The following is a 72,089-nucleotide window of genomic DNA, read 5'->3' on the forward strand; positions in this document are numbered from 1 at the left end:
AGTATACGATGAGGCTCTTAGTTTGACCCGAGCCTTAGTATTAATAGTAGTCGTAGTAGTTTTGACCGGAGTTTTCGCTTTCGTTAGCGTTATTTTTAAGCTTAAAAGCAACTCTATATTACCACAACCCACCTATAGGGGCACCTCTTAATCTGTGGGGTCGGATACTTTTGAATTTTTATCTGTGGGGTCGGATACTTCTGAATTTGTATGTTTGGGGTTTTTAGCCACATCGTATCTTTGGGGTCGTATACTTCACCAGACTTCATTAATTAAATTGAAAGTGGCGAATTTAATTCTTAAAATAACCATTAATAATCTCTAATTTTTTCCTTCGATTCACCGGAATATTACAATTACAGCATAAGTAAATTTATACGCTTATAATCTTATCGAGGGGCTATTCATTCTTATTTTATGCACGTAAATCATTTCAGCATTGTACTCATTAGGGTAAGGTATAGAGGGATTATCCATTCATTTGGGTACGGTATAGAGGGGCTATTCACTCGTACGATGTGGCTACTATTACGAGCCCTTGGGTCGTCTTGTTATAATCTGTTCTATGATATGTGATAATACAACGTAAGTCCAAGAGTGGCTTTAAGCATGACTTAACCCATGACAAAACATCGTAAGTTCAACAGCATTTCATTTAGGGTAAAACAACGCAAGTCCGAGTATGTAATTAAAACTGTTAAAAACAATACTTAAACTTAATTGTTCTTAATGAAAACAAAATATTTGCCAACTCTAAAAATGAGGCTTTCATTCAAGGCTATTTTCAAATCTAAGAAACGTATTGTTAATTCTGTAGGGGTAGTTACAAAATGGGTAAGTTTGGAAAATTTCCCATGTTATTTCTATGGTGATTTTCCAGTTTTTCGTCAAAAACTGTGATTAATTTTATGCAAATGAAAACCACCCTTAGCAATTTTATGGTTTATAAAATAAACTATTGGAAGGATCTCCTTGCAATTTTAGCCACATATTAGACGCCTGGATTTTAGTTCAATGAGAAAATTTCAAAACACTAAACATAATACGAAAAAGTTACATCCAATCAGAAAACCTTCCTTATTAGAGATGGCCCAAACCAGGCTTAACCCGATACCGATCGATACCGGTACAAACATGAACCGATACCGATCGATACCGATATTTACTCACTATGATCCAAAACCCGATACTTCAACCGATACCGATATCATAAATGTTAAACTATGGTATCGGTTCATCCCTAGAGTAGTAGGCGCGTTCTAAGAAAGATTTTCGCTTATTAGTTGTTAGATAAACTGAATTCAGGTACTTTTTATATGAGAACTCGTCACGATGGAAATTCATAGAAATGAGAAATTATCACCATAATTACGTTAATAAAAGACCTAAAAATGTCATGTAGCGCCATATAACGCATTTTAAACGAGTATCGGTTTACTATCGGTATCGAACAAACCGATCCGATACTATCGGGAAACCCCGAGTATCGGTGCCGATACCGATATGGTATCGGTACCGGTTCATCCCTATTCCTTATACATTAAAGCCGTCATCAGGCCTTGTCTAAGGGAGCTACTGCTCCCTAAGAATATTAAGAATTAAAATCAAGTGGTTTTTATAGACGGAGATAATTGGGTTCATTCTCAAGTTGGCGCATACTATCTAGATACGGCGCAATGTTCAATTGACACCAAGAGTTGAATTTCGTTTAAATGGATCGATCCCCGTATACACAGAAAAAACGATGTTTACATTCTAAACGTTTTCCTAAACGAGAAAATGCAACGCCTTTTTAAACACGAGCCCAGCCTATACGCGTTTAGTTCTGAAGTTTTTATTTTTCAAACGCGTATAGTTTGAAAAGGTTTACGTTTTAAACGCGCATAGATTGAAAAAGTATCTGTTTCAAACGCGTTTATATTGAAAACGTTAATGTTTGAAACGCGTTTAGATTGAAAACGATTATGTTTCTAACGCGTTTAGATTGAAAACGTTTATGTTTCAAACGCGTTTGTTTTGAAAACGTTTAAGTTTCAAACGCGTTTAGATTGAAAACGATTATGTTTCAAACGCGTTTAGATTGAAAACGATTATGTTTCAAACGCGTTTAGATCGAAAACGTTTATGTTTCGAACGCGTTCAGATTGAAAACGTTTATGTTTGAAACGCGTTTAGATTGAAAACGTTTAGGTTTCAAATGCGTTTAGATTGAACACGTTTATGTTTCAAACGCGTTTAGATTGATAACGTTTATGTTTGAACCGCGTTTAGATTGAAAACGGTTATGTTTCAAACGCATTCAGATTGAAAACGTTTATGTCTTACCCGCATGTAGTTTTCCAACGTTAATATACAAATGTTGTATAGCTTAAGTAATATATAAACAACTATTTCAAATAATAATATACAAAACATTCTTGGAATATCAAAATAAAACGGATCTTTATAGCTACAAAACTACTAAAGGCATCGAAATTACGAAAAATATATCTATATATTACTTTTAAATTATGAAAAAAGAAAATATTAAGGTTTTGTAGGATTTCTTTACACGAGGCGAACTGCTAACGCGTTGCACTAGTGTAACAAGTTGGAAAAACCAAAATATTACCTCTTCGAGTCAAGAGGAGGACTACTACTACAAACATATTAACCTAGATATAGAATTATTTCTCTTTTTTGAAGTAAAAATTTACGAACTATTAAAGCAGTATTCCAAGCATAGCAAATATACAGTAAAGCAGACGACATTTACATCCAATAAAGATATGTCTTGGACACATTTCAATCAGTAAATGGGAAAAAACAGGAAATGAAGTGTATAGATTTTGGAGAGATATAACCTTTGTGTTTGAAAAGGCCCAATTGTCTACGCCTCAACTGTTAACCCTATATTCTTATAGCTACATTCACAAATGGTTAGCAGTATAAACACTACTGTCTCGTTTGACCTCAACGATTTTCTTAGTTTGCCAACATGAGTGTTAACGTTAAATATCAATAAAGCTGACTTGTGGTTAGACGCACTGAAAGTCAATACGCACCATAATAAGAACGAAAACTTCTAAGCTATAACCCGGTAACGATTAGCCCTTTCACTGATCTAATTGCCAACGTGATGCATTCTTCTATTATTAAATCTAAACCTGATTATTTAAACGTGTAATTAACTTTCGGCTCACTCTGAGCCGTTAATGTCCCTTCATTACAGACACGAAAATACAAACCCACAGTTTAGTTCCCCTCAGGTCTCAATTATTTACTCTTTGGTTCCCTAAGCCTATTGCGGATAATACATGATTTACCCGATTGAGTCCAGGCCTAAGCTTCCTTCTTGAAATCTTTATAACAAGAATTATTCTATATACAGATGTAGTATAGCTTAAGTAATATATAAACAGCAATTTCAAATAATAATATTAAAAAATATCCTTGGAATATCAAAATGAAACAGAGCTTTAAAGCTACAAAAGTACTAAATGCATCGTAGTTACGAAAAATATTTCCACTTATTCACTTTATATTATGGAAAAAGTGAATATTAAGGTTCTGTAGGATTTCTTTACACATCAAAGCAAAGCGAACTGCTAACGTAGCGCGCTAGCGTAACAACGGACGGACACACACAGACAAAAACATAGACTGATTTTTAACTCTTTCCGTTTTAATTTTGAATTGAGAAACAAGATTATCTTAAATATAAAATAAATATAATTAATATTTAATATTTTCTTCGTTAGTTGTTCGCCTTATTGAGCGTTACATCGTTTTAAAAAAGAACAATTAAACATTCTTGAAAGACTTGACTAATATTGACGTTTGAAATGAAGCATACGCCTGTTGCTTCGCCTTACTCAAATAGGTAGTATATAAAGAACATCGCAATTGCGTGAACCTTTGGAGGAAGACCCCGTCATTGGAAGGCTAGACGTTTCTCGTAACCCTAGCCGATCGCCGCGTACAAATCGGTTATATATACTAAACCTCTGATCTTAACTTACATTTCACAACAAAAATGTCACTGAAACATTTTTGAAGGCAATTTTAGCGTGAGTCAAACCGTTTAATGATCAACACTTCTCTAAAATTAGAATTCATAACTCAAATTTAAACTTCGTTATATTATAAACCTAACTAATATAAAAATAAAATTTTATTTACTTACTAAATATGGGCGAAGTTCTAATGTGGCTTTTTTGTGAGTAAATTCTGACTTTTGGCGTGTCTAACACTAGCGAATGAATGTACCCCATTCCCAAATTTCTGAACCTTGGCCTCTCGGCATGAGAAGGGGTAAAAACCGATTCACCAAATAAAATATTAATTATTCTTCCTCAGACGCTCGAGTTAACTACATGACGTCAATATGTTTATATCCTATACACCTAGAGTAGGTTTTGAACACGTTTAAATCCTGGCGTTTCGGTTTATGCCCACTTTACGATAAGTTTAGATTTTAAACGTGTTTTAAAAGACTTTCAATGCGCTGTTGTGTTTAGTTTTTATATGTTTAGCTATTACACCCATTGGTACTAGTTAGTGTTTAGTTTTCGCACGTCAAATCTAGGGGTTTAGATTTTCAACATGTTTAAATAAAATGGATGTGCTCAAAACCTATACGTTGTTTTTTCTGTGTACGAACGTAAACAAATCTATTATGAGGAAAATTATACGTGTCCTTTTCCTACTTAATTGACTAGCTTTCGCATTAGACCGTTACTTTTCATCATTTGTGGCAGAAATGAGTATTATTGTAGCGTCGCACAAGCTGTTTTTCGAAGTTCTGAATAATTTATATAGATTTCTCTCTGTCTTAATTTTATTAATTTTTTTTCTTTGCGGACAATTTATACGTTCACTGTGAGTCCATTCAAGAGTTTGTTATGTCAAATTTTAGTTATGATTTGAAATGACAAATGTTGAAATCTCTTCCTGGAGTATTTCTAAGGTAAATGTGTCTTTTAAAATTAATTTTCTTTGTATTTGTATTTCAATTTATGGTGCTGTTTCTTCAAAAATTCCTACCCTGTAATTTGATTTCGATATTTGTGTGTTATTTGTTACAAAATGTTATTTTATATTTGTTTTGGCTATTAATTTACAATCAATACTTCTTCAATTGAACATTCTCGTATATCTTATATATTTGTAAATCAATAATCATTCAAGGCTATAGCCTTACACTTGTTTAAAAATAAGTTTATTAACACTATTTAATAACAATTTTAACATTACGCACACTAATTAGTTCAAACTTTCACTATTATGTGACGGTCAACATGGAACAGCGAAAAGTGGTTTCTATTTTGGTTTATAATAACAATTTGTAAAGCTACTGACCGTATTCTATATTGTACTTTTGTTTAAGGTGAGCCCGGCATATTTATTCTTCTACGGGGTGAAATTAGTATTACTAAAATAGTATCAAGTACTTTCCTAGAGAATTTTGCAATAAACTAATGTATTACGGATATCGTTAGGTTTTCCTTCAAAGGCGCAGTAAATGTTTTAAGATGTACACATGTGAACTTTCAATGTGTTCAGGTAAATTTCGAAAAATAGAGCGATAAAGGAGGCGGAGAACCCCAGGATACAGACGCGAAAAATTGCCTTAAAAGCTTTCAAGTTGATAACGACGAAAGCATCAGGTGATTCGACTATCTGACAAGGATGCGATTCCACTTTGTGAGAACGACAACTATCTACATTAATAAAAGATCAAGTATGACTTTCGATGCTTTTTAGTATTGTCAAAAATTTCAAGGCAAAAAATAAACTGTCTAATCAGTTCGTGCCATTATCAGCTTTTAAAACTTCGTTTACGATTTTATTTAGAAATTAATAAAGTTATTTAGTAAGTTGAATGGCTTATGCCGGTACTTGCGTATAATAATATTAAACTTAAAATCAAAACTACTTTCATTACGTAATAAATATTTTCAAAACGTTTTAATTAAAACGGAGACGACTAGTTCGCTCTTTGTTACAAAGGCATCTTCAGGTCTGATTTGTCACTCGCTAAAATGCGCTGTAGGAAACCGCGTCATTCGGGTCACGTGTCATCCGTTGCGGGAACTTTGTATTCACCCCTATGCCGAAATTCATCTAAAAAACTGGTGGGTTCGTTATCTCGATTCAGACATTTCTTAGGTTTTCTTTTTTTAAGGATATTCATAGATTGGTTAAGTTTAAAATAATGGTCTAACATTATTAGGTTTTTTGCATTATTAAACAGTATAGAGTGGCTAGTAGTACAGGGAAATTAGCCGAAAATACGACCAAACCTAGAACAAATTAGTAACAAGCTAATTCCAACGGTATTTGGAAGTAATAGTGGTGCTTATTAAAGGATATGAGAAGCTTCGTTTGAAAAACCTCTGATTTATATAGCAAAAGATAGAATTAATTTCTGTGAATTCAGAAATATCAAGCTTTTAATTCTCCGATTTCTAGTTATTTGGCAATATGCATTTGAAAATGCTTCATATGAAATTATTTAAAATCCACTTATTAAAAGTTTTTAAGAAAGGCTACAACGTTTTCTTGTTTTTGACGTCACGCACGCGAGATGGTGCCACTCTCTCTCCGCTATCAAAGCATAGACAGAGCACGAGACGGGTATAGCTCGCGCTCGCGCTCGCTTGTATAGGTTTGCCCATGTGATGTCATAAACCAACCGAACAAGCTGACAAGACAAAATAATTTATATAACGAAGCTGAGTTTTCGTGATTTTCCAATGGATTTTAAAAATAGAAACTTTGGTTCAATTATATTAAAAACTTTATATTTTGAAAGTAGAGACTTAAAAGTGTAATATAATACCACTTTCGTGCTAAAATATGATATGAAATTGTAAATTCCCATACCCTTTAAGGGAAAAAAATTCCCAGGATTTCCGGTTGGTGGAAGACCACCAAAAATGGCCGCCATCTTGCAAAATTTGGTTTTTTGTGATTTACGGCCGAACGGTAGGTCCAACATAACAACGTTCAATTTATGAAAGAAAGTTCTTCCAATTATCTATCTATTGGTTTTTAAATCAACTCTTTGCGACTTACCGTTCAAAAATTACGATTATTTTCTTGAGATACAAATTCGATTTTAATCACTTTGTATATAAAATCTACCATATATTTATGTGACAGAAGCCATTTTCCTAATAACAGTTAGGCCTAAGTAAATTTGAAGGTTTATAATCTTTGTGCACGAGCATATATACAAATGTTTTGCATGGTGTAGGGGGCACGAAATTGCTTTATAGCCATGTTCACACTTGCACAGGGTAAACCGGTTTGAAGTGATTCAAACCGCTTTCAAATCGTATAGTGCCGTTCACATGTCACTTTGAAAGCGTTTTGAAGTGCTTCGAATCGGTTTCTGGTGCAGGTGTGAACATGGCTTTAGAAGAGTAGCTAGCTTTTACGACCTGCGAAATCAGAGTCAGCCGTGGCCCGCGTGGGTTTTAGATGCCTTTAGGCTATATTTACAAGAGTTTTGAAAATGGAACCAAACCCAAAACAAACTTTAACTGGTTCGACACCCATTCACTCTTCAGTCCTGATCTAGGGGCGAATCTAGTTTCTCTTTCAAGCGGCAGAGTAGCTGAAGCGCTGCGATAAAGTGTTACAAAGCGAAAGAAGTGGGTGACGTTCTGATGGAAAATTGTAAGTGGAAGTCGGCCTTTAAGGTTTTCTTTTTGCGTTTCAGGTTTGACCATCGATTTGGGCTTTTAATTCCGAAACTTTTACGGAAATCTTTGAAAACAACGCCGCGAAATACGCAATTCACAACAATTTACATATTCCAGATATCGTCGATGACTATGTGGAAATCTTTCCAGACGAAGCTCATCTCGTTCGTTTACAAAAAGTTCGTTGCTTCGATTATTTTATGGTTGAAATTTATGCCAATTAACTTGTACCTATAGTTTACAACGATTTCTTTGCCTTATCCTTTTCGCACCAAATGTCTTGGAATGGAAAAAGAACAATTCACAACCAGTTACCCGAGACGTAAGACAACAGTTAGGAAGTTTATCTAAGTCCTAAAGTTATATAAACTTATATTTTTTTCTTTTCAGAATTGCGTTCAGAAATGTATTCACGACAACGCTTTCCAACGTTACAATAAATGTTTGCATTACATGCTTGTAATTCCCGAATGGAAATTCGATCAGAAATGTACAAATCCAAAAGGACGGTAAGTTTGAAAAGAAAAATCAAAGATAGATTTAATTTTAGAAGTAGGAATGGAGAACGGTTAGTATTTACTTCAGTCCGACTCATAGTCCAGTATAGAGCCCCTACCTTCAACACGTAACGAAAAGTTTAAATTATCTTATTGGCTCACTTTAACTACGATTTGATGACGTTGCTGACGGGGACGGTGTAAAATACGCAATTCCTTTTTACCTCTGTCGCTATGATCCACCTCTCCTTTCAAGGGACTTTGATGCGCGCCCAGATTACTCTGTCCTCCATTCCTACTTCAAAATTAAATTTATCCCTGGTAAAATTTAGGCTGTGCTTTTTTTTACTTTTGCACATTTAACGGTTGAAAAAGTATCGCGTCGATTATTTTACTACTGGCTGGTTTAAAAATGTGGCACCTTTTAGTTTTCATTTCAACTATCATATGATCAATTAAGAATAAGAAACGCAATTTTTGATAAAAATAATGTTTCGAAATTGAACGTATAATAAGTGATTTGAATACCGACAACATTTATAGTTTCTGCAAACGAGTTACATCGATGGAAGCTCTCTGTGATGAAGTATAAGTGTGTCAGGATTCGTGTCCCAGGGAGTGCAAGTAAGATTAAAATGAGAACTGGTTTTGATACGCATGGTTAGGGCATAGTGGTACGTAAATTTAAAGAAAGTGGTTTTCAAGAATTTCGCTTGCTTTCACAAATGTTTAAGATAAATTATATAAAATAATTTGATAAATATTTAAGAGAGGATACATACACAACAAGAATTTCTACAAGACGAATGTGGAGTCAAGATTACGTGACTTCGTAAGTATTTTTATACAGTGTAGCTTACCGATTTGAAGCCAATAGAAACTGTCCTGAAATATAAGGGTGCTACGGAAATGGGAAGTGCCTCACTTATTTTTACTATGTTCTTTACGATATATCTAAAACTCAACTGTCACAGATCGAATACGACCGAAAAAGAAAGCAAAATAATTCTGTCCTACACGCAGAACGAACACACCATCTGCGAATACAATTCCAAAATTGAAGTCAGTTTTTCGTTTTTCGATTTTACGAGAATTCAAAGTGAAATGCCGATATTTTACTAGGATATAGAGTTGTTCAGTTACGTCGGTGGATTCACGGGAGTTCGGCTTGGAGCCTCGTTATTTTCAAGTTTGATTTGGTTCAAAAAAATCGTTCTTTTGGCTTACGATCGGTACGGAAAACCGAAAAGAACAAGATATGCCCCAAGGCATATTAACGCTGTTTGCAGTGTGATATTGTCTTTAACAAAACCCCAAATTAGGGATACCAATAAGCAAGGCGTGGAAAACTATAGGAAAATTATCGATAGCTTAACATCAATCGTAGTGGCTCAGACGTTGAGTCTCCGCATCCCACACCGTAGACCTCAGTTCGAAACCCGATACCTCCGAGAGACCGCATTTTCTCGTCGAAAATATGATCGAATTTAGTCTAGATGTCGCTAGTGCGGTGGATAATGAAATTCCGGCAAGATCTGCCGCGTAATTTAAATTTACGAAAATGAACGCGAACGCGAAACAGCCAGCCTGCCTGCCTGCCTGCCTGCCTGCCAGCAAGCCAGCCTGCTTCCAGGGGTCGCCGTATAAAGCTGTTGCTATGGGCAAACAGCTTAAAAATTAACAAATTGCTCCTTTCTACTGGCGATGGAAAGGATTTCGTAGATATTTGACAAGTTAAAAGTTTAAAGTGTTTGTCCTGCTTTAACACCTTAAATAACAAATTATCCTTTGATTTAAACAATGTTTTCACTAATAACGGATTTTGATGTTTTCTGGAGTGTGTCTTAATGTGATGAAAGTTGCAACTAATCACAGTTAGCTTTGACAACCCATTTTCTCGAATAAAGAAATTTGATTTTAATCTATATGAATATAGTTCTCATGATAAATTTATGTTCATGCGCACTTTACACAACAGCTAAAACTCTCAGCAAAAAATATTTAATTTTAGAAGTAGGATTGGAGAACAGAGTAATGTGGGCGCGTCAAAGTCCCGGACCCCCTTCCACGGGACGGAGGGGTATGAAAGAAGAAGCAGGTCATAGCGATAGAGGTAAAAATGAATTACGTATTTTTCGCCGTCCCCGTCAGCAACGTCAGCAAAACGTAGTTTAAGTGAGCCAATAAGATAATTTAAACTTTTCGTTACGTGTTGGAGGGAGGGGCTCTATACTGGGCTATGAGTCGGACTGAAGTAAATACTAACCGTTCTCCATTCCTACTTCTAAAATTAAATTTATCTCTGCTATTGTTCTACTATTGATTGTCATTTACCCTGGCCAAAGATACTCAAATTTTATTAGTGTCATAATATGGACTCTATAAATTTATCTACCACAGATGGTTATAAAGAAATAATATCTCAGAGCTATATATATTTCAAGTCAAATATTTCCATTAATAACGTCATCGCGCAAACATACTTAAATATTTATTTTAAAGAACGCGACGTATACTTTTAATCCATTGATTTTCTGCCTAACGAGTGTTTTAACAAATGTCGCAATTCCCAGGTAAGTAAGTTGTCATCATCGTTAAGTACTTTACGATCTCTATCGCAACCATCTCAGAAAAATTAGGATATTGACGTTCGTAATGCGTCAGTTTTAAATATGAACTTGGTCGCCAAAATCCTTTTGGCGTTTCCATGCCTTTTCGGATGTCTTTACCAACTGCGACAGTTTTTTATCCTGTACAATAAGTTCGAAACTAACGTTCAATTATCGACTGAATATCCCGTGAATATCAGCTTTCCCGCTATTACAATCTGCGCTAATAATTGGTAACTAACTTAGGTTAGAATATCTGTCATTTGTGTGAAAATTACCTACAGTTAACTTTACTTTGAAGGGTAATCAAGGATGTCTTTTGTCGTAAACCCGACAACGAATACTATTGTTCACCGAGTGGCAAAGGGTGTTTGGTAATTCATGTTTATAGGATGGGCCTTTCCAAAAAAAAAGGGAAGGAATTCTGGGAAAATGGTCCGATGGCTATTTTGTGTGACTCATTCAATTCTTCCGCCAGCTCTAGACAGTTACCCCAATTTAATGGCCGTTTTAATTTTCAAAATAAGATCTAACCATGAATTTATTATGTTAATGAATAAATTCATGACCTAACCTGATGAAGAAAATGAGCTTTTATTCCTCTAAAATTACGGAAGGGTGTCATAAGACCTAACCATGAATTTATTACGTTAATGAATAAATTCATGACCTAGCCTGATGAACAAAATTAGCTTTTATTCCTTTAACATTACGGAATGAACCCCAATTAAAAACTTCACGCGCTCCCGTTTTAAGATTTGTCCACATTGAACTCGCGTTCGCATGTTCGCGCCTTCGTCTATTCGCATCTTCGCAACAGATCACGAAAAACATTTGCACTACTGTTCTGATACACGCAAAAAATTTGCTTTTCCCATTCTGAGAGCCAATAAAGTTTGAGCAATCATCGCGCCATCTGCCCTTCTCCATCGACGTTGTTCAAAGAGAAAAACGAAACTAATCGCCCCTGCCTTTCTCTCGTCTGTGATTGGTGCTTTTCTTGCGAAGGCGCGAAATTCTTGGCCTTGTCAGTAGAAATTTGTATCTTCGCGAGGTGAGGACGCACAGTAGCGAAAACCCAATGTGAACAGTAGCGCGATCTTGCAAACAAGCAAAGCGAAGATGCGAACTCGCAAAATTTGTCAGTCTGTTTGTGGAAAGGTCATGAATGTTAAAAGAACAGTAAGTTTACACGTTCTTTTGAAAATTAAAATATGGTTAACACCTACGTAAGTACGTAGAAGTAGGGCGCTTTGTGTTGCGTACATTTTTTGCAAGACAATATCTTAACCCCTCTATTATCCGCTTTTATTTATGGTTTTTCAATGGGACTTCAATCTCAGGATAGGCAAATCCTTTGGTACCTAGAAATATCCACTTATCAGACGATTGAAAAATCTTCACACAGCTCGCATCCTTACAGTTTCCATAACCTTTGTACAGAAAGACCTTGGAGGGCTGGAGACGTTATGTGCAAGTGAGTATTTTGAAAAATTAAATAAATTTTAACTTAAGTTCATTTTCATTTACAGATATGAGAGCTCTTTCAATGGACCATACACTGCTTGCAAAACCTACAATTACAGAAATAACCCTCTCGAAGACCGTGTTCACAAAAGCAGATGTTAGTTATTTTAAAAATTGGGGACGCACCCATGGTGTGTTGGATAAGGTTTGGTTTGGGTTAGGTTTGAATTAGTTCAGGGTGGGGGGGTCAGGTTTCCGTCTTTTATATAATGTTTCAATTAGTGATGGCCGATATCGTATATCAACCGATGTCGATATCGGTGCCGATATCGAAGTTTAACTCTTACCAATATTAACTCATTATTTAAACACAACAAGATAACCGATTATTAATTTGAGTTCGAAGCGAAAATATTGTTAAATTAAGCTTTTTCATATCATATTTGGAACAGTGTTGCAAGTAGCTGTGCGTTTCTTTAACGAAACTTTCCTGGAACCTAACGAAAACAACGCCCTTAAATATAGGGTTCACAGTATTTTACAAATACCATTTGTAAGTGAGGATTTTGAAGAATTATTTACAGAAACAACTCACGATGTTCATCTTACAAAGGTACTTAACGATAAAATCCACGAGCGTGAATTGTTAGATAACAACAAGAAGTGATGTCTAGTTAATTAGGGAGAAGGTATAAATGCGCCACATTTCCATCTTTATCTCCAGTCCAAACGTAGGTCCAGAGTTAATCCCCGCCTCTAATTTACAACGCGAATGACGAAAATTACATATTTTCCGACTGAGGAGAGGCGAAATAGTTCGGCCTCCTTTTACGTCCCCCCTTTTATTTTGAAAGAGGGACTGGCACTATGGTGCACGAATACTTAGGAATCTTATACCTTCTCCCTAATAAACTAGATATAACTTCTTGACAACAACTCAGCCTCCTTAGTCTCCACACTTTCTCGTTAACAATCTGGTAACGAGCCTTTAAAAACAATTTTCTTAGGTGACCACGATTCTTTTACCAAAACCTTATCACACAAATTGTACCGACTACTCGATAATGTGGAAAAATAACAAATCTTTACCAACTTGCAGAAAAGCGAGTTATTATTTGAAAAAGAAAAAAAAATGTTGGGAAGTTACTTTTATATCTAGTTTTTTTTTCTTCTAGAATTGCGTACAACAATGTCGTCATGATTATTACATGGAAAAATTTGGTTGCCTGATTTACATGTTGGTTATTCCTAAAACAACAAGTTGGGAAAACCAAAATATTACCTCTCCGAGTCAAGACGACTACTTACAAACTTATTTACCCAGATATGGAAATGTTTCTTAAGTTAAAATATATGAAATATTAAAGCAGTATACAAATCATAGCAAATATACTGTAAATCAGACGACATTTTACATCCAATAATGATATACTTGTACACATTAAAATCATCCGATGGGGGAGAAACGGGAAATGAAGAGATAAAACTTTGGAGGGATACTACCTTTACGTGTTTGTAAAGGCCCAATTTTCTACTCCTCAACTGTATGCCCTCTATGTTCAAAGCCATATTCACAACAGGGTTGCCATATAAACACTATCCTCTCGTTTCACCTCAACGATTTTCTTAGTTTGTCAACATGACTGTTAACGTTACATAACACCAAAGCTTATTTGTGGCTACACACACTGAAAGTAAATGCGTACCATAATAAGCTTGATAACACGAAGCCATTATCCGACTACGATCAGACCTTTCACTGGTCTGGGCTGCGTTCAGCAGAGCTCACCAAAAAAGACAGCGGATTTTGGAAATGTTTACCGGTGAGCTCTGTCGTCATAGCTTTTCTCCGGTCATCGGCGTTTTATAAGTGACGCTAGCGCAATAAAGCGTGCAAGGTACCAAGGCTTAACAAAAATTGTATGATAACATATTTATAGAGATAGATAACAACTTTTATAATTAAAATTAGAAACTAACATATCTCTTAAAATTCTCGCGTGATCAACTGCTTTCACGCCAATTAAATAGCTATAGTCCCATAGAGCTATTTGTATTGATTCATCCATGGTTTTTTCGCCAAGCTGAGAACTACACGTTTTACGTCACGTTATCCAAAAAGCCGACTATTTTCTTTGAAGACCGCGCTAGCTCAGCGCTAAACACCGTGACGTCAAAATTCAAAAACAAAATCCCGTTATGTAGGACACTGCTAACAGCGCTGGGCTCTGCTGAACGCGGCCCAGATTTCCACCATGATTATATAATCTAAGCCTAATTATTTAATAGTGTATTTAACTTTCGGCTCACTCTGAACCGTTAATGTCTCTGCATTACAGAAACGAAAACCAAACCCAAGCGTTTACTTTTTGGTTCACTAGGCCTATTAACAAATACCAGTTCATTTGACCAACATTGTAGCGTTGCGCTTGTATTCACTTTAGGAAGGGTTATGCTATAAACAGATGTAGTATAGCTTAAGTAATATATAAACATCCATTTTAAATAATAATATTAAAAAAAATCTTTGGAATATCAAAATGAAATAGAGCTTTAAAGCTACAAAAGTACTAAATGCATCATAATTACGAAAAATATTTCCACATATTCATTTTATATTATGGAAAACGGGAATATTAAGGTTCTGAAGGATTTCTTTACACATCAAAACAAAAACGAACTTCTAACGCAGCGCACTAGTGTAACAACGGACGGACACATATAGACAAACACATAGACTACTGTTTAACCCTTTCCGTATTAATTTTGAGTTTAGAGACATGATTATCTTAAATATTAAAATAAATATAATTAATATTAAATATTTTCTTCGATAGTTGTTCGCCTTATTGAGCGTTACATCGTTTTGAAAAAGAATAATTAAACATTCTTGAGAGACTTGACTAATATTGGCGTTTGAAATGAAGCATACGCCGGTTGCGTCGCCTTACTCAAATAGGTAGTATATAAGGGTGTCGAATCGCAGCTATGGATAAGAACAGCGCAATTGCGTGAACCTTTGGTGGAAGCCCCACCTTAGGGAGGCCGGACGTTTCTCGTAACCCTGGCCGATCGCCGCGTATGTCTTAACCTTAACGATGATGATGGAGTAGAAGCCAGGTGTACAGACTGGTGTCCATGTGGGATGGACAAAAACAAAGACCAGAAGATGGTGGTGTTAGAAGCCAGGTGTACAGACTGGTGTCCATGTGGGATGGACAAAAACAAAGACCAGAAGATGGTGGTGTTAGAAGCCAGGTGTACAGACTGGTGTCCATGTGGGATGGACAAAGAGCAGATGACGGTGGTGATTAGAAGCCAGTGTGTACAGACTGCTGTCCATGTGGGATGGACAAAGACCACAAGAGGGTGGGGATTAGAAGCCAGTGTGTACAGACTGGTGTCCATGTGGGATGGACAAAGAGGAGCAGACGATTGTGATTAGAAGCCAGTGTGTACAGACTGGTGTCCATGTGGGATGGACAAAGACCAGAGGCTGGTGATGTTAGACAGGCAATGGAGTAATATCCTGTAAGTGTAATACAATTTTCGAAATTTCCGGAAATTGAGAACACGTTTGCTCCGATTTGCAAACTGCGAACGCGGTCACGTGGGTATAACAACAGACAGACACACACACACACACACCCACACACACACACACACAGACACGTCGAAATTAGAACCTCTCCGTGACATACGTCACTCGGAGAGGTAAAAAGTCATCTGAAGTGTTCTTCAAACATGGGCGTAGGAGGTAAGAAACTTATCATGGAATTTAGCTAAATCAGGGATAGATATAATTTTGGAAGTAGGAATGGAGAACGATTAGTATTTACTTCACTCCGACTCATAGCCCGCCCAGTATAGAGCCCCTCCCTCCAACACGTAATGAAAAGTTTAAATTATCTTATTGGCTCACTTAAACTACGTTGTGATGACGTTGCTGACGGGGACGGCGAAAAGTACGTAAAGCATTCCTTTTTACCTCTGTCGCTATGACCCGCCTCTTCTTTCATACCCCTCTGTCCCGTGGAAGGGGGTCAAGGGACTTTGTCGTGGGACCCACATTACTCTGTTCTCCATTCCTACGTCTAAAATTATATCTATCCCTGGCTAAATACAGTGATTAAGTTTATTTTCACATATTTGAAAATAATTAGGCTGGTATATAAGAATATTACTTAAACTAGTCCTTGGGATTAGTGACCCCTAGTGGCCAAAATAATAAACTGGTCCTTAGAACTAGTCCCTCCTCAGTTTTCCCCATAGATTTGCAATTCGAGACCAGTAATCCCCACTTCTTAAATTAAAAACTGGTCCAAACAGTTAATAATCTGGGTTTGGACCAAAGGAAGTATCATATTTCCCAGGCTCACTACTACTTGCTTCTAGAATGTTCGGCAGAAAAACCAGTTCCGTCTAGAAACATTTACGCTCAATGTCAAGCCATCTGCCCACGTGACTGCAAGTAAAGTATCTCAGTTATTTTTACTAGTAATTTAATATCTCAACAGATAGTAAACTGATCAAGTTTAAAGGTTAAATTTCCCCCTGATCTACTTATTAATTTACTTATACATGCCTTACTTAATTAGGGAAGAAACTTTTACCAAACATATTTTGAAAAAGAGATTTTGGAGAAATAAACATCGCCAAACGTAAGCATCGCGAAGGTTATTAAAGGAGAAGTGTATCAAAATAACATCATACCTTAAAAGACAAGCTTTTTTCTAAGTAAATAAGGAAAAATATTAAAAAATAGATGTCTTATTACAAAATAATTAGCATTTAATTAGTCTTAAAAACGAGGACTACTGCTCCGTCATTGGTTTAGTGGGGGTTGCTAAATCCCTACGCGATTGGTTGAATTCTCACATGCCGAGAGAGGTAAGGGTGAGGTAGGTGTCTGGCTAGCAGACGTCACTAAACTAATGGTGGATGGCGCAGTAGTCCTCGTTTTTAAGACTAATTAAATGCTAACTATTTTGTAACAAGAGATCATTTTTTTTTAATTTTCCTTTCGTATTTAGAAAAATTCCGTTCTTTTAAGGTATAATGTTATGTTAGCTATCCTTTTCGTTTAAATACTACAAATATATCAGTCGTGATTAAACAATATCCCAAGAATAACCAATGTTCGTTGCTTTCTCTTAGATATTATATTACAACATCTGACGTAATATTTTGATTTATATAGAGGCTTCTATGACGACATGGTCGCTAGAAGTTTGGTTGTTTTGAAATATCCTAGGAACATACATACCATTTACGAATATATACCTAAAATTGACGTGAGTTCAAATTGGAATTTCCTCGCGTATAGAAGGAGATTCGGAGAGACCAAATTCTCCGTCAGCACTCCCCCTCCCTTTTTTTTCAAAACCGGCACAGATCAGTGGCTCGGTATCAGCACATGCGCAATTGGCGTAACAGAGAGGGAAAAAATCAGAGAGATTTGTTTACGGCCAGTGCGGATCACGTGACGTCTGGCTCTCGGTGCGTGAGAGATACCCCCCTTCCCTCTTCGATCTCCTTCTTATGCGCGCTCACTGCGTATTCTTACCACATTGTCGTTATCAAATATGCTAGATCGTACTAGTGAAAACGTGACTTTACCTAAAACGAAGTCAATAAACGGGGGTAAAATAGAGTTTGTTGTTTGACCTATTTCTTTTCTTAAGACGGAACATTAATGGCGATGTGGACAAAAAAAGACTTAAATTAAGATAACTCACTTTTGGAAAAGGATTTATATATCAATCATTGCATTTTTAGCCACATCGTAGTATACGATGAGGCTCTTAGTTTGATCTGCCCTGTTGTCGTTCTCGTAGTAGTAGTAGTAGTAGTGCCACAGTCCTGCCTTTGGCAGTATCGTTCGTCATTTTTGAACGTCGAGAGAAAATATTTTTCTTTTTAGTTACGGTACAGTTCACAGGTGGAGTTTTAAACTTGATACAGGGAAGAGATTATATTTTTTAAATTTTCTTCCTCCACGGAGAATCGAACCGCGGACCTATCGCTCGCCAGTCCAGTACTAAGCAGCCTCGCCTAAAACCGCTTGCTAAGAAATGCTCGCGAATAGAGGACTAGTGTCGGAGAGTTTGTCAGAGACAGGGTCCCCTTCCTCTCTCTCTCTCTATCTCTTCAACTAGGAGTCATGATCTTATTTGAGGCCAGGAGATATAACGTCGCGGTAGGAGAGGCAAAAAGTATATTATATAAATTTTAACCGACCGGTAAGAAGTTTTTCCAATTGATCTCGTTGTTCTAATTTACGTACTTTACGATCATACGATGTGGCTAATATTTTTGTCTTGACAAACTTGTTTTTTTTTAGAGCATTCAATTGCTTTCCTGCATTGGTGGTTACGTGGGCGCATGGTTGGGAGTTTCGTTTTTGTCAGTTTACGAATTTTTAAAGACTGTCCTGCATTTTTACTATCACCGTTATAAGAGACTTAAATCAAAACCTAAGGGAAGCCCGTTGTTTGTGTTACGAATACAGAAACAAGACTATTAAAAGCAATCAATTGGAATATATACAGCTAAAAGGAATAATTGTGAAACCACCATTTTCTCAACTTATCTATATAGGCAGATTAGCTGCTACCCGCGGCGTCGCTCGCGTGTAATAAGAACTTCCATCAAAATGATAGAAAGAATGGGTAGATTTTACTGGGACTAATATTTTTGTAGCACCCTAGGAGCGAAGGCACTCGGCATTTTCCCGTCAGCCCTTCGGGACATTTTTTATTACTTTTCACGCGGACATTATTCCATAAAGAAGGGTTTTTAAGTTTTTGGCCGCCATTTAAAAAGATGGCAACAAATCGAACCCGAAAGACCATTCAACCCGTCTATAGGTTAAAGGAAACCAGTGTACTAAATTTGCGAAATCGGTTGAAACGCGCGGGCTTTGTTGCATAGAGAAGATTTTTTACATTTCTGGGCGCCATTTTTTAAGATGGCGGCGGATTGGAAAAATCTTTCTTAGTACGCGCCTACTACTTATGAGTAACGTTCCTGCAAATTTTCAGCGTTCTAGGGCAAGCGGTTTGGGCTGGGCGTTGATTATCAGTCAGTCAGTCAGTCAGTCAGGACTTTGATTTATATAGATATAGATAGACTAATCGAGATGCATTGTGAATTCTATTTTTGCCAATAATCTCTCGCACTGCTGGACGTTGAACCTTTTGCGCAGTGCGCACGCATCTAGGATCTCGCATTAACTAACAACCAATGAAACCACAGTTATAGGGGAGCCATGTTTTCGTGACACTCCTGTGACGTGAATTTTTAAACCAGTAGCAAACCTTGTTATCTGTGTAACGCAAGTTGTTCGTGCTATATTTAGGCCGAAGCAGCTTACGTCCGCGAGCGCAGCAATCGAGTTGGCTATGCTACCACTAAATAGGCTCCGAGTAAGTGGCGACCTAGGGTAAGCCTGTTAGTTATTCATGTTAGTGAATAAATTTACGATACAACGCGTATAAACTTTTGAAACTCCACGCGCTTGAACAAAAAAAAACTTTGTGTTTAATGTCACGAGTTTTGTGAATATACCTATTAAATTATTAACTGTTTTACTTTAGACTTTTTGTAAACTTTTACACTTTTTTGTGAACTTTAGCAATTATGATGTCACGTGAAATGTGAACGCGTTAACGGGTTGATTGTGTGGGGGAAAAAGCACGGTTTTCTGAAATCAATATAATTGTTGTTGCGTGCGTACTCGCAAAGGGCGTGTAGTTCTTGATCATTATTGAACAATGCAAATAGTTTTAAGAAAGCTTACTTTAATACTCTCGAAATGTTGTTGTGTGTCAACACCATACGAACCGAATGCGTTAAAAGGTAAGTGTTAAAGAAAACTATTAAAAGGAAAATCAAATCCTATGAAAAACATTAACATGTACAAAAATGGGCCAAGCCTCGCTTCGTGCCCTCTCCGCCGTAAAACGTTCTGAGATCCCATGTAGAGCCAAGTCTGCCTTTTGTTCTCATTCAATCGCCAATTGAACAATTATGTTATAAATTAAGTCATTTTCCTAATTAATAACCAATATTATTTGACTCTATCATTATTATACATCTTTGTTCGTATCAAAAATATCGTGACTTGGCAATCGCAAATAAGTAATATTAAAAGGAAGTCGAGGGGATATTCACTAAATCGTTGCCGATTTTAAAATAATCGAAGGGATATTCACTAAATCGTTTATGGTCGAGGGGATATGTACAAGTTTATAAGATGAGTCATGCACAACCCTATGTACAAATTATATGGTGAGTTATGCATAACCCTATTTACAAGTTTATAAGGCGAGTTATGCATAACCTTATGTACACCTGCGCTTGCCAAGTCACGATATTTTTGATACGAACAAAGATGTATAATAATGATAGAGTCAAAGGATATTGGTTATTAATTAGGAAAAGGACTTAATTTATAACATAATTGTTCAATTGGCGATTGAATGAGAACAAAAGGCAGACTTGGCTCTACATGGGATCTCAGAACGTTTTACGGCGGAGAGGGCACGAAGCGAGGCTTGGCCCATTTTTGTACATGTTAATGTTTTTCATAGGATCTCACTTCTTTTTGTAGACCCTCTCGTTATACTTCGGTAGTTATATTAAAACAAGACCCTCTCGTGGTACTTCGTTTGCCAATATAATCGCTAACGTTTGTCCATATTTACGTTGAATTACCCCTTCGACCCGCAGAGAATATGCAATAAAGATTGTAAGCGATATCCCAATAAAAGAATGTAGCATCAGTTACGACACATTTCTTTTAAACTACTACTCCTAGTAGCTTTAATATATATTCAACTTTCGGTTAACTTTGCACCATTACGTCCTTTCATCAAGAACACACACTATTTCTGTTGAAAAGACGGCAGCGCCATCTAGTTTTAAAATAAAGAACTAAAGAACAATTTTATAAAAATTTAGGGATGTTTTAATTTTTCTGTGCTTTATAAAATAAATGAAAACTAAATCCTGAATTTTAAGTTTCTATCTCTTCTAGAAGTACCTTAGAATTTTGATGATCGGTGAGTGAGTGAGTGAGTGACAAAATAAGGTATATTTCACCTGCAATATTTCGAAAAGTATATAGTGTAGGAACTTGAAATTTGGAAACTATAGCTACGATTGACAGTCCTCGCGGCAAGCAAAATTTCAGGCTTTTACCTGTACCCATCACGAAGTTACAGTGGGCTTAAAAGTGCCACGAGTTGCTTCGAGAAAAGGATGTCAGTGCTCGACTTGGCTGGGAGCACTGCCGTGCTCCCAGATTTTTTCTTTCGCAATGACTTTATTCAGTATAGTTTGAAGTAAATTTCCTTCTCGAAACTTTGGTTATCTTTAGCTGGACTCAGTGTTATGGATAAGCCAATAATAATTAACAATTTCCAATTGAAGCAGTAAGTGTATCTGGCGTATAAATTTAAAATCAGTCGATTTTTTAGATCAAGTTTAAAATACTAGAATGTTCATTTAATGTAACAGAAACTTAAACCAGGATAGAGTATTACATTCGAAGACTCATTCAGACGTACCTTACACGAATAATTTTTAATCAGAACATTTCTGTTTCATTTCAGAACTGAAAGTCTAAATAAAACTGAAGTCCTATTATTGTTGAATACCGTAAGTCAGGGGGTGGCCAACATTTTTGGCTAAAGGGTCAAATTCGAAAATTCAAACTATGACGCCGGCTGCGAGTTTCAAATTTAAAATCAATAGCACAGAAATAAGGAACAAAACCACTCTTAAATATATATAGCTGATTACACAAAGCTCGGGAAATTAGCTTCTCAAGTTATTGAGACCAGCGATAGATTTAATTTTAGAAGTAGGAATGGAGAACAGTATTTACTTCAGTCCCACTCATAGCCCAGTATAGAGTCCCTCCCTTCAAAACGTAAAGAAAATTTAAAATTATCTTATTGGCTCACTTGAACTACGTTTTGATGACGTTGCTGACGGGAACGGCGAAAAATACGTAATTCCTTTTTACCTCTGTCACTATGACCGACCTCTTCTTTTATTCCCCTCAGTCCCGTGGGAGGGGGTTCGGGACTTTGACACGCGCCCACATAACTCTGTTCTCCATTCCTACTTCTAAAATTAAATTTATCCATAGAATATATACTACTTACTAGCGGTTACCCGCGGCGTCGCTCGCGTGTAATAAGAACTTCCATCAAAATGTTATAAAGAAAGGGTAGATTTTACTGATGACTAATATTTTTGTAGCACCCTATGGGAGCGAAGGCACTCGGCGTTGCCCGTCGGGACATTTTTTATTATTACTTTTCACGCGAACATTATTCCATAGAGAAGGGTTTTTAAGTTTTTGACCGTCATTTAAAAGATGACAACAAATTGAACCCGAAAGACCATTCAGCCCGTGTATAGGTTAAAGGAAACCATTAAACTAAATATTTGCGAAATCGGTTGAAACGCGCGGACTTTGTTGCATAGAGAAGATTTTTTTAAATTTCTGGGCGCCATTTTTTAAGATGGCGGCGGATTGGAAAAATCTTTCTTAGTACGCGCCTACTACGTATGAGTAACGATCCTGCAAATTTTCAGCCTTCTAGGGCAAGCGGTTTGGACTGGGCGTTGATTATCAGTCAGTCTGTCAGTCAGTCAGTCAGGACTTTAATTTATATATATATTAGGGATGAACCGGTACCGATACCATATCGGTATCGGCACCGATACTCAGGGTTTCCCGATAGTATCGGATCGGTTGGTTCGATACCGATACTAAACCGATACTCGTTTAAAATGCGTTATGTGACGCTACATGACATTTTTAGGTCTTTTCGTAACGTAATGATGGTGATTATATCTCATTTCTATGAATTACAATCGTGACGAGTTCTCATTTATATAAAAAGTACCTGAATTCAGTTTATCTAACAAGTAATAAGCGAAAATCTTTCTTAGTACGCGCCTGTAGGGATGAACCGATACCATATCGGTATCGATCGGCATCGGTTCATGTTTGTACCGGTATCGATCGGTATCGGGTTAAGCCTGGTATCGGCCATCTCTAATATATATAGATAGAAGATAGATAGATAGCAGTTGGAGCACGTTCACGAAAGGAGAAGGAACAGGTTTTTTATGGAAACAGCTTTAGCAATTTCTGAAACTTAAGCGCGGACCGCAAAACATCGCGGGCTGCAATTTAAAACTCGGCGGGCCATAGGCGGCCCGAGGGTCGCGTGTTGGCGATCCCTGCTATGAGTTCACGAAAATTTTGTATAATTAGCCACATCGTATGATGAACATCTACGATGTGGGTCTTAGTTTGACCTGGCCTGTTGGTGGTGGTGGTGGCGGCGTCGCGAAAGAGAAATGCCTTAGACAGTATAAAATTTTTGGATCGTAATTGAAGGGAGAGTGAATGGGAGAGAATTGTGGTGAGGTGATATTTTTGTTCGTCTACTTAAAAGGAAGGAAATTATGATAGTTAGGTTAAGCCATAAACCCTCCCTTAAAAATTCCTCTTACCCGTCGGCAATAAGAGTTTCACGCTCCCCTATTTTAACATTCAAAGAAATCGAGGGAAATTTTGAAAGCAAAAGCAAGTATTTACTGACGTTCTTTTTAGAATGGTCTTAAGGCACCGGGATATTACAATTATTGGGTGTTTTACCGAATTCTTTCTCTTTCAAACTCTTCTGACCATAAGTTCATGTTAGAAATTTATAAGAAGTGATAAGTGTGCATCGGCATAAGTATATGTTGTAAACTCATCGAGGGTATAATCACTAAAACTATCTGTTCTTCGATTCGCCGGAATATTACAATTACGGCATAAGTAAATTTATACGGGTAATAATTCTATCACCGTTTAGGGTAGGGCATCGAGGGGCTCTTCACTCTGATTTTATGCACGGTAATTATTTAAGCATTGTAAAAGATAGCGCTATTCACTCATTAGGGTAAGGTATAGAGGGGTTATCCACTCATTAGTGTAGGGTATAGAGGGGCTATTCACTCGTACGATGTGGCTACTATTACGAGCCCTTGGGTCGCCTTGTTTTATTTGATATGTAACTTCATATTAAATATCGTTGTCGCAGTGTTAATTATCATACATCGTAAATTAATTTAATACTAATAAAATAAAACCTAAACCTTGTCGAATTATGGTTTATAATTTAAAGCTGTCTGTTGTGTAGCTAGTGTTATTCACTGCTTTTTCGGGAAATAAATAAATTATATTATTACCATAAGTTTATCATGCCTCTAAGTACGTAAACATGGGTTACGGCTGGGCATCTTCCGCAGGCTACTGTGACGTCAGAACTCGTCTCCGAAGAGAGAAAGATTTGAAATTCCTTTCACGGTGATGCCACCAAACGGTCAAGACGATTACTAAATGGGTCACATGAAAAAAATCATCCAATGGAATAAAGGAGATTTTTACATTTCGTATAGGCAGGGGGGGGGTGAAATAATTTTTCTCAAGCAAACCCAAAATCCCTCTCTCTCTCTCGTAAGATAGAGGCGGTTTCAGTCCTGAAACATTCTAAAAGGGATAAAAGAAAGGCTACCCTGGGCAGTACAATTTTGTGTTGAGGTTGAGGTGGTAAATGATAGGAGAGGGTATAGGGTTTAAAAATGGGAGCAAGACAAACACTTTTGCCATAGAATTAGCAGCCATATCTTTACTTAGAGGCATGATAAACTTATGTTATTACTGTTATGTATTATATTCTCATTATATATATGTATACTTGCACAACCTACAGGTGGCGCCTAAGTCACATAAATAAAGTATGTTTTTTGTCTAGAACTTCAGTAGTCATGACGTGTAGAATTCTAGTCTCGGTATTCTAATTAACTTCCACTTAAATTACTCAAGTCTAATATACAACATGGTGTCAGAATAGTGATAATGAACCCTGCCTTCTCGCCTCTTACTGTGTTTTAGCTCGCTCCCTGGGTTTTTTTTTCTCGCTTTGCGGGTAATGGACTTCGTCTAGCCTCGCCCTAACTAAGGCTTAACTTTTCGATCTCACGCCGCACCTCTCTGAGCGTCGTGCTCGATTTGACTCAACAAAAATGGCAGCGAATCTCCCCACAATTAAAGTAACAGGCGGCTCCATTATCACCCCTAGCATGCTGGCTAATCTTCTGGACACGAATTTTACCTTGCCAAATGCAGGAACCAATCAGACCTAATGCACTAGGTCCCATTGGTTCCTGCCTTTGGTTTAACTGGCCTTTGCCAAGCTTAGCCAACGTGTAGCAGAAAAGGCATCTTTCAGGGGCATCAACGGAGCCGCCCTTTGCTTTAAACCGTTTCTGGCGGGAACTAATCCATCTGAGTCTTGGCGTTTTTGGAAGCAGGACTTTCAGGACTATTTACAAGCTCTAAAATACAATACTGAATCTGCTGCAACACAAACGGCTTTATTTCGTCACGTCTGTGGAGACGAATTGAAACAACAATATCGTGGTTTTGCACTTACTCCTATTGCACCTGCTACTGATATCACTTTGAAGCAAATACTGGATGAATTTGACAAGCACTATAAGGATTATCAGAATGAAATCTTTGCGGCATTTGTCTTTCTTGAAATCAAACAAAAAGAAGGTGAGCCATTTGATGATTTTTATGCTCGACTACGACGTGCAACGGAAGAATGCAATTATGGGAACCTACAAGATAGGCTGTTACGGGATAAGATAGTACAAGGCCTACGTGATGGCGCTTTGCGTGAACGTCTACTACGTGATTTTGGAAAACGGGCTACTTACTTACAGGACCTAGTCAGTACTTGTAAGGCTGCTGAACATTCCCGAGCTCATGCCGATGCTATGAATGAGACTAAAGGCAATCTACACGCTGTACACTGGGGTAAAACCAAGGCTAGGCCCAAGTCTCGATCTGAAACTCCTGCTAGACAACATAGCAATGAATCCAAGCACGAAAAACCACAGCAGCAAAAACTCTGCAAATTTTGTGGGCAAAACCATATCTTCCGTAAACTTAAATGTCCTGCTTTTGGTACAACTTGTGGCAAATGTGGTTGTAAAAACCACTGGGCTAAATACTGTCAAGCAAAAGGCTCCACTGACTCCAATAAACATTTCGCTCCAAAAAATCAACGAAATCTTACTGCCCTTACCACAGAGGAAGAAAATGACATGCCAAATGTTCCTGAAAACTCCGATATCTATTACATTGGAGAACTCAAACACGTCAATAACCTCCACACTACTGACCCTAATTCTGAATGGTTCCAAGATCTTTCCTTGAATGGCAACACGGTCTCTGTCAAGCTTGATACCGGAGCTCAGGTGAACGTCTTGCCAGCAGCGATTTTGGCCAATTGGCCTAATCCACCTACCATAACGGCAACCAAGACCCGAGTCCAAACCTATAATGGGATGAGTGTACCGATAGATGACGTCTGTACCCTAACTGCTAAACTTTACAATACAGAGGCAACTGAAAAGTCAGTACATTTTCTCGTCACCCCATTAAACAATGTTCCTATTCTGGGACTGACATCCTGCGTAAACTTTGGCCTCATACAAAGACTTTCTGCGTTGGATACAAATGCAAGCGACACTCCCGAAGGGATCATAGACGAATTTAAAGATGTCTTTACTGGCACTGGCCGTTTAAATCGAGTCGTTAAAATACATCTCAAGGAAAACGCTGTTCCACATGTTGCAGCCGCTAGAGAAATTCCACTAGCTCTCCATGCTTCTGTACAGTCTGAATTACAGCGCATGCTTGATGAGGGTATAATTGCCAAAGTTGATAAACCCACTGAATGGGTCAACGCAATCACAGTTGTTGAAAAACCTAATAAGGATCAGCAAGACAATGGGATCCGAAAAGAAACAAAACTTAGAATCTGTCTGGATCCACGGCCTTTAAATGAAGCAATTAAGCGACCATACTATCCCATTCCAAGTCCAAACAAGCTCTTCGCAAGCTTTCAAGGTTGCAAGGTTTTTACTCTATTGGACGCGAAAAATGGCTTTTGGCATTTGCCTTTGGATGAAGATTCGACTTATTTAACAACATTCGCGACTCCCTGGGGCCGCTATCGCTTTTTAGTATTACCATTTGGGCTAGTGAACGCCCCTGAAGAATTTCAGCGAGCAATGAATGAAACGTTCGAATCAGAACCACTAGTCAATCCTTATTTTGATGACACTCTCGTCGGATCGAAGAATAGTGAAGAACACTGTCAGCTCCTTCGACGTACCTTGACAATAGCGCGTGAAGCTAATCTGAAATTCAATCCCGACAAACTCCAATTAGCAAAGTCATCGCTTTCCTTTCTTGGACATGTAATTAATGAACATGGAATCACTCCTCATCCGTCTAAAGTCAAAGCTATACTCGAATATGCTACCCCACAATGCCAAAATGATCTCTCTCGATTCCTTGGAATGATTACGTATCACTCTAAGTTCACTCCGCATCTTTCGGACAAGACACACAATCTCAGACAGCTCCTGAGAAAGGACACTGCATGGATCTGGGATGAAAATATGGACCGAGATTTTCAGGCGTTGAAGAAAGTCCTAGCTGAAACTCCTTGTCTTCAGCTCTTTGATGACAAGAAAAGCGTCACAGTCGCTGTTGATGCTAGCAAGAATGGCCTTGGTGCTGTGCTCCTTCAAGATGATCGCCCTGTCGCATATGGCTCCGCAGCTTTAACTACAACTCAACAAAAGTATGCGCAAATCGAAAAGGAATTACTCGCTGTCATATATGGGTTAGAACACTTCAATTACTATGTCTACGCACGTCCAGTTGAAATTCTAACAGATCATAAACCATTACTGGGACTAAGTAAAAAACCCTATGACACCATTTCTCCACGGTTACAACGTCTACTACTAAGAATGAATCGCTACAACGTAACACTCACGTACGTTCCGGGAAAACATCTAGTCATTGCGGATGCCCTATCTCGCGCTCAATTACAAGACACGGTTTTGACATTCCCATTGAGCGAACTGCTGCTACAAAGAACTGTCTTTTAGTACAGGCTTCGCCATCTAAACGGACCGAACTGAGTACGGCTACCGCCACCGATCCAATACTTCAGCATGTACTTAACTATAAAATATTTGTAGGAAGGTTTTTCCTGAAATTTCTTTAAAATATTCTTTGTACGTATCGATAAAATATTCTCAGGAAGCTTTTTTCCTGAAATTTCTGTAAAGTATTCTTTGTAGGCATCGATAAAATATTCTTAGGAAGGTTTTTTCTGAAATTTCTTTAAAATATTCTTTGTACGCATCGATAAAATATTCTTATGAAGGATTTTCCTGAGATTTCTTTAAAATATTCTTTGTAGGCATCGATAAAATATTTTTAGGAAGGTTTTTTCTGAAATTTCTTTAAAATATTCTTTGTACGTATCGATAAAATATTCTCAGGAAGGTTTTTTCCTGAAATTTCTTTAAAATATTCTTTGTACGCATCGATAAAATATTCTTAGGAAGGTTTTTCCTGAAATTTCTTTAAAATATTCTTTGTACGTTTCGATAAAATATTCTTAGGATGGTTTTTTCCTGAAATTTCTTTAAAATATTCTTTGTACGAATGAAAATAATACTCTTAGGAATATGTTTCCTAAAGACTCTTTACATGTTTCTTAAAACGACTTGAGAAATAGTTGTTAAGAAAATTATATTGGAACAATTTTAAAGAATATCTTTAGAAAAAACTACGAATTGTTTCCATAGAGTTTTATCTATAGGTCTCTGTAGATATGTCTTAAGAGTATCTTTATGGAAGATCCTTTCGAAATTTCTTAAATATTACAAAGAATGTTTACGTAAAGGAAATCTTTAGGAAGAAAGAGGTAAGACACATAGGTCTAAATACCTTGGCCTCAAGATAGCTTGTCTTCCCAGGTTTGGGAATAAAGATAACCTTCGAGCGCTTCCAGATATCCGGAATATACGCCAGAGCAATGCAGGCCCTAAATATCCTGCACAGATAGGGGCCAATGGCGTCTATACCTTCCTGAAGGAGGGCATGAAAGACGCCATCTGGGCCAGGGGACTCATAGGGCTGAAACGAGTTAACAGCCCACTTAAGTCAAGGGTATGTAACTATCTTCTTGGCAGTGCCCCAGTCTTCCTTGTGGGCTCTCCGAAAGTGCACGGGGAGATAATCGGTGCATGTGGGGTCAAAAACCTTGGAGTCCGGTACCTTAAGCATATACTTTAGGGTATCAGTCCCTGACTTGGTAAACTCACCTTCTGCCACCTTGATGGTGCTAAGCTAGTGAGTGTTATCATGAGCCAGGATCTTCACGATCTTGGCAGTAGCGGGGCATCAGAGATGCTACCGCAAAAGTCCCTCCAGGAGTTCCTCTTGGCCTCCCAGATGGCTTAATTGTACTTGTTAAGGGTCTGTCTATAAATAGTCCAGTCCCCAGTCTTCTTGGCTCTGTTAAAGAGTTTACGAGTGAGTTTGCGAAGCTTGCCAAGTTCCGTATTCCAACAAGGAACGAGAGTTGGCCGGCTGGCAGGCTTCGCCGGACAGTTATGGTGGTGGGAACTGATAATGGCATGTTGCATGAGATAAACCTCCAAATCAAATTCCCGCACCGAGGAAAGCTTAGGAGCATTACCTCTGAGTAGGAAGCAAAGTTGCTCCCTGTAGCCGGACCAATCGGTACGACGGGGGTTACGCAGTTTTGTCTTAACCGAAGTTGTCTTGACCGCGACCGAGAAGCAGATGTACCTAGGGTCTGAAAGAGACGGTTCATTAGACACATGCCAGTTAGATACCGACAGACTGATATTGTCTGTGGCAAGGGTGACATCAGTGACGTTCATCACCACGTTTGTTGCAGTCGCTGCTGCCCCACGTGACATGATGAGCATTGGCATCACAGCCTAGAATGAGCCTGTCCCCCTGCCGCTCACAGTGGTCGACAAGAGCCGCAACCTCCTGTAGTGGGAGGGAGTCCGTGGCATCATTGGCAAAGTAGGCAGACGCTATGATAAGGACAGTTGCCTCTCCAAAAGAGGAGGGCATTACCCTAACCACAGCAGTATCCCTAGTGAGTTAGTTCGGAAGCGAAAGGGTGTCGAGACCCTTCCTAGTTAGAACACACGCCCTGGGATTGGGTGAGGTAAAGTCAAAAGAAATGTTATCTGCATTCTTTAAGCCAAGGATTTTGCCATTATGAATCCATGGTTCCTGAATGAGGGCCACATCCAGGCCCTCTAAGGCAAACCTCCGACATAGAATTGCCGAGGCTGCTTTGCAGTGATGCATATTGATCTGGATCACCTTGATACACATGTCTCAGAAAGAGAGACGGCCCCGGCTACCGCATGGCAGCAGCGTGGAGTCCCGATCCAGGACCGGTATCTCTTTCGCAACCGCCAGCAGCAACCTCGGCCTCCATCTCCATGGAGAAGCCATCAATTAGGAAGATCCAGCGACTTCAGGCACCGCCAACAGTCGGTCAGTAACCTTCCGTTGTAGGCCTTTAGTCGCCAGAGAAGAGCCGCCGGATCAGTGGTGCGACGGTCCTTGGTCCAGGAGCACACCTTGAACGGCTTCGGGAGTTCACAGGATTTCATCACTGAAAGCCGTGTTCCCCCTAGAGCACGCTTATTATGGTGCAACTTCTTCACGAGCCATTTACCGGTCGCAGAGTTCCCACATGAATAGAGCATGGCCCCAGCCATGATGTGGAAATTCAGGGGACGCGGCAGCGAGCTTCCCGAATAAATCTCAGCTTCCAATGCGTCAAGTATGGTGTCCTGGATGGGAAAGACGTCCTCATTCGTGACAGCATTAGTCGGATTGCGATCTTTAACGATGGCCATCTTGACAGTGCTGGTGACGTCGCAGTAGAATCAGTCTTCTTTGGCGACGTGGCAGTAAGACTTAGTCTTCTTTGGCGCCGCCGCTTGTGAGCTAGGCGAGGGATCAGGGTCCTCAGTCTTAGATCTCTTTCCAGTAAAGGTGGTAGCTTATCTTGCACCAGGCGTAGAGTTCGTGCCCGGGACGCTACTCCCAGCACCCGCAGGTACCGGAGTCCCATCTCGGCCCGTATCTCTTGCACCCAGTGCAGAGTTCTGGCCACCCTGGTGGATTGTTTTCTTCGACGGTTGGTTTTCGCCTCCTATTAGCCTCACTCAACCTGGTAAGACCCTGTTGAAGGAGCAGGAGGCGACTTATGGCCTTAAGCCGATTGCGGGTGGGTGTCCGGGTTTGTTTTTGGTTTTAGTTTTGGTTACAGAATCCATGGAGATCCCACGAGTAATGAGGCAAATAATAGGTCACCACCTGGTAGCACTCATCCCGGGTGGAAGACTAAGTTTAACGGGGTTTCGCCTGGTACCCCGAGTGGATTGTTCGAGATACCGTAGATTAACTTCACCGGTACCACACAGCCCTCAGCTCGATACCTGCACACCTTGCATTGGGAAGGGCGCATATCAAATCAGCCCACAAAACGCAGTGGTTGACCAGCTCTCACCACCGAGGAGGTGTGATACAACGCACTGTTGAGGACCCAAGCTGGTGGTCGCGCAAGCGAAAACAAAGGCAGAGCAGCAAAACAAGGGGAGGAGAGTAAATGTGCCATCCAGCTAGTGTCCCTAATTTCGAGAACCCTCAAATACATTTAGTAGTTATTTATTTTCCCACAAATACATTTAGAAATTATTTATTTTCCTACAAATACATTTAGTAATTATTTATTTTCCCACAAATACATTTAGTAATTATTTATTTTCCCACAAATAAATTTAGTAATTATTTATTTTCCCACAAATACAATTACTAATTATTTATTTTCCCACAAATACATTTACTAATTATTTATTTTCCCACAAATACATTTAGTAAATATTTATTTTCCCACAAATACATTTAGTTATTATTTATTTTCCCACAAAGACATTTAGTAATTATTTATTTTCCCACAAATACATTTAGTAATTATTTATTTTCCTTTTATTACTTAGAATACATCAATCAATATTGATGTAGTAATTTAAATATCTCGTAAACAAATTTTTACGCGCATATTCGTTCTGAGAGTCATCGCTTGTTTGCAAAAATATTAGTCTATTAGTAATTCCAATAAGTAATTATATTAGTATATACTATTAACTTTGGGTTCCCTAATGGGAACGCACAATCACTAGATAATTCTTTTTTTTTTTAAATTTTGAAAAAGACTACTTTCATTCGCAGACAGAAGAATTTGTTTACGGTTAGGACTACATTTGCGTAAAACCTATTTAATTTCACTTAGTGCTTTGGTTAGTTGAGTCTTTGTTTAAGTTTGCTTTAGCTATTTGCACTCGCCATTATACCTTATGGTGATTCCCAAGTGTCAGCAATTTAAATAAACTGAGTTTTATCCGCGAACGACAATAAGATATATAGTAGCTTAGTATCAGTAAAAGTGGACGAGGGGACAATATGAAAATGGCCAATCAGATTTTCGCCGTAGTTAGCCGTTGAATCGGCGTAGCTATATTAGGTTTATTTACTACCTAAAAGTAGGTCTTGTGCTGGTTCGCGGTTACCGTCGTCTGCTATTGTGTATGCTAGAACTTCCTCAAATGTGTTTTTCTAGACTCTGAAGTTCTGGACAGTGTTGGTAACTGGTAAGGTTCTGGTTACCTCTGATTTAGAGAGGATTGTATTTATCCCTCATTATTAAAGACTCGTTTGGTTTATTTTGGCAAAGGCTTAACGTTTTAAGTGAATTATCTTAAATTTTTCCCTTATTAACTTTATCATTGTCGTCACTATTTCCTCGGAAAATTCATAAATGCCCTCGATTCAGCAATACGTTGTACTTTACAATTGTTATCACCAATTTCTTTCTGACGTTTCTGAAGCATATTGTAATGAGAAATCAACCGAAGTTACTATCGCCTCTATTTTCTTTTGTAATCGTGTCGACCGCGATGGTTAAACCAAGGAGTATAAATGTCTGATAAAATTTCAGTCTCGTGTTTGCAAGTTCATCTGTCACTAATAAACGCAATAGTGGTCGATGAGACTTTGATGTCCGCGTTTTTCCATATAGGTTTTATGGCCATTTTTATACTTTCCCCTCATCCACTTTTGGTGTCACTTGGGATTGGACCTAGAGTTGTTCCCTGAGGGGCTCCATGTGATACCATCGCTTCCAGGCTTCTACACGAACCATTTGGTATCAACAGAAGTGAGATGAGACTAGAAGTACTGAGCTAACCAAATTCTTCACTCGGCGAAAGTGAATATTCTTGATAAGACCCCAACGGTTGGCCCTCTGGTGGCGGTTTCAGAGTTTTCCCTACAAAACGTGAGACGCTCGCGGCGGTAGACAGCCGAGCTAGATTCAAGCACCCGTGTCCGTGTTCCGCGGCTTTAGGTTGAGGGGAAGGGGGTTGGAAATGATTTTGGAACTCGACCAATTTTTTTCTCTCTAGTGTAGGTGCGATTGAAGCGGCATAAAACCCTCAAATTTGTTCACTAGTCCCAGGATCTATTACCTATGCTAGAGCCCTTCACTTCTAGTCTCATCTCACTTCTGATTATATCGAAGATCTATTTGAAACTTCAGCTGAATCGAAAACTACATCCACAGCGTTTTGTTATTTCCGAGTGTTTTTGATTTTTACAAGTGAATTTTGATTTTGTCTAAAATACAAGCAAGACTACCTTAAGATCACCTCCTTTGACCCAAATTAATTTCAGCACTTTTCCAAAAACTTTATTTCACCCAATAACTGATTCGTTGGTTCCCATTCACCCAATTAAATATCTCCCGATTCGGGTAGATTGAGGTACATCGTTTTATTCTTCGTTTAAGCTCTTTTTCTTAATTCCCTTTAACAGAACCAAGCGTTTCAAACCAATCCAATTCAGCAGAACATAAGCTAACCTTCCCTCTCTTAACCCATAACTCCAAAATAGGGTATTTACAGACGCATTTTGGTAACAAAAACCGGTGTCTCCTTCGGGACAGATGGCAATTGGGTGAATGAAAGTAGGAGAAATTATTTCTTATCCACCGTTATGTAATCCACCAGAACCGGTAAATTATATCAATCTTTTCTTTGCATGCTAATAGCGGAGTTGTTTCTTAATTAAAGCAAAACTGAAACGCAGGTCATTTAACTGTATAGATTTTTAACATTTTTAGGATACTTAACACTTATTTCGACGTTTTCTCTCTTTATGTATTTGTATAATTGATACATTGTCAAAAATATATATTTTTTTTCAGAGTTAACTACCGTTTTATAAATCTAGCTTCTATTCAAACTAATAACTTAAATATATTTCAGATCTGAGAGTTATAAAATTTTATAACATTTTCTCAGTAACTGCCTCGTTATCACTTATCAAAGTAGTATTAAAACGCTTCTGCATGGTGTATCATTATTGTGATATCAAGTGGAAAATCACTTTCGTGTTATTCATTTGCATTTGAGTCTGACCTGTTTGTTCAGATCATAATCGTTTAAAATCAGATTCCAGTTTCAAGCCCAGTTACAAGTGGTTACATGCCTGTAGTGTGTCGTTTCATCGTCATAACACTCAATGTTTAGAGGTCCTACATCGGTTACAGCAACTCTGGGATCAAGCAAATCCAAGCATAATCCCTCTCCCCCACCATGCTTATATCACCCCAATTTATTGAAACGGGGTTCATTAAAAGGGAAACTCGACACTATACCACGCTTCTTCGGTCACTCAAAAGCTTCTCTTAAACCAACTTACTAATTCTTTGAAAAATATTCCCAAATAAGTGAAACACTCCATTGGGCTGGAAAGTTAAACACCCAATAAAATTTTTCGGTCGAATGCGGCCTCGCTCCAAAAGTAGTATACCCTTTCTATACCATGTCTTAAAACTTGTAATCATCTATTATCTGTGCAGGATAACTTCGTCTTTGCTTATGGGTGGTGTACAATTTTGCATGTGTGATTTAACCATGAAGATACCTATGTTTCGTGCAAATACTAGACTGAACCTACTCAGCGTGATGTGTTTGTTCAGATCGGAATCGTTTTAAATCAGTTTACGGTTTAAAGTTCTGTTACAAGGGGTTTCATTCTTACAATCTTCGTTTCATCATAGTGATGTTCAGTGGCTCTCGAAACTGGAATCCTGTCAGCAGCTCGACGGTGAAGACGAAAGAAGCGACTCCAAGCATTGCCGCCCACAATCGGAACTTCGCTTCAATGTCCCTGAACCCGAGTACGTGGACTTCATTCTCAGCCGTCGAATGTTGAGCTTCCAACTCGATGTGAAAGTCTCTCTCGAACAAGCGGTTAAATGCTGTGATTTGGCTGGTTTCCACGAAAGACCGCAATCTACAATCATGAAAAGGTGACACAATTTAATTTTTCAATTCAGTAACTTAAATCAGGTTGCAATATTTGTCCGCTGATTAATGCTGACTTTTTTGATAGTTTCAAGGTACACAAGACACTTTTGGCCGGGACTTGAAAAATGATATTCTCAATAATTTCAAGTGACACTATGAAGAGTAGACGATAATCATGGATAAAAAATGCGCGTGAGGAATTTCTTTTCACTCTACAGGATAGGCAACTCCCTATCTCCGACGACAGCCTATTCTGTATATACTCTGTTGCAACATCAAATGTTAGCACGCGTAAAGCTAGGCCTCTATGTAAAGTGGCTTTGCGCGTGCTGACGAGGGACCAAAAAACTGGAGGATCTTCAGGATTTACAATATCCTCGAGTTTTTTAGCTCGAGTGCATGGACCTCCAGGACTTAGTTTCAAATAGGTGTAGTAGGCGGTAGGCAATTTCAAACGCATTTGAAACTAAGGCCTAGAGGTCCGTGCACTCGAGCTAAAAAAACCTCGCGGATATTTTAAATCCTGAAGATTATGAAGTTTTTCGTCTCTTGAAAGCACCTACAAAGCTACGTTACATAGAGACCTAGCTTTACGCGTGCTGACAACCGATGCTGTAACAGAGTACATACAGAATAAGCTGACTTTCAATATAGGGAGTTGCCTATCCTATAGCGTGAAAACAAATTTCCTCACTTGCATTCATTATCCATGCGATAATTATGACGATTTCAATTAAATTACGCGAGTCATTAAGTAAATTCGCGTGGACTTCACGGGCTTGTAGCGATATGAACATTTAACAAAAGCCGTAATTTTAAGCGTGTTTCGTCATTTGCACGCTTCTAATTTGGACTTTGTTGACAGAGGATTTCCTAATGAGCAATTGATTGGTTTAGCGGTGTCAAATTTAAGCGGTGCTATGAAAATGGTCTATTGAATCAATCGGCAGTTGGAAGTGGAACTGCCAAAAATTTCCATTTTACTACGCATCGGTTCCACGAGCAATAACGTAACTCGATACGTAGCTCTTGAACTCGCCATTATGTGCTCGAGAGTAGTTGTATAATATTTAGCAGCTATCCAGCGTTATTAGTCAATGCGCGTGAACGCCAGTTGAGGCATAGAATTATTGAAGAAGACTCAAGTAGCACGACAACGCTGACGATTCGTTCATTAAGAAAGTTAACGAACCTTTGGTTGATGTACTTCAGAGCTTTAGGATTCATTGTTGCATTGTTAATTGGGAGCACTAGCGGTTGTTGCAAGTACTTGGCCGAACCAAGATGAAAATGCAATGCTTTCAGCTTTGGCTCATCGAAGTGCATTAACAAGCCCATCTGTAAAGTAGGTAAATCTCCAAACCATATTTGCTTTCCTGACTGTAAGTCTCTCGCTTTAAGAACTTGTCTTTTTGTCTCTCGCTGATGCCACAGAGTTTTCATTTCAATCTGTTAGAATTGAAATTTTACTAATGGGCTTTAGGAATGAGATTAAAGTGTTCAAAAATCTCTACCGATGGTTTAACACTGTCTTCTACTAACTCAGAAATGAAAACTTGGACGTCGGGTACTTTCAATAAATCCGGAATTCCGTTAATGTTTTCCTTCTTCTGAGACGAGAAATTGGCTTTCAAGACTCCGTTGAACAAATTGACGAAAACCACAATTATCAAGAGATAAACTCCAACGCTGAAGCGAATCGCCAGTGACGAAGGAACGTCGAAGCCAGCACCGACACAAACCAATAGAAACATTGACTGGTTGAAGGCACTGTTCATTTTGCTTGACTAAAACCATTCACTGTACTGGACGTGTGGGTGTGTCTGTGTGCTGCATTCTTACAACCAAGGGGACCGCGTTCGCAGTTTGCAAATGGAAGCAAACGTGTTCGCAAATTCAATACCGCATTCATGGTTCAAGGAAGTTCGAAAAATTGTATTTCACTACCTTAACTATTCCACGTTTAATTGTGGCTTTAAAGTATAATGGCGGTTTTTTTAGAGCTCCGCATTATGTCTCCATGTTATGAACGCCATTATCCACAGAACTTGCTTGTTAAATCGTATTATATCCACAACTTTGTTTATAAATAACCGTTTATCCACTAATTTACCGAAAATGGATAGAAAATAACGAGCTGTAAGGGTTTTGTTTTTCTATTATTTTGATTGGATGTATTTTTAACATTGCGCGTCCATCATAGATGGCGTGCAAAATTGATAGATTTATACGGCATCTTTCGTGTTTAGTATTTACGCGTGCGACGGTGCGTGACAGGCAAGGGGGGCTCACGCTCGCTTGTGTGACGTCACACTAGACCACCGCGGCTCTGCTTGGCATAAGAATCAGGGCGCGCGCTTTAAAATTTTGTAACTGACTGCCCCCTTAATTTCCAAAATTTGAAAAGCCCGACCCGGCCCGATAAAGTTTTCGACTCTGGAGACTCTACCTTTTCCCAAAATGGCTCCGAAATAAAGAAAGAGTTTTTGAGCAACGACGGATATCAGTGATACTGGAATTCTTTTCACTCGCCTGTGAATGATATCAATCATCGTTAAGACTCCCATGACGCAAAGCAACCCGCTCCAAATCTGGAAAAGTGTTTTCAGAGAAGCAACGTTTAAGAATTAATTTGCAAATAAATAGATGGCTCTGAAGCAAAGGGCTTAACCTTAACATCATCGGCACTAACAACAGAGTTCTTGAATACGCTTCACATGCTTAAAGATATACACGAAGAGTCAATTCTACATATTTTATATACACTCCATTCTACATCATTATTTTGAAAAAAAGATTTAACACGAACTGCAGATAATTTGGAACTGAAGGAAAATGTTTTCCCTGAATTGAAACTCGTTCCTCGACGACTAAATCTGATTAGTTGGAGTTGTTTGACATTTCGTAACTCTAATTGTTACGTTACGTTTGGTCATAGCTTACATGAAGGGAACGATTTCAAAATCGCGGTGTAATCATGTTACACCAAAAGTCTGATAAGACTTTTATGAAGTCTTATCAGATTTTTTGATACACCACCCTATACTGTAATGATATGTTTATTTAGTATTTGTAGACGATAACCTTGTTTTTCATGAATTAAAGTTAAGTAATTAAGATAAACAAAGGGTGAAGTTCTTCGCATTTAATTCTGACACCCACAATTGCAACACTAATCATGTAAAGCTAGTTCAGGAAAATAGCTTACACTTAGAGATGTGAAATTACCGTAATTTTTAACAAGTCACGAAAAAACATTTACGTATCACCCAAGTGTGGTTGGGAGTGGGGAGGGCGTGTTAGTTTCGTATGTGCTTTTTAGTACGGTATTCGTGTTTTTTAACTCGTTTAGGTAATATTCGGTTGGGGTGCATTAAGGTCTTACCACACATAGCTGAAAAGGTCTTTTCGTCTACCCAACATACACAGCAACCCAGCCTTCACACATAGTGCCCTTTCCGCCTAAAAATGAATCTCTCACACTAGCTACATTGCCTGCATTCCGTATCACCCTCCCCTAGCTAACCCTAGAAACCGTAGTAAAGAGAAAATATTTTAATTTGAAAAGCTTTCAACAAATGAGCTTCGCTACAGCTGTCCATCAAATTAAAACAAATTGGAGGATTACCGCGATACCAATGTTGTTTACCAATAGTCCCAAGAGCCGGAGCAGGGGTCGCGACTAATTAGTTTTACGTCCGTCCGAAGTCAGTTAAACTGCTGCAAACGCAAACAAAAGCCCCAATGTAATTTTTTTGAACGAAATTCTTTCTTAATCGGTATCTAGCCACACTTGTTCATGGAGTACCCGGCCACAAACACACGTACAGATCAACAGTGCAAAGCAAGGTCCGGTTACATAACCACACCTAGCAAAATTACCTGTAAGTTAGCGATTAAAATTATGGAATAACAAAATTAACCCTAATTTGTGGTATTTTATATTATAACAGGCTTATTACTGTGGTAATTTACGTAATTTACCGGTAAAATTTGTTAAATTACCGTTATTTACGTCGTACTCTCTATACTTACACCAATGGAAATAGTTTTTAAATCTTCGAAGGCTCCGACTGGAGCAGCGTTGAACGTCAGATTTTTGGCAGACATTAATCTTTGATGGGCGTACATGAATGGCACTGTGAATGTTGACAACTTACTATCTCGCATGGCAAATTCGTAACTCATTGGCAATGCTGCCAGGTTCTCTTTCTGGAAATGCGTATGAGAAAAACAGTTTGTAGTTGGCCCTTAATGGGAGCATGAAGGGTTGAAACAAGTTGAACTCATTCGCTTTAAAATTATACAGTTAAATATAAATGTTAATGAATAACAACGCCTTCCATTTAAACGATTTTCATGTTGCTTGAAATGTATTCTCGACCATTTTTACTCTGAATTTCCAAGCAAAGCTGGACCATCCAATTTAAATAGGCCTTGTCAAGAAAAGTAGAGTGCTCTCAGGTTGAGAAGATTTAACCTTCTAGAGTTTTGGCGGAGAACGCTGCGTCAGTGGAACACGATCTAACACGCTACTACGTCACACTTGTCATGTATTTTACTTATTAAACTTTGCGGGTCAATTTTTTTTGTATTACTCATCGCTAGGGGTCGCTAACGAACAAGTCAAAGCAGGCTACAATAAATCTTAGAACAAATGTGGCACCCGAGCATCGTGGTTGTTGTTTCTCATTGTTAATTAACACTCGAAAGAACCAGTCACTATAATTAGTTAAAAGTGAAAGAAACCGAACTAATATAAAAGAACGTAAAAACACTCGAGGACCGTCGCTCCGTCGAATTTTTCAGAGCAACAAAGAGCAATTCTCTGGCAGTATTTGGGGCCAGTGGAAAACGCGACTCTGGGCGAGTGTTGCACTCGTGTTCCCAGTGACAGATGAAATCTGGCCCAGAGTGCGCTTAGAGTGTTCTAGTCATTGAGTTGAGAAAATTACCACTAGAGTGGCCTTTGCGTTAACCTGCCTATTGGGGGAACGCGGGACACTTTTAAAACAACGGGACGGACGGACAGCCACCAAGTTAATCAAACGATGGTGTCGCCATCTAGAAAACGAACTTGAATTTCGGCCATTTACATGTATTCTTGAAATTCGTCAAATTTCCCGCCTTCTCTTTTAGTTCCCTTTTTTGCACCGGGATGGCGCTACAAGCGCGTGATAGAGTTCATTGGTCTATATCCTTGTGGATGAAAGGCCACTCTAGTGGTAATTTTCTCAACTCAATGGTTCTAGTGCAGTCGGTGGACATCGCTATTAAGTTTACCCAGTTCCTCTCTTCAACCCTTCAAGCTCTTTTTAAGCCTAATCGATCAGCGAAGTGAGAATATAATTTTTCAATTCACGCGTAAGTGCAATATTTGAGCCCTAAGTTTTTTTAGTCAAGGCGTTGCTTGTTGCAATTTCGTTATCAATAGCGTTCTCTGGTTTCATATTCTCCTAGCGAGATTTGCCAGAAGTTAAAGACAGCCTGCGCAGAACGAGTTGCGCCAATTTCCAAATTTTCCTCTCTTGTGTGGAATAGATCTGCATGGCAACTTGAATGGTACACAATGAAACCGATGGTGGGGTAAATATTTCAATCTTAGGGCTAAAATGTTTATTTATAGTTTCAAACCTTAAAGTTAGTGCCGTCTTTGTTTTTCTCTGTCCAGTGTATGTACCTTAAAATATGAACTCAATTAGGAAAGCGTCTTTTATAACACTAAGAGCAAAACCAAGCGGGAGTACTAAACTATGAACCTTGAACAAATTTAATCGAAATTTAAGTTTGCTAAGGGTGGTTTAAGAAGTGTAGGGACAAGATTAAATTTTTTATTGCTTAGACGCGTAATCAAGGGAATTTTTAACAGCTGAGAATTGTACTCCTCCCAAATTTGCTCTTAAGTAGGGGCAAGAAGTTATATCAGTATCTCAGAGAGAAGATATAAATTCGCCAGATTTCCAGCTTTATCTCCAGTCCTAACGTAGGTCCGCAGTCAATCCCCGTCTCTAAATTACAACCAGCATCTCATTGGTTCTTGAAAACTCACGTCAGCGCGACGACGCGAGTGAGGAAAATTTCCGACTGACGAGAGCGAAATAGCCCGGCGCCTCCTTTTACGTCCCCCCTTGTATTTTGAAAGGGGGACTGGGACTACGGCGCGCGAATACAAAGGCATCTTATATCTTCTCTCTGAGATACTGATATAACTTCTTGGTAGGGGTTACCTAGCATACTTTACCGGAGACGTTTATTATTTTCAAAAACATAATAAATCATTCTGTGGATAGAGTATTTAGGTAAATCCCAAAGCGGCTAGGAAATTAAAATTTTTTACGCAATTAAATTTTATTTTACAAATTTAAATTTCATTCAAATAAAAGGATTAAATTTAATATGTTTATCATAAAGTTCACAACTATAGTCTGGAATCTCAATGCGCAATTTCTTCAAACTCAAAAAACTGCGATGCACTATTTCGACCGAGGGGTTGCTGTTATTTGTGAAATCCCGTACGCTACCCGTGAAACCAAACTTGAGAAATCCGAAATCAAAGCTGATTTCGAAATCAAATAAAAAATCCGAAATCAGCAACTAAATCTCAAAATCAGTAAAGAAATCATAAAATCAGTAAAGAAATCATAAAATCAGTAAAGAAATCATAAAATCAGTAAAGAAATCACGAAATCAGTAATGAAATCATAGAATGAGAAGCGAAATTATAAAATCAGTGAAGAAATCGCGAAATGAGTTACAAAATCCACGAAATCCAAAATCAAAAGAAATCACAAAATCCGACGAAATCACGGAAGTCTCAAAATCCGAGGAAATCACGGGAAAAACGTCAAAATCCAACGAAATCAAGATACTATCTAAAATCCGTCGAAATCAAGGGAAACAATTGAAAATTCCGACGAAATCACGAGAAAAATCACAAAATCCATTGGATTTTATCAAATTTTGAAATCCGTCGAAATCCAACGAAATCCGAAGAAATCAAATTGGATTTCGAAATCCTGTACACTTTTCAAAAACGTCCGACCCCTCGATTTCGACAATCTTACATTGTCAAAATAACGTCACAACGAACATTAAACAACAACTAAAACGTTTTCAGATATTGATAACTAACCTTTTCAAAGCCACTAAATACGCTTACGTTATAGACGTCTTCTTCCATGTTAAACAAATACAAGCCGCTTGTCCAACAGCAGATTTATGCTCCGATTTAGAGTCACAAAATGATCGAATCTATAGCGTGTCCTCACCACTAGTAGTCAGAACGAGTTTTACCGCCGGAATTGACCGAAGAGTCCAATTAAAACTGCTCGTTTTGCTGTTATCATTATCCTTAATAGTGTTTCTACACCAGTTAGTTAAAACGTTCATATCTAATCACGAAAAACAGACTTGAATTAAGAGCGCCAAACGAGGAGCTCATCACTCTCAGATTCCTGGTCCACCTAAGTAGGATTGCGCGTTATATTTCTAGCGCTGTGAAAAGTAGGGTTTAAAAGAATAGGCGTAATCATTTTTTGTAAAAAACAAGGGCGCAGACTTGTTCACTGATTACGCTGAGTGGCTGGTCCCTCGACGGCAAGTTGGAATAACTACTTTCTGAAATGATGGCATACGCGAGAAGCAATCACGGAGTGTTATTAAAGTCATTTAAAAGTCCACTTAATTTTGCACGCACATTTGCGATATCAAAACCGTAAAATGTTTCATTTCCAAGGGCCTATTTTCAATGAAGATTTTCTTGAACAAAATATAAACCTTTGCGTCAAATGTAATGTTCAGTCGAAAGCGCAAACGCAAATCGTAGATGGTTTTCGATCAAGTTTCAAATTCAACTATTCGTCTTCACAGGCTTTAAACTTTCGAGAGTTTGATATTTGTTTCTCATTTTCTTTAAATTTTAGCACCGCTCAAAGTAAGAGCAATTGTGTTAATACACCTTCTACAGTCAATTTTATTCACTTGATGCTTGTTCAAAACGGCCCGATCTGCGGCTATTCTATTTTGGATATTTTATTAGGAAGCGCAACAAAAGTTCGAATAATAAAAATTCTTGGAAAACGTTGATTGAAAATGGCCCCTAATTTAAAGTCAGGAATTATATCTCTTTTTACAGGCGAATAGTTGCAACAATGGCTTCGGTAATGATTGTTCAATATTATAAAAATAGCTATCATACTGGTAATTAAGGTTTCGATTGATTTAAACCTTAAAGCATAGCGCGGCTCCTGTGGATCCCCTACAAGGGGACTTTCCCCCTGAGGTCCGGGTTTGGCTTGGCAAAGGCTAGTGGGCGGGATTTATACTAGCTTCGCCAAGCCAAAACTGGAGTTCGTAAGGAAAGTAAACTTGTAGGGGATCCACAGGAGCCGCGCTATGCTTTAAGCAAATAATGGTACCAAGGCTTAACAGATAAACAGAACATTTCACCAATAGTGGTCCATCTGTTGTCTTTCTTATTTTGGTTTTTGTAATAAAAATATATGAACAGCAATGGTTTTTACCTTAACATAGAATTTGAATTTAAATAGGCCTAATGCAAATGTAAAATGTTATTAAATTAAAGAATCTATACAGTTCTGTTTGTCATTATTTCCCTTGAAGAGTTATCGTCAACATTTAGTCAGCGAGGCTTCATCATTAAGGTGTAAAATTTACCTCAATAGCTTATTAGTATGTCCCAGCTCTCACAATAATAATAATGTAGTAATTGATTGATCTACCAGTAAGATTAATAATTAATTTTTTTATAATTTATTTGAACCTACCACAAGTATTCGTAATGTATGGCTTTAATCCCAAATAACCGAAGTTCTTGCTGTATATAACATCAACATAACGCCATTTTGAACGAGGCTTAGCGAAATTGTAAATAACTGGTGATTTTTATGTTTGAAAGAAATTTTAGTAATGTTTAAACACATTTTTTTACGAAAATAATAAAAAATCCGACCTATTTAGCCTCCAGTTTAATTCCTAATCCAAAATTTTGGTTTTAACGGAGAGCTCAAACGCCATGTTTTTATTGCTTTATCACCCTCTAACGGTGTGAATGACCACAAAAACGGCGTAGGTCCACCATAAAAATTAGGGATAAATTGATTTTCTCTAACAGTGGTAAAACGCCGTAACTCCAATACTCAAAACAACCTAAGTCGAAGTATGTGTTTATACTATATGTGTTTATATTTGAAACGAACTAGGCCAATGCATGTCAAATTTTATGTGGGGAAACATCCAGTTTGTTAACGAAAATATTTTCAACATATATGTGTACGAGATGGCGCTTATTTTACCGTTGTGACAGGGGTCTTCCTTAAATTATCGATGATATTTTAGGGGTCAGTCATAAAATTTTTATGATAGAGAAAAGTTTCATCCTAAAATTAACGTAAATGTTTTTGGGCTATTCACTTTTTATTGAATCTTTCGGTTAGATTGTATTGATGACAACAAAATAAATTATTTTAATTAAAATAATTCAGTAAGAGTAATAAAAACATATATTTACAATCTGCGACCTTGGCCCAAATACTTAAGCAGTCGACAGGGTCACGGGGTTGAACTTTTAATTATTTTACGGTAATATAAGCGCCCCCATGCGTAAAACCACGGCGAACTAAATAGGTTAAAAAATATTCTCGCTTCGCGACACGCATGGGCCTAGTTCATTTCGGAGGCTCCGGTTTATACAAAAACGGATTTATGCAAGAAGAACGTTGAACGTAGCAAATTCCCTACCCATCCTCGAGTACTGTGTATGTTTTGATGGGAGTGGCTTATAATTTCACAACTTGCGTTTGCTATCTATCGGCCTTATTCTCTTATATTTTGAACTTTAAATATAGATACTGAACAAGTAAAGTAAAGTAAATGTACTACAATAATAATTTTAGTACGAAGAAAGAAAAACCAGATACTTCAAGAAAATATTTAATGACATCAATTTTATATATTCTTAACTTTAAAACTTAATTCCACTAAAATAGGAGTTATATCGCATTGTTGTCCGCTTTGCTTTTTTACCACTGGCGCAATTTCAAAAAGACGTTTAGCCACGAAATTAGAGATATCAATGACTTTTTCTATCACTAGAAGTCGCTATGTACATAGTTTGTGGGTGAAGTCAAAATATAAGCAGACGAAGTTTCTCAATAAAGTATGTGAGGATGGTATCAGAGGCTAAAGCTATGATCCGACGTTCTTAGTACATAAATCCGTTTTTGGTTTATAATGATAAAAATCAATACTTAACCTTAATTTGTCTTAATAAAACTAAGAAAAGGCACATCCATGGTCTGTTATCTTTCATTTAAGATGGTTCCCAAACGTAACGAATGAACAGTTTTCTTTATACACCTTCCTGGAGAAGGTCACTTTTCAAAACAATCCAATGTTATCTCAATGAAAGAATAAAGTATTTTTCACCAATTGTCGGATTGCTTGTATGGATTCTAAAACCACCCTTAACAACTTCATTCGTTATAGAATTAACTATTAGATGGATCTCTTTGAAATTTTAACCACAAAATAAGGGCCCGAATGTTAGTTGACAGGAAAAAGTTGCAAGGATGGTTCAGTAAGTACGTACATCACACTTGAGGAGTCCGTCAAAAGAGAAGATATCGGGGAAATTATCCAAAATAATTTGAGGATGGCCAATGGGAATTTTTCCCGTTTTCTTGACGTAGGGGTTTAGGCTGTTGAAATCAACGTAGTGCATTTTTTCTGTACCCGTTGTTTTATGGTACAGCTTGTTAACACATCAACGACCTCCAAAGAAAGCATCTCGTGGGTTCAATCTTTTAGACGTCTTAATACGCATATCGCTAAGTTTTAAAAAGTCGCTTATTTCAGTGTTGTTTGCTTTATCTTGTTGCCACTCGCACTCCCATTTGACGTTTACTTTGTAGTGGAGGGCTTCTAGTTTACAGATTTTCTTCTCGGTTTTTGTAAACCTTGTATTTAGAGTCTGTGTTGGGTCGCCGTGTAAGATCATGTTTCTGTTTACTGGGAAGTGAATTTTACAACCATGGTAGTAGCATCCAATGTATTCGAACACTTCTTTGTTTATCGAACAATAGCCATCTAACTTTAGGGTTTGGATTTTAACCTCCTTACCTCTAAAAGAAGATTGAATTGGAATATTTCTCTCGCGTGGAGTCCATTCTAACCACTCAATAGCGCCGAAAGATTGATTTTCGCCAAGTCTGTAGTAGGTTGGTGGAATGATACTAATGGTGTTTGATTTGAGATAATTTTTCGGTAGACATATGAACCAACGCCTGGGAGGGTAACTGAGCCGCAATTAAAGTGATCTACGCTAGTAACTTTAAGTAGGAGAGATCGAAAAGTTAAACATCCTAAGAATAAGAGCAGAGTATCGTTTTCGCAATAATAATAAAGCTCATTTGAAAAATTAAAGCCATTACCCTTACTGACTTCTGAAGTGTGCCATTTCATGAAGGTGTCCAAGTTTTTTCTGGTAAAGTACTGACAACCGTAAGCTTCTGTAGGTTGTAGAGTCTTTTCCAATATGTAGTTTGTCTCCTCTTGTCTATCAATATCGAACTAGAGATCCACTACGTTGAATAGGAAATGAGGGAAGTATCCTTTAGCGGCATTAGGACGACCGAAAATAGCGGGAAACTTAGATAAAGAAACTGGGATGAAGTTGTATGAGTCAAGGAACAATAGATTAAAAAGTTTCATTTCTAAAATTTGTGTACCGTTAATTTTCAAAGATTCAGGTACAAATTTCTCGTCACGATTAATTATCTCTCTAATTAATAACTGATTGCCATAGTTACTGCCAAAATGCGATACTACGATAACCTTCTTCACGCTGAATAAGCTGACTAAGTAATCTAGGAAGGCCGCTATGCGTTTCCCACCCGTGAAACGTTGTTTACGAGGCCCAAATTGATTACACTTGATGCAATTAAAATCGAGTGACGTTTCTTCAATGCAGTCTTCGCAGGCAGAGATGCTAACGCATAAGATAGCTTGATGCTCGTACGCACCCAACTTTTCCTGACATATTTTCGTTTGGATACATTCAACGTCAAAGAAAATGTACATTAATTCGGGTAAATTACGGCGTGGTTTTTTCGATGGGATAACACTGAGGGTTTTATCCTGGATCACTTGAGTGAAACACAAGTGATCACTAGGCTGATGTTTTCCACATACATGACAGAACATTTCCCCACTGGTGTGTCTAGTTGTACGTTTTAAGTAATCGATTTTCTTAAAACAGTTTTTACAATGATAGAGCCGTTCACAAAGGGATTTTTTGTTACCAGTTGGATTCAAATGACTGTTATAACAATCGTCACCCCAGAATTTGCGAAGACGGAAGCCGCATGTTTTTTCACGTCCATGACAAACAGTCGGTCGCATACATTTAAAGCAAAAGTCATTGCATTTATGCGATTGAATCTGCCAGAAGGGGGTAGCACTTATCGCAAAAGTGATCATGACTAAACAAGAGTTTTAAATTTTGTAATGACGTTATAATGACTATTCTCGTTAAAAAGAAAGAGACGTGGTCGGGTATCTGTATGGTCGTTTTCGCTTAAAATTAGAATGGGGACTCTATTTTCAAATTTATATACAAAGATGGAGTAAGCCGATAAGAAAACTTTAAATTTCTGGAATAAGGCGGGGGTACCGCATTCACCTAAAGTGACACCAGCCTTACAACAAAGATCTAAAGCAGCTGTTTTTTGGAGTGTACACCGGGGACCTATTCGTGATATAGTCACGTAACGGGCTTTCAACTCTTTCTTGTTTTTGTTGTTCATGTAGACACGGTGAGAGATAGAAACACAAAGGGTACGGGCTAAACATAGATTATCAGTGTTTGGAATTCGTAGAATCCCCCGTCGATCCTTTGAGAAAATACTGAAGGTTTAAGTTGACGACGGTTGGACCGGCCGTATCCTTCAGGAATTCTCACTGTATTGAATATTATTTTTACAGGGCCTTGAAAAAATGTTCAATTTCATCATCGTAAAGTAATTCGGCTAGTTTGTCAAAGAGGGTTTGAAGGGTCGACTTGGTCTAGTCTTTTAAATGATAATTCTAATTCAGATCAGCAATTTATACCTAAGCTTATTTGTACGTAGTCTGTTGCTCTGTACTCGTTTAATACATGATCCGTAATAGTACATATACTATCGACGGGGTCGTCAGTGATGTTTAAAACTAATTCTCTACCATACATATTAAATTGTTCATAGAATTTCTCGCTTTGTTTTAAAATCTCGCAATATGGGATGTCTTGAATAGGTGAAGGAGGGTGACCCCCACCCCACTGATCGTACACATTGGCTTCATCTGAATCCACAAGAGACTCCTCTTCGCTGGGTTGGTAGTCGGAGAAGTTTAGAGACAGGTACTCAAAGGGGTCGTTGTCCTTTTGTTGACATTCCTGGTCGAAAAATGCCGCCATCTCTTTATCGTATTGGGGGTTGTTGAAATCGGCGATAATGGTGTCTTCACGGATAGTGGGTAGTAATTCATACCGGCGTCTTTCTATGCGATCGGCGTAAGAAATATTTAGGGGCCTAGGAATTTAGTTATTTAGGTGGTCCAATTCGTCCATATTATGGCAGTCTTCCGGTGTTCTAGGGACGGTTTTCATGTACGCGATAACATCCAGAAAAGATTGAATTATATTTAAACCTCCGTATTCAATAAAGCTGGGTAAAGTTGAGGGTACATAAACAGGGTCGATATGTAAATAGGAACATAAGAAAAAAAGTTGTATGTTAAAGTTAGTGGCCAAGGCGTATTTACAGCTAGTTCATCCAAATTCCAACGAAGCGATTCAGGATCCATCTTGATGTTACGAGGTCTAAAGTTCGAATGTGATATTCTGTTGTTCTCTTTCGTGAATTTATACAAAATTTCTCTAGACCTATTAGCAGGAGGAGGAGGTGGAGGGTTAACTAAGCTTTTATTGACCGAGGGAGTTAGATACGTTCACCTTTAGGACGTGTTTAAACACGTCTACACTGTTAGAAAAAAACCGACCCGAACTCATCCAAGTTTGGGCTTTTTCGACCAAAGGTGGGCAGATCTCAAAATGGTCTGCCAAGTTTGTACGTCTTTGACCTAAGTTGCAGATTCCAAAACGGCAAACCAAGTTTGCACGTCTTTGACCTAAGTTGCACAAATCCCAAAATGGCATACCAAGTTTGCACGCTTTTGACCCAAGTTGCACAAATCATAAATTAACACGCCAAAATTGCACACTACTGACAAATTTTGGCCAGGGAATAAAATGACCTGTCAAGTGTGCTTTAAGATTGCACAGAGAGTGATACACTCTAAGAAAAAAGCATTCAATGGGTATTCAAACTTGAAAGCAATTGTTAATTCTTGAACAGTTTGGAAATATTAGGCGTTCAATAGCGAAAGGCGTGCAGAATCATCCAAGATAACATTGAAGGTGTTCAATCCTGACAGTTTCCCTAATACGTTATGAGGTTTATTAACAAAACCTTCAATAAAAATCCAATAGTATCCGATAATATCTAAACAATTTACTGTAAAATGCTTATTTATCCTAAATTAAATATAAGTTGGTCTTTACAAACATCATTTTAAAATAATATGAAAGGAAATGTCAAGGATTATTGCGTATTTCACCTTTCCCTTATATTTATGTAAGACTTTAAATTGAAAATGTGATTATTTGCTAGTCCATTTTAATCGGAGGAAAAGACAATAACCACGTTGGTCAAGTGCAGTCCCTGGAGGCTAATTACTACTTTTCTTTAACAGTCCAAGGTGTGGGAGTACGATCTATTGGAATCTCCCCATTTTGATTCCGGTTGATTGGGAAGCCGATACATTGGAAAGGAATGAACACGAATATCGAAGTTGGCATTATAAGAGATAATATGGCCCGCTGAACAATTCAAAACTGCCACATTAAGTGTGCCAATTTTTCACTAAAGTCCTTCAAAACTGCCACTATAAGCTTTCCAAATTGTCATTTATATTCCATGCAAAATTGACACATTATGTGTGCCAAATTGTCGACTATACTGTTCAATTTTGCATCCCTAAGAAGAAATGCTACCACACACAGTGTTCATCAATGAGCATGAAAGTGCTCAACCTAGCACACCGTTTTGGTGTTCAATTTTTTGACCTGTATTTTCTGTCCAAAACTGAACGCAAAAGTGTGCTCCCAGTGTGTTGAGGCTTTGCGCAATTATTTGTTCAGGTTGTATAGTGTAGGTTTTTGCATACTCTATCATTCAAGTGATATTAAACGGTAAAAAAGTCTACAAACCAAAATTTTTCTTCTAAAGTAAATTAGTTAAAATACAGGGTGGCTTCGGTATTTGTGGCCAATAGCTTCTATGAGGTAGTATAATTCCTCTGAAAATAGTATGTTTCCTACCATATTGTGTTGCAGGATTGATAACGATAATATTAGATATGTAATGCAATAGACTGCTGTAATCGAAATAATGTTTATCGTATTGCCTACAGTTTAAAGGGAGGGTGAAGTTGAAAATCAAGTGATTTTTTATCGATTTTTCTACTGATTATAAGACCAGTCTGCATAGTCAAACATCCAGGAAATACTTCCGAATGATTTTAAAATTCAAATTAGGTTCAAATTTTAAGAATAATTTTAAAGAAGGTCCTCCGGCCAATCGCGTAACGTCCTGCCTTTTTATTAACAAAATTCTCGTGGCATGTTACGTGTTGAATGAAATTTATCGCGAGATTTGATAAAATTCGCACGCGACGTGATAATCATGGCGCGAGACATGGAGCGTGCCACGAGAAATTTGTTAATAAAAAGGCAAGGCATTACACGATTGGTCGGAGGACCTTCTTTAAAGTTATCCTTAAAATCTGAACCTAATTTGAATTTTAAAATCATTCGGAAGTATTTCCTGAATGTTTGACTATGCAGACTGGTCTTATAATTAGTAGAAAAATCGATAAAAAATCACTTGATTTTCTACTTCACCCCCCCTTTAAACTGTAGGCAATACGTTAAACATTATTTCGATTACAGCAGTCTATTGCATTACATACCTATTATTCACGTTATCAATCCTGCAACACAATATGGTAGGAAACATACTATTTTCAGTGGAATAATACTATCCCATAGAAGCTATTGGCCACAAATACCGAAGCCACCCTGTATATTTAGTTCAAAACTAAAATTCATTATATTTTTGACAAAAATTTCATCGCTCAATTCGGAGACTTTTTTCCCGCAAATTAAAATCCAATATATGTAGCCACCCGCTTAGTATTGTTTATCAAACTACCGAATGATAAAACAAAGCGGTTTCCCATTCAACAGAGTAGTATCACAACTAACCATAAGCCAAAGGCAGGGAGACAAAATTACTCTATTATTGTGCCACCTAAAATGTTATTATTTTAAACAATTCAATTTTGTCTTGACTACCACAAGAGTGGTTAGAAAGTTGGTTTTTCGTAATATTGGAAATCAACAACGAAAGCTAGTGTGATACACTTTGAACCTATTTAAAGAACTGTTGAGGTGCAAGTCAAAGGCCTAAGCAAAAATATTTCATATTTCTTAATAAGCTTCTAGATTCTACTCCTTAGTTCATAATCTCTTTTTGTTTTTACCTTGTGCTGGTTAGAAAATAACTCTTTCAAAACCATAAAATTTTCGTTTTACCAAATATTAAATGAAAATATTGTAAATATGTTTCGGCATTACAATTCTTTTAGTGGTTTTGTAGCTATAAAGTTCTCATTCATTTCGATATTCCAAGAAAAACTTTTGATGTTAATATTTAAAATGGGGTGTTTACGTTTTAATTTAGCTTTACTACATTTATATAAAGTGTAAACATAGATTTCAACTCGTCAAGTTTAAACGGAAAAAATCATGTTTTATTGTATGCACCGAAAGACGAAGCTAAAATAGGCGTCTTAACGGTTCAGAATGATCCAAAAGTTAAACACACATTTAAATAATATTCACCAATGCGAAAAGCAATAGCTCTCCAAATTGTACTTGTTATTTCAAGCTTTTTTACATTGATTTTTTTATTTCTGTTTAAGAAGTATAATAATTGGTTTAAAATGCTGTCTACTTTACTATATATCCTTCATGGATGTGCGGAGTGGTATAAACTTGGTCATCTTCAAAATTCGATATAATAATAGTCGGTTTTGCGATAAAATATGGTCTATATTCCTTTCAAAGATAGCAGATATTTCGTGCAAAAACTGTCGGTTTTCCAATTGAAAATGTTCGAAATACCAGCCGTCGATGGTCGGTTGTCCGATCCAAGATGATTGATATTCTGTTCAAATATATCCGATATTCCGTTCAAATATGGTCTATATTCCGTTCAAATATGATCGAATTTCCTGCCTAAAGTGGTCGATGATCCTGCCGTCTATGGTCGAATGTCTGTTCTAACTTCTAAGATGGTCGATTTTCCTGCCGTTTATTGTCGGTAGTCCGCTCAACGATGGTCGGTTGTCCGCTCAAAGCTGGCCGTGCTTCTGTGTAGCTTCGCACAATCAAATTGATGTGCACATTAGCACATGATTTAATCTGTGCAGACTTGGTTAAAAATCTGTGCTGTCTCAGAGTCACCACTCTGCACATGATTTAGTCCAAGATTGAACAGTTTTTTCTAACAGTGTAATATTGTTTGTCAATCAACAAGCGGTGACATAAGATTGACGTCCGATTGATTTTAAGAGGTGCCAAATAGTTTTATAACAAAAAGACGAATTTACAGTAGATTTTATAATTGAAGTTATTGAACAAAAGGCTTAATTATAACAAAAGAGTTTATGCTTCTTTCCATTAGTGGGGGTTTTTACGACAATAGCTTTTGGGTTCCGAAGATGTATTGTTAAGAAAATATTTCTTCAATCAAATATTGACAGGGTAGGAATGTTAGGAGTAATAGATAAATAGGTCAAGTTTACTATTGTATAATTTATTTACTCGTAAGCTGTTATGGAGGCAAGTACACAAAGGTTGTCAAGAATACGTCAGATCTTGGAGATTAATCCCCAAAAACTACTTATTGTATTACTTATTGTATTGATTTTGGGAATGCTGGAATTTCTCAATCTCTGGTTTCAGAACTTTGACATAAAAATACGCCTACAATCGAACAATGGGACAGTCAAGGTAGCTACGTAATAAATTTAGTATAAAAACCCTCTGACTCAGTAGAGAAAAGTATCATTATTCGAGAAGACCTTAAACTAGCAAGATGGAAAATCAAGAAGCTGGCAAGAGGAAGATCGGCGTAACCAACGAACGTAAAATTAATGGTCGATTCCACATTTCGAAAGAGTTGTTCCTTACAACGGGATTTGTAAACGGTACCCTTGATCCAGAGATCCGACTATGCCGGAAGCACTCGGTTTAAAGCTACGCTATTTCTACGGAAACCTGGGAGAAATTGATGCCTCGTTTACCCGTATTAGCAGGCTGGACGGCCGCCCACGAAGCCAACAACTTCGAAATCGTATTAAACGATAACCAAAACGAACCGTTGTAGCATATCATAATACTTGCCACATTAAAGACCTATTAAACGAGGATTCTATTGTTTTGGACAGTCTAGAAACGGGAGCCTTGAATTGAGTTTCCGGTGCACACATATTATTATAGAGTTTTATAATAATATTGATGATAATTTATATGGGGACCACGATCGCATACCATGTTTAGATGGCCAGCCCGAAAAATTCGACGCTGTGGTGGGATTAGGGTTGTAAGTCGGAAAATTTTCCGGAAAATGACCGAGCTATATTTTTCCGGAAAATGTTCCGTATTTTTCCGCTACCGGTTTCTCAATTAAAAAGTTAAAACTTTAAAATTTTTTAATTGCCTTTCTTTTCAAAACAATCATTATTTTGTTTTCGGTGAATTCGGAGGGGGAAAAAATTGTCCAAGGGCACAGAGTCTAGTGACCCCTATTCTCTATAGCGAGTCAGAGACCTAACCGTTAAGAGACCAAAGTAAAACAAAAAAAGTTATCAGGCATAAATGATAGTGATCGTCTTTAAAATATTTAAAAGTTTGATCAATTGACTCAAAGCTCACTTAATTGCTAGTTTTATATTTTTCCGATTAGCGGAAAATTTTCCGCGTTTTATTTTTCCGGAAAATTTACAACCCTAGGTGGGATACTTCACCAACTTTATAACATCCTACCAGGTTGTGATGAAATTTAACAACGTGCTTGAAGAAGAAAATCTTCAAAATACTATTTACAATTACAATTTGTTCTCGGTAATTTCGGGGCAAATGACGTATTTAAAAAATAGAATGCATATGTTAACCCATTTTTAAAATTATATCTATTTTCCAATTTTTTTTATAAATTTTGTGTTTACAATAAATTGAATTGAACTTAAAAACTGTTGCATTTTCTATATATGTATGATATTATGTAAGCATATTTTTTTAAGTTATCTTTTTCCCTTTTATTTTACTGTTTAAGCCTATGAAATAAAACTAGAGTTTAGAAAAAACTAAACTTCGAAGGTAAGAAAAAATATAAGCTTAATTTAAAAAAGAGAAGTATATAAATATGAATCGGAATTTAATTTTTTAAAGTTAACTTTTTTAATAAAAGTACAATTTTTAAACCCCCTTTCTCACGGCCAGCTGGAATAGGACGTCGTCCTGGTTCTCATACACTAGTGCAGTAGCCGCCCCCACCTCGAAAAATCGTACCCTACGGTACATGACTAGTTGGCCCAGCTCGAGGTTCACTCTGAGGAAGAAAGAAAGTAAAATTAGTTATTACTTGTTAATATTGAGTACATAGGAGTAAAAAATGTATTTAACTTACCGGAACCCTCGCCAATTAAATGCCAGGAGGCTGTAATAAGAATTATAAAATTTAGTTTAAAATTTTCAAAATAACGCCTTAAAAATACTTAACTCATCGGGGACGAAGATGGTGTTTTTTTATATGACCTGCCGAACTTGATTCAGCAGGTCATCTACGAAATGGTTATCCCCGACAACGTCCGCAAGTACCGCCAGGTACAGTGTGACATTGTAGATTAAACTACGAATAAACAGAAATTATAATTTCGCGTTATAATGCCCAAAGATAAAAGGTTCACTTACAAGTCACTGTTGATGTTTAAATCGGCCTCTCCAGGCCGCGGCATGGCTAACCATGGGTAATAAATGGCCGGGAGAGGTTGATACGGGGGCAGGGGTTCTGGACTCGGTGGTGGGGTTGGTGGCAGGCTGGACGGTGGTGTTGGTGGCAGGCTGGGTGGCGGTGTTGGTACCGTGGACGTAGCTATAGAGAAAGATTTTTTAGGTCTTCTCTTAAAAAACTAAGCTTTAAAAAAAGTTTCTCTTACCTGGTTGAAGAAAGGTGCATCGCGTCTTGTTGGTTGTGGTGGCTCATGGTTCAGAGAGAATGATAACTTTTGGGCGCTCAACCCCAGCATTTTTACCTCTCCGTGTGACGTAGTCCAGGAGAGGTTCTGTAGCGGCCGTGTCTGTGTGTCTGTCTGTCCGTTGTTACACCCACGTGACCGCGTTCGCAGTTTGCGTATCGGAGCAAACGTGTTCCCAATTTCCGGACCGCAATGACAAGTTCACAGAAATTTGGAAAATTGTATTTCTCTCCGTTGGCTACTCTATACGTGAGTTCTCACACCACCATGTTTGGTCTTCGTCCATCCCACATTAACACCAGTCTGGTACTTTTCTGGCTTCCAACACCACCATCTTCTGTTCTTTGTCAATCCCACATTGACACCAGTCTGCACTTACACTGGCTTCTAACACCACCATCCACTGGTCTTCCGTCTATTCCACATAGACACCAATCTGTATCATTGGCTTCTACTCATTATCATCGTTTGGTTTTAGGATATACGCGGCGATCAGCTAGGGTTACGAGAAACGTCTAGCCTCCCTTAGGTGGGATCGGCCACCAAAGGTTTTCGCAATTGCGCTTTTTCCTTACTATTATAATGGAAACGAATCGTATATATACCCCAAAATTTGAAGAAAGCGGGCAAGAGGGGTACCCTTCACTTTAAACGTGAATATTAGCAAAGTTTGAGATGATAATAGGCATAACTTTATTTTAAACGATTTAACTATTATTAATGTTAATTATTGAAGATTAAAATAACTAAAAATAATTATATTTATTTAAATATTAAAGATAAACCTCTCGTGCAAATAGAGAGATTATCATTGCTTCCTATATCTACCAAGGCCCGTGCATTGTGATATATTTCATTCATTGCCTCCTATATCTTGCAAGGCCCGTCCATTGCGATATATTTTTCAAAACAACAACAAAAATGGGAAGCTCCTCTCAGAAACACAATAATTTCTTTTCTCTGTATATGAAATGAAAATATGGATAATATTGCGCTCCTTCTTTAATGGTATGAATCCTTGCCTGTCTACTAATATTTTACGTAGGAGTAATACGTTTTTAGCGAAGTCTAGAGAGGATAAACATAAGCGAGATTGTTTCGGAAAAAAAATACTGCTTCCACTAATGGGTTTATACTCCTTGTTACTGTTGTATAGAGTAATCATGATAAAAGCTTAAAACATTACGAGAGGACAGACCTTTTTTATCCTCTTGTTTTATTCTTAATAAGAATATAAAACATTTATTTTGTATCAAAAATATTTTTTGGTGCTAAGATTGCTTTAGAAAAATCCAAACGGTTAGGCATTGGTAAAAAAGACCTGTGTAAGTTATTTGCAGAGATGATAATTGATTTACATGTTTTAAATAAGACTGAAGCTTCCACTATTGTGTTTATGCTCCTTGTTTGTTTGACTGAAAACCATTTAGGTGTAGATAACAGTCAGACCAAAAATTAAAAAAATATATATTTTAAATCTAATCAGATACGCCCACCTAGTTGAAAATAGACCTTTTAAATTTGCGGGAGACATTCTTCAGAATTTTTGCTTGTAGGTTGTCAATTTATCTACCAGTAAATATTTGTGTTTGGAAGTTGGATATTAAGTCAAATTAAGTGGTTGTAAAGAGCCAGCTGGTTTTTTGCCGCTTCTTTTTGTGAGTAAAATGGAGGAAGATAATGTTGAGATTAAGGATGAAATGCGGAAGCGCAAAGCGCGGGAAAGGATGAGGGCAAAAAGGTCGACGTTTTCATTGGATGCTTAAGTTTATATAATCTTCTCGACACGGAGAGGTAATATTTTGGTTTTCCCAACTTGTATAATTTTTGGAAGGGACAAGGCGTGTTCGAAATCAAACACGTCACTCCTAGGTATTTAGCACGCTCAAGGATAGAAAATTTTCGCGGGCAAAATTATCAGAAACCTTGCCATTGGACTAAAAACGTTTTTCAGATGTCTTTCTTTTTGGAGACATTTAGAAAAGACCCTTGAGCGTTTTTTTGGATTGACCGTACAAGGGTCTTTGGTTTAACCGTATTTACCATCTCGAATAGTGACAATCCTTGTTAAAGGCTAATAGAAGATACTATAGTGAAAGGCAGGATGATGTCCTTACTTTTCAAAATGATTTTTACGCGTTCATGGTGGCCTACCCGCGTGCCGTTTGGGCCCCCCACCCCTACACCCGTGTTTGGGGTTCACCATCTGGGTTGGGCGCGCGTTCCCGTATTAATTGATAACGTTTAAGTATGAATGATAGTTACAAATAAGTTTTATTCGAGTATTAGCTATGATACCATTCACTACACCTGGAAATTTGATTATTTTCGGTCCTTCAGGATCTGGTAAAACAGTTTTATGCAAACGAATAATTGAAAATAAGGATAAAATGTTTGAATTTATAGTCGATTTAGTTGTTTGGCATTATTGTATATATCAGCCTTGTTACGATGAATTGAAAGAAATGGGTGTAATTATGCGTCAAGGTTTACCTGACGTTACTATATACGATGGCTCTCAAACAATATTAATCGTCTTAGATGATCTCATGTTAGAAAATAAAAATAATATTTTATCAGAAATATTTACTAAACAATCACACCATAGGAAATTATTCGTCATCACCCTTTCACAAATATATTTGAAAAAAAAAACTTGAGAACAGCCTCCTTAAACACACAGTACAGGATTCTTATGAAAACTGTGAGAGATCTTATGCAATTAGTGACTCTCTCTAAACAATTGGCACCCAGCAACTCTAAATTTATTGTAGAATGTTATCTGGATGTGACTGAAAAACCACATGGTATTTACTTTGCGATTTAACCCAGAAATTTCCTTCCGATTCTAAGGTTTAGAACAAATATTTTACAGGGAGAACAAATAGTCAAATATACTCCCAAGAAGAAAACTATAATTAAGGAACATTATCAAAATTTTATCATTCTTTACGATGTCACCACCAAGAAAGGTCAAGAAAACATCGGGTAATAAAAAGAAAACTTTAGCCGCTAAAAACATAATTTTAATAGCCGCTTTGGGGCAATTAAAAAAAACCACGAATACTAGCTATTCTTAAAAATTCTAATCGAGAAATTCTTGATTCAATCAGTGAGTGTTGTTAAAACGCCTTACAAGGAGCCGTCGATCTGAAACCAAACGTATATAATATTTGTGAAAGTATAAGAAACATATTCGTAAAATTGCTTGCAAAAATACTCATTGGAAAGCCAAAAATACCATATTATCTAAACAAACATGAAGTGGCTTCTTTAGCGTCCTCTTTCCCGTAATTTCAAGCTTTTTGGGAGGCTTATTCTCAAAATGAATAAAACACTAGTTTACGCTAATAAAATGGCATTAGTGCCCTTGGAACAACAACCTGAACAAAGTTCTAACCCACCAAATCAATTATAACAACAAATAATGAGATTTCAAAAAACAATACAGTATTATCGGAGTTGGATGAGGAGATGAGTCTGATTATCTCAAATCCATCTTTAGATGAAAGAACCAAACGGGTTTTTTACGAAGAAGCCATGAAACGCTACCAGAACATCTTGAAACCCCGCCCATCCAAAAAACAAGACAGCTGGATTAATATGCTCCCCTGAAATACAGAGGAGCGGCGAAAAACTTCGACCATTTAGCAAGTAGCGCTCTTAGTATACGCTGGGATGATGCGGGGATTCTCTTCGTGAACGACCTTAAGATCTGTTCAGCTAGTTTATTTTACTATACAACCTACCTTCTTCAATAAGTACGGGGTAGCCTCTTCACTCATAGGGGTGGACAGAATTTTGACCCTTTGTGCAAAACATTCTAGCGCCTCCTTAAGCACGCCCACCCTCAATCAGCACATCATCCGCCTCTGTACCTTTAAAAATAGGTTTCGACCCCGAACGTATTTGAGAGCGAAGAAGAGATTAACTTTTGACACTAAAACGAGTCCTTTAATATTAAAGAAGCAGCCTTTTTCGAAACTCCAAAAGGAAGAGACTTTAAAGAGCACTTATCTCAACAGTAAACACAGTACAGGGTTCACGGGTTTAAACCCATTGTACAAGGCTGTCAAATCTCATGTATTTCGAGAAACGAAGTCAAACCCTTTCTAGAAACCACTGACGTTTACACACTGCATAAAACAGCTATAAATAAATTCAAAAGACGTAAAATCCTGAATCCTCGTCTTTAACATCTCGGATAGAGTCGAAGTCGATCTAGCTGATCTGGGGTCAATCGCCAAATACAACGATGACTACAGATACGTTATGGTGGGCATCGACTGCTTCTCCCGAAAGGCTTTTGTAGTACCAGCAATGAAAAGAAAACACGCTGCCGAAGCTACGAAAGCTCTCGAAATAATCCTCGAACAAAGCAAACCTAAAGCCATCTGGTCCGATTTAGGTAAAAAATTTATTAATTCACGTACGCAAAAACTTCTCAAGAAAAATAAGATCAAATACGGTTCTATGACGTCTGAAAAATGCCACTGTCCATTTGTAGAAAGATTAATTAAAACTTTAAAACATCGAATATTCAAAATGTTGACTCATTTCAATTCTCATAGATATATAGATCATTTGACAGACATAGTTAAAGGCTACAACTCCTCTTATCATTCGGTAATGAAAATGACACCCGACAATGTATCCCCCTTTAACGTTCTGAAAGTGTACAAAAACATTTACAAACCGGAAATGAGTAATAAGCCTACTAAAAATGACGTCAAATTTCGTGTCGGCGATTTTGTAAGAATAAGCAAACTTAAACCAGCTTTTTCTAAAGGTTATGAGCCAAATCTTTCAACAGAAGTATTTGTCATTTCCGCTATTTTGAGTTTTAGAAAAGACGTATTACATCGTTTGAAAGATCTGGACAGCAAGCATATAACCGGGTTGTTTTACTCTGATCAGCTCATTCGAACAGTGGAACCCAAACTGTTAAAGATAGACTCTATACTCAAGAAACGTAAACGTAAAGCGAAATTAGAGAATTTTGTATCTTTTATCGGTCTACCTAAATCGCAGAACTCGTGGGTGACAGCTGAAAATGTCCAGAAAATCTTAATTCTATTTAACTCTACCTAGCGACGCTAGTATGGATGTCTACCCTAATAACAATACACTGTTAAAAAAATGGAACTATTTGAAACCTTTAGAGGTGTTTCCTAATGCATCCCCAGGAGCACCTCTATTGGTGTTTAAAAGCACCATTCGAGAGGATGTCAATACGGTGCGAAATAATACCTTCTCTGAAGGTGATTTTTAAATCCTGTTAGGTGTTTTAATTGCTTTGAAAAGAGGTGTATATTAATACCGGAAAAAGTGTTTATAAACCCTTAAAAAAAAGGTCTTTTTGAGACTAATGTGGTGTTTTTAAATTCCAATGACGTTGGTGCTTTTTAATTCCTTTTCGGTTTAAAACAAAACCCTTAATAGAGGTTTATAATTATATCAGAAAGGTAGCAATAGACTCTGTAAAAGGTGTTTTTTGAAATTTATTTTTTCAGAACACATGAGTTACCAGGATGACTGTCATACAAAACCAGCTCTGGCATGACATGGATGGCCAGAGACAGACAAAACAGTTAGTCAATGGTCCCTGCAGGTCTCGTGCTAGAGACCTAATTTCGCTCAGCAGATGGGATATTAGGCTGGCCACCGGTCTTCTGACCGGACACTGTCGGCTAAATAGGCACCTCCATCTGATGGGTCTTGCTGACGACCCCCTCTGCAGGTCGTGCCAGGAGAAGGAAGAAACATCCGCTCACGTACTTTGCGAGTGCGACTTCTTCGCCTCGCTTAGACTAGAACATTTTGATTCACACACTGTGGAGCCCTCGCGGGTCTCCTCTTTTACGGTGGAGCGAATTCTTCGCTACGCTGCGGCTACGGGCCTATTCAAGGCCTGATTATGAGGTTGCACAATATGCCTTTGGCATCGGTGCTAGGGCGTGAGCCCCGCCTCATCAACAATAATAATACCATAGATTAGTCTTTCAAAATGCTTGTCTCCCATACGACCGAATTCCCATTCGACCGAAAAATACCGCACTTTGGCGGATTTTGAATTCTGTCCAATGGGACTAAAATATATGCTTAAAGGTAACTGTTTTTGTGGTTTATTTTTTAATAATTTTAAGTGAAATTAGTGTCTTCAGAATATTTTAGAAAAGGTGGTAGCTAATTAAAAGGAGAATATTTTGGAAAATGTGACAGCTAAATAGTAGGAGAATGTTTTGGAAAAGGTTGCAGCTAATTAGTAGGAGAATGTTTTGGAAAAGGTTGCAGCTAATTAATAGGAGAATATTTTGGAAAAGGTGGCAGCTAATTAATAGGAGAATGTTTTGGAAAACGTTGCAGCTAATTAATAGGAGAATATTTTGAAAAGGTGGCAGCTAATTAATAGGAAAATCTTTTGGAAAAGGTGGCAGCTAATTAATAGGAGAATGTTTTGGAAAAGGTGGTAGCTATTTAAAGGGAGAATATTTTGGAAAAGGTGGTAGCTAATTAAAAGGAGCATATTTTGGAAAAGGTGTCAACGAATTATTGGAACCAAACCTAACCTAACCTAACCTAACCTAACCAAAGCTAACCTAACCAAAGCTAACCTAACCAAACCTAACCTAAACAAAGCTAACCTAACCAAACCTAACCTAACCAAAGCTAACCTAACCAAAGCTAACCTAACCAAAGCTAACCTAACCAAAGCTAACCTAACCAAACCTAACCTAACCAAAGCTAACCTAACCAAACCTAACCTAACCAAACCTAACCTAACCAAACCTAACCTAACCAAAGCTAACCTAACCAAACCTAACCTAACCAAACCTAACCTAACCAAACCTAACCTAACCTAACCAAACCAAACCAAACCAAACCTAACCTAACCTAACCTAACCCAACCTAACCTAACCCAACCCACCCGAAACCAAAATATTAAAATTTTCATTTAAAATTTAAAGACATTGATGGAACTACCATTAAGACTGTACTTCATTTTAAGCACAATTTGTTTATTAATTCTATATATATCTTGCCTTGAAAGGTATGAAAGTGAGCGTTATAATTAGTATCACGAAATATTTACTTTTAATATTATTAACATACCTTTCGGAGATTCGAACCAACAACCTATCGCTTCGCAGTCCAACATCGTATCCACTACACCACCGAATCGCTGACGGCTACAGTGTTTCAAGTCATATTCATGTATTTTTTAGGGGCATATTCGGACGATTGGGATTTCGGTCCATCGGAAATATAGCCATTGGGCTGGAAATCTAAAATCATTGCCGGATATTCGGTCGAATGGGATTTCGGTCCATTGGGAATTCGGTTCTATGGGATAGTACCTTCAAAATAGCTGCTCAAAATCTGCTGCTTAAATCAAGTGGATTAAGGGTAAACGTTTTTCCTGCTGTAAGCCTTATTCAACCGTGTAAGAATTGATATGCGTGTGAAATTGTTACGTTTAACCTTTAATGTATATCCTCAATATATAAATGTTGTAAAGCTGAATTAAAAAGTAAACACCAAATTTGATATATTAATATAAACACTCTAAGAAAAAAGGTTCTACTTTGCCGAGAAAAGGGTTCTTAACGCTTGTCCCCTATTTTAAACCCTTTTTTGATCTACATAGAACCCTTTGATATGAGTTCTCTATAAAGCCCTAAGGAGTTCATCTACGATCCGAGCTGGGGTTTTTCTTTGAACCAAGTTAGTTTCTTTTGGAACCGTATTAGGTTCCTACCTGAATCATGTGGCGTGTGCTTCAAAACCTTGTTCAGTTGTAATCGGAACCATGTGGTTTGACTGAGAACCGTGTTGAGTTCGACTCTGAACCTGGTTTAGTTCGACTCTGAACCCCACTTCGTACGGTTAAGAACCGTATTGCGTTAAACCCAGAACCCGGTTTATTCGACTCAGAACCCTGTTTAGTTCGACCAAGAACCCTGTTTAGTTATAATCCGAACGCTGTGTAGTTTGACTCTGAATCATGTCGAGTTTGGCTCAGAACCCTGCCGAGTTAGCCTAAGAACCCTGTTTCTTACGGCTAAGAACCGTATTGAGTTAGACCCAGAACTCCATGTAGTTTGACTCTGAACCGTGTTGAGATCGCCTAAGAACAGCGTTGCAATCAACCCAGAACCAGTGTAGCTCGACTCTGAACCCGGTTTAGTTCAAATCAGAAACTGATTTATTTTGACTCGGAGCCCTCGTTTGTTTCAACTCCGTTGGAATTATATCATATCATATGACCACCTTATAGAGGTTCTTATTTCAACAGTGTTAGGTTGCAATCATAACAATGATTTTCAATTTTTCTCTCTTGGTGACTTTTTTAAAACTCTTCACCGTGAAATATCATATGACCACCTTATAGAGGTTCTTATTTCAACAGTGTTAGGTTGCAATCATAACAATGATTTTCAATTTTTCTCTCTTGGTGACTTTTTTAAAACTCTTCACCGTGAAATATAAGTTTACACTATATATAAATGTAGTAAAGCTGAATTAAAGAGTAAACACCAAATTTGAAATATTAATATAAAAATAATTTCTTGGAATATTGAAATGAAACAGAACTTTGTAGCTACAAAACTACAAAAGGAATCGTAATGCCAAAACATATTTAACATATTTTCATTTAATATTCAGCAATAAAAAATGTTATGATTTTGTAAGAGATCATTTAATCCTACTCGCTTTATATTAACCTTGTGTTTCCATTCATATGCAATCTTCATTACTCGTTCTATATAAACTTGCACTTGTGTCGTTCCGTAGAAAAGAAGATTATCTTAAATAATTAATAAAAACTGTCATTGTAGACAAAGACTGGAAAGTGTAAAAGATAAGGTTTGAAAATGAACTGCCTGAATTAACAGATATTAAAATTTTCACTTTTGAAGACATCATTATAAAACATCAATTATTTTAAAAAATTCTTATCTTACTTTTTTTCACCAAAATTACTTCGGGAAAGTATTTTAAAAAGGAACATGCGCGTTATTTTGAAAATACTACGGCTTTACATTTTATTTTTTATCAAAAATTTAAAATTAGGTAGAAAATTCGACCCTATAACGACAGAAAATCGTTGAGAGCTTATAAAATATAAACCGTATTTAAACTTTACACAACGTATTCTTAAATTGTAAAGCTTTCAAAGTATTAAATATTAACGTGCTGTGTTGCTCTCAAAGATCACGATCAATCTACAGATCTTTTCGACACTAATAACTAAATCACAAAGAAAAGGCCTATATTATTTTCCGCTTCGCAATATTTTCAATTTAAAAATATAAAAATTTAAACTCTTCAAGAGAAATCTTTTCAGATATCCAACCATTTGAATCTCCTAGAATCAAATGTTAGTTGAAAGTAAAACCAGTACCAAGATAGTATCCCTTAAACCCTTCTAGGTGACAACTACTATTGAGGACAAAATACTTGGGTAAATATTGCTGAAAAATATTTTGCGAAAATGAAATTTTGGTGAAAAAAAGTAAGATAAGAATTTTTTAAAATAATTGATGTTTTATAATGATGTCTTCAAAAGTGAAAATTTTAATATCTGTTACTTCAGGCAGTTCATTTTCAAACCTTATCTTTTACACTTTCCAGTCTTTGTCTACAATGACAGTTTTTATTAATATCTGTCACTTCAGTCTTCATATTAATTAAAATTGTTTAGAAAATATGGGAGAAAAAGTCCTAGGGCGTTGCGCGTTCATCGGTAATCTAGCTTAAATACCAGCCGTCGGTAATGCGACTAAATCACCGGTCGTCGGAAATCTAGCTTAATCACCGGTCGTCGGTAATCTAGCTTAATCACCGGTCGTCGGTAATCTAGCTTAATCACCGGTCGTCGGTAATCTAGCTTAATCACCGGTCGTCGGTAATCTAGCTTAATTACCGGTCGTCGGTAATCTAGCTTAATCACCGGTCGTCGGTAATCTAGCTTAATTACCGGTCGTCGGTAATCTAGCTTAATCACCGGTCGTCGGTAATCTAGCTTAATTACCGGTCGTCGGTAATCTAGCTTAATCACCGGTCGTCGGTAATCTAGCTTAATCACCGGTCGTCGGTAATCTAGCTTAATCACCGGTCGTCGGTAATCTAGCTTAATCACCGGTCGTCGGTAATCTAGCTTAATCACCGGTCGTCGGTAATCTAGCTTAATTACCGGTCGTCGGTAATCTAGCTTAATTACCGGTCGTCGGTAATCTAGCTTAATTACCGGTCGTCGGTAATCTAGCTAAATTACCGGTCGTCGGTAATCTAGCTTAATTACCGGTCGTCGGTAATCTAGCTTAATTACCGGTCGTCGGTAATCTAGCTTAATTACCGGTCGTCGGTAATCTAGCTTAATTACCGGTCGTCGGTAATCTAGCTTAATTACCGGTCGTCGGTAATCTAGCTTAATTACGGGTCGTCGGTAATCTAGCTTAATTACGGGTCGTCGGTAATCTAGCTTAATTACCGGTCGTCTGTAATCTAGCTTAATTACCGGTCGTCGGTAATCTAGCTTAATCACCGGTCGTCGGTAATCTAGCTTAATCACCGGTCGTCGGTAATCTAGCTTAATCACCGGTCGTCGGTAATCTAGCTTAATCACCGGTCGTCGGTAATCTAGCTTAATCACCGGTCGTCGGTAATCTAGCTTAATTACCGGTCGTCGGTAATCTAGCTTAATTACCGGTCGTCGGTAATCTAGCTTAATCACCGGTCGTCGGTAATCTAGCTAAATTACCGGTCGTCGGTAATCTAGCTTAATTACCGGTCGTCGGTAATCTAGCTTAATTACCGGTCGTCGGTAATCTAGCTTAATTACCGGTCGTCGGTAATCTAGCTTAATTACCGGTCGTCGGTAATCTAGCTTAATTACCGGTCGTCGGTAATCTAGCTTAATTACCGGTCGTCGGTAATCTAGCTTAATCACCGGTCGTCGGTAATCTAGCTTAATTACCGGTCGTCGGTAATCTAGCTTAATCACCGGTCGTCGGTAATCTAGCTTAATCACCGGTCGTCGGTAATCTAGCTTAATCACCGGTCGTCGGTAATCTAGCTTAATCACCGGTCGTCGGTAATCTAGCTTAATCACCGGTCGTCGGTAATCTAGCTTAATTACCGGTCGTCGGTAATCTAGCTTAATTACCGGTCGTCGGTAATCTAGCTTAATCACCGGTCGTCGGTAATCTAGCTAAATTACCGGTCGTCGGTAATCTAGCTTAATTACCGGTCGTCGGTAATCTAGCTTAATTACCGGTCGTCGGTAATCTAGCTTAATTACCGGTCGTCGGTAATCTAGCTTAATTACCGGTCGTCGGTAATCTAGCTTAATTACCGGTCGTCGGTAATCTAGCTTAATTACGGGTCGTCGGTAATCTAGCTTAATTACGGGTCGTCGGTAATCTAGCTTAATTACCGGTCGTCTGTAATCTAGCTTAATTACCGGTCGTCGGTAATCTAGCTTAATCACCGGTCGTCGGTAATCTAGCTTAATCACCGGTCGTCGGTAATCTAGCTTAATCACCGGTCGTCGGTAATCTAGCTTAATCACCGGTCGTCGGTAATCTAGCTTAATCACCGGTCGTCGGTAATCTAGCTTAATTACCGGTCGTCGGTAATCTAGCTTAATTACCGGTCGTCGGTAATCTAGCTTAATCACCGGTCGTCGGTAATCTAGCTAAATTACCGGTCGTCGGTAATCTAGCTTAATTACCGGTCGTCGGTAATCTAGCTTAATTACCGGTCGTCGGTAATCTAGCTTAATTACCGGTCGTCGGTAATCTAGCTTAATTACCGGTCGTCGGTAATCTAGCTTAATTACCGGTCGTCGGTAATCTAGCTTAATTACGGGTCGTCGGTAATCTAGCTTAATTACGGGTCGTCGGTAATCTAGCTTAATTACCGGTCGTCTGTAATCTAGCTTAATCACCGGTCGTCGGTAATCTAGCTTAATTACCGGTCGTCGGTAATCTAGCTTAATCACCGGTCGTCGGTAATCTAGCTAAATTACCGGTCGTCGGTAATCTAGCTTAATTACCGGTCGTCGGTAATCTAGCTTAATTACCGGTCGTCGGTAATCTAGCTTAATTACCGGTCGTCGGTAATCTAGCTTAATTACCGGTCGTCGGTAATCTAGCTTAATTACCGGTCGTCGGTAATCTAGCTTAATTACCGGTCGTCGGTAATCTAGCTTAATCACCGGTCGTCGGTAATCTAGCTTAATTACCGGTCGTCGGTAATCTAGCTTAATCACCGGTCGTCGGTAATCTAGCTTAATCACCGGTCGTCGGTAATCTAGCTTAATCACCGGTCGTCGGTAATCTAGCTTAATCACCGGTCGTCGGTAATCTAGCTTAATCACCGGTCGTCGGTAATCTAGCTTAATTACCGGTCGTCGGTAATCTAGCTTAATTACCGGTCGTCGGTAATCTAGCTTAATCACCGGTCGTCGGTAATCTAGCTAAATTACCGGTCGTCGGTAATCTAGCTTAATTACCGGTCGTCGGTAATCTAGCTTAATTACCGGTCGTCGGTAATCTAGCTTAATTACCGGTCGTCGGTAATCTAGCTTAATTACCGGTCGTCGGTAATCTAGCTTAATTACCGGTCGTCGGTAATCTAGCTTAATTACGGGTCGTCGGTAATCTAGCTTAATTACGGGTCGTCGGTAATCTAGCTTAATTACCGGTCGTCTGTAATCTAGCTTAATTACCGGTCGTCGGTAATCTAGCTTAATCACCGGTCGTCGGTAATCTAGCTTAATCACCGGTCGTCGGTAATCTAGCTTAATCACCGGTCGTCGGTAATCTAGCTTAATCACCGGTCGTCGGTAATCTAGCTTAATCACCGGTCGTCGGTAATCTAGCTTAATTACCGGTCGTCGGTAATCTAGCTTAATTACCGGTCGTCGGTAATCTAGCTTAATCACCGGTCGTCGGTAATCTAGCTAAATTACCGGTCGTCGGTAATCTAGCTTAATTACCGGTCGTCGGTAATCTAGCTTAATTACCGGTCGTCGGTAATCTAGCTTAATTACCGGTCGTCGGTAATCTAGCTTAATTACCGGTCGTCGGTAATCTAGCTTAATTACCGGTCGTCGGTAATCTAGCTTAATTACGGGTCGTCGGTAATCTAGCTTAATTACGGGTCGTCGGTAATCTAGCTTAATTACCGGTCGTCTGTAATCTAGCTTAATCACCGGTCGTCGGTAATCTAGCTTAATTACCGGTCGTCGGTAATCTAGCTTAATTACCGGTCGTCGGTAATCTAGCTTAATCACCGGTCGTCGGTAATCTAGCTTAATTACCGGTCGTCGGTAATCTAGCTTAATTACCGGTCGTCGGTAATCTAGCTTAATCACCGGTCGTCGGTAATCTAGCTTAATCACCGGTCGTCGGTAATCTAGCTTAATTACCGGTCGTCGGTAATCTAGCTTAATCACCGGTCGTCGGTAATCTAGCTTAATCACCGGTCGTCGGTAATCTAGCTTAATCACCGGTCGTCGGTAATCTAGCTTAATTACCGGTCGTCGGTAATCTAGCTTAATTACCGGTCGTCGGTAATCTAGCTTAATCACCGGTCGTCGGTAATCTAGCTAAATTACCGGTCGTCGGTAATCTAGCTTAATTACCGGTCGTCGGTAATCTAGCTTAATTACCGGTCGTCGGTAATCTAGCTTAATTACCGGTCGTCGGTAATCTAGCTTAATTACCGGTCGTCGGTAATCTAGCTTAATTACCGGTCGTCGGTAATCTAGCTTAATTACGGGTCGTCGGTAATCTAGCTTAATTACGGGTCGTCGGTAATCTAGCTTAATTACCGGTCGTCTGTAATCTAGCTTAATTACCGGTCGTCGGTAATCTAGCTTAATCACCGGTCGTCGGTAATCTAGCTTAATCACCGGTCGTCGGTAATCTAGCTTAATCACCGGTCGTCGGTAATCTAGCTTAATCACCGGTCGTCGGTAATCTAGCTTAATCACCGGTCGTCGGTAATCTAGCTTAATTACCGGTCGTCGGTAATCTAGCTTAATTACCGGTCGTCGGTAATCTAGCTTAATCACCGGTCGTCGGTAATCTAGCTAAATTACCGGTCGTCGGTAATCTAGCTTAATTACCGGTCGTCGGTAATCTAGCTTAATTACCGGTCGTCGGTAATCTAGCTTAATTACCGGTCGTCGGTAATCTAGCTTAATTACCGGTCGTCGGTAATCTAGCTTAATTACCGGTCGTCGGTAATCTAGCTTAATTACGGGTCGTCGGTAATCTAGCTTAATTACGGGTCGTCGGTAATCTAGCTTAATTACCGGTCGTCTGTAATCTAGCTTAATCACCGGTCGTCGGTAATCTAGCTTAATTACCGGTCGTCGGTAATCTAGCTTAATTACCGGTCGTCGGTAATCTAGCTTAATCACCGGTCGTCGGTAATCTAGCTTAATTACCGGTCGTCGGTAATCTAGCTTAATTACCGGTCGTCGGTAATCTAGCTTAATCACCGGTCGTCGGTAATCTAGCTTAATCACCGGTCGTCGGTAATCTAGCTTAATTACCGGTCGTCTGTAATCTAGCTTAATTACCGGTCGTCGGTAATCTAGCTTAATTACCGGTCGTCCATAATCTAGCTTAATTACCGGTCGTCGGTAATCTAGCTTAATTACCGGTCGTCGGTAATCTAGCTTAATTACCGGTCGTCGGTAATCTAGCTTAATTACCGGTCGTCGGTAATCTAGCTTAATTACCGGTCGTCGGTAATCTAGCTTAATTACCGGTCGTCGGTAATCTAGCTTAATTACCGGTCGTCTGTAATCTAGCTTAATTACCGGTCGTCGGTAATCTAGCTTAATCACCGGTCGTCGGTAATCTAGCTTAATCACCGGTCGTCGGTAATCTAGCTTAATCACCGGTCGTCGGTAATCTAGCTTAATCACCGGTCGTCGGTAATCTAGCTTAATCACCGGTCGTCGGTAATCTAGCTTAATTACCGGTCGTCGGTAATCTAGCTTAATTACCGGTCGTCGGTAATCTAGCTTAATCACCGGTCGTCGGTAATCTAGCTAAATTACCGGTCGTCGGTAATCTAGCTTAATTACCGGTCGTCGGTAATCTAGCTTAATTACCGGTCGTCGGTAATCTAGCTTAATTACCGGTCGTCGGTAATCTAGCTTAATTACCGGTCGTCGGTAATCTAGCTTAATTACCGGTCGTCGGTAATCTAGCTTAATTACGGGTCGTCGGTAATCTAGCTTAATTACGGGTCGTCGGTAATCTAGCTTAATTACCGGTCGTCTGTAATCTAGCTTAATCACCGGTCGTCGGTAATCTAGCTTAATTACCGGTCGTCGGTAATCTAGCTTAATTACCGGTCGTCGGTAATCTAGCTTAATCACCGGTCGTCGGTAATCTAGCTTAATTACCGGTCGTCGGTAATCTAGCTTAATTACCGGTCGTCGGTAATCTAGCTTAATCACCGGTCGTCGGTAATCTAGCTTAATCACCGGTCGTCGGTAATCTAGCTTAATTACCGGTCGTCTGTAATCTAGCTTAATTACCGGTCGTCGGTAATCTAGCTTAATTACCGGTCGTCCATAATCTAGCTTAATTACCGGTCGTCGGTAATCTAGCTTAATTACCGGTCGTCGGTAATCTAGCTTAATTACCGGTCGTCGGTAATCTAGCTTAATTACCGGTCGTCGGTAATCTAGCTTAATTACCGGTCGTCGGTAATCTAGCTAAAATACCGGTCGTCGGTAATCTAGCTTAATTACCGGTCGTCGGTAATCTAGCTTAATTACCGGTCGTCGGTAATCTAGCTTAATTACCGGTCGTCGGTAATCTAGCTTAATTACCGGTCGTCGGTAATCTAGCTTAATTACCGGTCGTCGGTAATCTAGCTTAATTACGGGTCGTCGGTAATCTAGCTTAATTACGGGTCGTCGGTAATCTAGCTTAATTACCGGTCGTCTGTAATCTAGC

General features: G+C 38.2%; 4 protein-coding genes across 9 annotated transcripts; 2 read left to right on the plus strand and 2 right to left on the minus strand.

Annotated features, from left to right (window-relative positions):
• Positions 1-7,228: 7,228 nt before the first annotated feature.
• LOC149660972 (uncharacterized) lies at positions 7,229-9,291 on the plus strand. The gene is made up of 4 exons (XM_089843840.1): positions 7,229-7,870; positions 7,929-8,013; positions 8,082-8,200; positions 8,732-9,291. Exons 1-4 carry the CDS (start codon positions 7,656-7,658, stop codon positions 8,778-8,780), a joined length of 468 nt encoding a protein of 155 aa, XP_089699966.1. The 5' UTR covers positions 7,229-7,655; the 3' UTR covers positions 8,781-9,291.
• Positions 9,292-16,008: 6,717 nt separating this feature from the next.
• Positions 16,009-28,317, plus strand: LOC149660973 (uncharacterized). Its single transcript, XM_089843634.1, has 5 exons — positions 16,009-16,021; positions 16,594-16,735; positions 16,863-16,925; positions 17,064-17,154; positions 25,654-28,317. The coding sequence occupies exons 1-5, from the start codon at positions 16,009-16,011 to the stop codon at positions 28,315-28,317; spliced, it is 2,973 nt and encodes a 990-aa protein (XP_089699760.1).
• A 1,362-nt stretch (positions 28,318-29,679) lies between these two features.
• LOC149660974 (uncharacterized) lies at positions 29,680-30,574 on the minus strand. The gene is made up of 3 exons (XM_089843635.1): positions 30,411-30,574; positions 30,133-30,353; positions 29,680-30,041 (listed from the first exon to the last, which is right to left on the minus strand). The coding sequence occupies exons 1-3, from the start codon at positions 30,572-30,574 to the stop codon at positions 29,680-29,682; spliced, it is 747 nt and encodes a 248-aa protein (XP_089699761.1).
• A 1,632-nt stretch (positions 30,575-32,206) lies between these two features.
• Positions 32,207-43,380, minus strand: LOC149660975 (uncharacterized). 6 transcript variants are annotated; one of them, XM_089842406.1, is made up of 6 exons: positions 42,785-43,380; positions 41,894-41,967; positions 41,287-41,332; positions 39,688-41,206; positions 38,102-38,243; positions 32,207-35,638 (listed from the first exon to the last, which is right to left on the minus strand). In XM_089842406.1, the coding sequence occupies exons 4-6, from the start codon at positions 39,838-39,840 to the stop codon at positions 35,436-35,438; spliced, it is 498 nt and encodes a 165-aa protein (XP_089698532.1). In that variant the 5' UTR covers positions 39,841-41,206; positions 41,287-41,332; positions 41,894-41,967; positions 42,785-43,380; the 3' UTR covers positions 32,207-35,435. The 6 variants fall into 6 exon arrangements, with proteins under 6 accessions (XP_089698532.1, XP_089698531.1, XP_089698533.1 ...); XM_089842405.1 differs by having other exon boundaries at positions 41,880-41,967; XM_089842407.1 differs by having other exon boundaries at positions 39,688-41,332; positions 41,880-41,967; positions 42,812-43,380.
• Between the last annotated feature and the right edge of the window lie 28,709 nt (positions 43,381-72,089).

This window comes from Phalangium opilio, unplaced genomic scaffold (genome assembly GCF_054372755.1).
Source record: "Phalangium opilio isolate 3A_F unplaced genomic scaffold, DU_Popi_V2 ptg000070l_1, whole genome shotgun sequence".
NCBI classification, from domain to species: Eukaryota; Metazoa; Arthropoda; class Arachnida; order Opiliones; family Phalangiidae; genus Phalangium; species Phalangium opilio.

Coding starts and splice junctions, on each gene's coding strand:
- LOC149660972 (XM_089843840.1), top strand. CDS start 7,656: ATGGAAAATTGTAAGTGGAAGTCGGCCTTTAAGGTTTTCTTTTTGCGT. Junction 8,014..8,081: donor CACAACCAGTTACCCGAGAC/GTAAGACAACAG, acceptor TTTTCTTTTCAG/AATTGCGTTCAGAAATGTAT. Junction 8,201..8,731: donor TGTACAAATCCAAAAGGACG/GTAAGTTTGAAA, acceptor CAACATTTATAG/TTTCTGCAAACGAGTTACAT.
- LOC149660973 (XM_089843634.1), top strand. Junction 16,926..17,063: donor AGAAATAAACATCGCCAAAC/GTAAGCATCGCG, acceptor GCATTTAATTAG/TCTTAAAAACGAGGACTACT. Junction 17,155..25,653: donor ATTCTCACATGCCGAGAGAG/GTAAGGGTGAGG, acceptor TTTTGGAAGCAG/GACTTTCAGGACTATTTACA.
- LOC149660974 (XM_089843635.1), bottom strand. CDS start 30,574: ATGCATCACTGCAAAGCAGCCTCGGCAATTCTATGTCGGAGGTTTGCC. Junction 30,354..30,410: donor ACCTCACCCAATCCCAGGGC/GTGTGTTCTAAC, acceptor CTAACTCACTAG/GGATACTGCTGTGGTTAGGG. Junction 30,042..30,132: donor CAGCGACTGCAACAAACGTG/GTGATGAACGTC, acceptor CGTCTCTTTCAG/ACCCTAGGTACATCTGCTTC.
- LOC149660975 (XM_089842403.1), bottom strand. CDS start 37,430: ATGAACAGTGCCTTCAACCAGTCAATGTTTCTATTGGTTTGTGTCGGT. Junction 37,102..37,166: donor AAGACAGTGTTAAACCATCG/GTAGAGATTTTT, acceptor CAATTCTAACAG/ATTGAAATGAAAACTCTGTG. Junction 35,639..36,844: donor CTGAAGTACATCAACCAAAG/GTTCGTTAACTT, acceptor TCATGATTGTAG/ATTGCGGTCTTTCGTGGAAA.